Below are 72,089 nucleotides of genomic sequence, written 5' to 3' on the forward strand. Positions count from 1 at the left end.
TGCCTGAATGTGTTAGTTGGTGCCCAATGTCCTTCCTGTGTGACTTTATTATGCACTGAAAAGCTATATACTCGTTTTACCTTCCGCTCACATTCAGCGCTTAAGATAAGGTCACCATGAAAAGGGGCACCTTGTTTGTCTACTTCCTTTTGTACATACATCAAAGAAACGCAACTTCGTAAGAAAAGGTGGGATGCAAATGTGAATAAAGCGGTTGTATACGGCACCATTTACCAGCAAAGCGGTAGCATATTACACTATGCACATTTTGTAGAGGGACAAGAGAGAAAGAAGAGAGGGAAAGACTAGGATTAGCCCAGGCGAATTTTCTGAAGCTCAAACTACATAGTGAGATCCAAGCATTTTGGTGTGCAGCGTTGCTTAGCAAGAAATATTCTACAGCCTTCTGACGCAAATATTGCTCTCTAAAACAAAGTCTAATAACAAGAATGAAATCAGAACAAACGAAGTAAATCTCACTTGTTTATTTCATTTAATGTGGCAAGCCATGGTAGTTGGATGACTAACGAAGGAAAGCCGTAATAATTTGGCCGGTGATTTATTTTCTTCTCCTTGTGATTCGAAAAATAGTTTCTGGAAAACAAAAAAGAAAAGAATAAGCAAATGCAGTTAGCTTTTATGCTTGCGCTACATTTTCTGGCAAAAATATTGTAAAAAACACGAATTCAAGAGCTTCTCAAAGCTGAGCAATTAAGTCATGAGATACAAGAAAATACCCCTGTCCCGTGCGATGTACTTTCAGTGGAAGCAAAAAAGGGGACAGAAGTTGCCATTGTGTGGCACCGAAAAAAGCTGCAAGTAACCACAATAAGTTTTCAAATTGTCATTGAACTATATTATGATTACGTGTCTCAGGAGTGAATATTATATAGAAGGAAAGCCCTACGCACTCTGCGCCGCATGATAGCTGCAACATTATTACTTGAGTCTTCCCTAGCATCACGACCTCTCGTTACATCCCTATTACCAGCGCGACAAATTTTAAACCATCGGGAAGACACTCTCATGTCTCTAGAACGCCAGAGTAACTAAACCTACAATAAACATCGTATACTTACACTTCTTGCGGAGAAGAGCGCCGTAGTGGAAGGGAGTGCCAAGACCGTAGCCGTAGTTCAGGCCGTAGCCGAGGAGACCGTGACCGTAGCCGTAGTGCCCCACACCATAGCCGAGGGTGCCAACGCCGTAGCCGTAGTAGACTGGGGCGGCATGGTAGGCAGCGACGGCTGGGGCCGCGTGGGCAATGGTGGCCACAGCTGGGGCGTGGTGGACGGTGGTAGTGGCAACAGCTGGAACAGCGTGGACGGCAGCGACAGCTGGGGCAGCGGCGTACGTGGCCACTGGAGCGGCAACAGCGGTGGCGACTGGGACAGCGTGGGCAACAGTGGCGACACGGGTCACAGCTGGAGCAACAGCGTAGGAGGCGACGGCTGGGGCAGCAACTGCGGTGGCGACTGGCGCGTGGGCCACAGTGGCGACAGCTGGAGCAGCAGCGTAAGTGGTGGAAACCTTAGTCACGGCTGGAGCAGCGGCGTAGGTGGAAACTGGGGCAGCGTGGGCAACGGTGGCCACGGCTGGAGCAGCGGCCAGGCCAACGCCATAGCCGGCGGTGCCGACGAAACCAGCGAAAGCACTGGTGGCCAGAGCCAGAACAATGCAGGCACGGATCTGGATAGGAAGAATGTCTCAAAGCGTTGGCAAGGAACATAGCCGAGTATCCGTATACGTCTCTGAACCTGGGCTCGTATATACCAAAAGTTCTTACGTTAGAATTCATTAGGAGCAGATGCCCCGTCTTGATGTTTGAGATATCTTTCGCTAAGGCAGCAGGCGAACGGCAAGTAAAATACGAGCTAAAGCTGTAAATTCGGCACTTGTTTTTGTTTTGAAGGTAAACAATGAAATTCCAGCTTTCATTATGCAGCAAAAGGGCATTGTTACAGATGCTGTTTATGGATTATGCGTTACATAGCGTAATATTTTACGTAGTTAATAATTTTGGTTGCCTTGACCAGTAATATAGGCACCATTACTTTTTTTGCTTAGCTGACATATACTAAAACGCGAGAAATACGATTTTTCGTTATTTCAACACCTGGTGGACGTCTTTTTGTGCGTCTGTTTTAGCGTAATTCTATAGACTTCTGGAGCAGTTGTGGAGGCGGGTAATTTTTTCAATATCAGGCGTTGCATTCGCAAGGATCAAGCATTTCCTTTATTTTCTCTGAGTATGCACTTTCCAAGGATTTCGTATAGGATGCGAACAAATAGCGTGGATTATAGTAAGATGAGCTCAGCGGAAAGATTTATGATATTTCAAAACTTTAACAATTTTTGATGTACGATGGCTTGAAGGATATTTATGCACAAAAGATTACATGGCAGTTGACAGCATAAGTGTCTTACCATCTTGACCTTACAGCCGCCGTTGTATCAACTGTGCTACGTGTGCGGTCCCTTTTATATCAATGCGTTCAGTGCTTATTCACGCACCGTATGAAACTAAATAAGAAAAAAAACATGATCTTGCATGGCCGGTACATTGAGGACCACACAATGTGGTCGCACGTAGAGTATCAGAAAAAAGCTACGCGTGTCGAACAATAATGAGGTTCGACGTTGTGATCGGTTCGCTCCGAGTGTTTTCTGCTTTTTATTTAGCATACTTAGCTAAGGCGTTGCTGTCGGCGTAGATGAAAGAGGTTCCAAGTTAATCTTCATGGATAGAATAAAAATTAGTTTCGACGATTGAAACAACGGTAAGTATAGCGGTTGAGGGCTAAGTACAGATAGAAGCAGAAGGCTGGCCAGGGCCTGTTCTTTCTGATTACAGATATTGCCTTTATCCTCCTATTGTATGTTCTCAGTGACGGGAACTTTGTGAACATTTAGCATGAGTATACAGAAATGCCATCTGGTAATAGCGGCATCTCAGCCTGATAAGAAAAATGAAATAATTGACAGGTGAGTTTGCCCAACCATTCAACTGTGCATCTCACAACTGTAAATATATTACAGTAGTAGAACAAAAACCTAAGGGTCAGTTTCGAAATATTAGCCATGAAGTATTGTCTGCTGTCTGTTAGTGTGTCAAATTTACATATACTTATACAGAGGTGTTGCAGACTCCAATGAAGGAACAGAAAAAATGGTTAGATGATCCTTAGGATATTTTCTAATGATTTATCGTAAAACAGAGGTATTAAATATGTATTTGTTGTACACTTAGTCATGTGGCGTTTTTCTTATAAAAACATTTGAATTTCTTTGTCAAAGAACATGCTTATATAATATAAATAGCGGTTGTAACCATTACCGATAAAGGGAAACTATTCCTTCACAATTGCTGATGGATGGAACTCGGTGCGTCGAACATCCTTTAAACTATGAAGTGCGTTCAGTAAGGTGCCCATGCGCAGCAGTATTCTTGAGTCAGAATTCAACTGCACTCATGTTGGAATAAGCAGAGGGCTTGCAAAAAGAGGTTACTCGCAAAAACAGATCTCGTACAAAAATCTACAACAAAATTTTATTTCAGTGAATTCCTAGTCGTTGTGGCATTCAGGGCAACACAGTGGCTGACAGTTGAGCACGCACGGCGCACTGAAAATGAGATATATTTAATACCAGTATCACAAAGTGATCCACGCAACAGTTTACATCAGTCGTCAGTCCGAACGTCGATAATTAGATGGTTGAAATATGGTGGTCAAAACAGCCTTCTGCATCACATTGGTCTAAAGATACACTTCAGAATGCAAGTAACAGCCAGCCGTTCTGTCTAAACAGTAATGCCCAGAAATATTCTAAGCACATCGTACACATCCAGACAGCGCATTGTACTGTCCGTTTTTCACACGTCCCGCCGTCTGCGCTGTTCAGCCATAATGCTTTTTACATAGTCCTAGCCATTCTTCTTGGCTCAGGTTAGCCCAATAAAGAGTTTCGCCATTCACAGTTTGGTTACTGTGTTCTGCACCGCCACCACGTGACAATATAGAGCGGCCACCGGCGCCACCGGCGCAGTCTGTCTCTCTGACCACGTGACTTGTACTTTCTCCGGCCTCGCTGCCGGATTTTCTACTTCATGAGCCACTTCATAATGCCACTTCGTAATGCTTTCGCATTAAAAGATACACGTAGTGAGGCATGTGTACTAAAAATACATGAAAATCTATGTCAACTTATGCGACACTATCATGGGCTTGTGCACAGCAAGGTGTACTTTAGAAGCGCCTCTTGTCAGCGTCCAGCCTGGCTTGTCACGGTGCATGACAGTCACATGCCACCCTAAATTAACGGTACTGCCCAAAAAGATATGTTATGTAAATGGAAAACCGAGAAAGTAGAGACAGTAGCCGCCGAGATATGCCTATAAGGAGATAGCTAACGCGAGATATAGCAGACGTACGCGGAGCATTATCAGCCCCGCATCAAGCAAGTAGTGAAGTGTAGCGTACGGAAATATTACTGTGCCAGCGACGGATGCTGGCCAGCGTTAAGGAATTTTAATTGCAGAGAATGCTCTATGGTCTAGTCGGCTTAGTGCAGTCCCTAAAGAATGCGCTGGACCTCGTATTGAGGGGAAGTGCACAGAAGGCGTTTGATAGTTTCTTCAGATCGACAAGTGCCGCACATTGGGGCATCAGCATTCGTCTTTCCTTTCTCCGTTCGCCCTATCTCTTACGGCCACTGTACGGCAGCAAACCGGATGCTCGTCGTTGGACCTCCCTGCATTTGTTCTTCTCGTTTTGTCACTCTCACTCCTTTATCGACAAAACTGTCACGATTGACTTCATTTTTTTGCCACTTTACTTCTTAATGTAGGACATCCCCTAATGGATGAAAAATCGCCTCCTCCGATGCAGTTCTCATGTGCATCGTATGCATACCAACTGATCTATCCGTGACATCCGGGACATGCAGAGGCACTGCTGTGCATTTTTCTCACTTTATCTCTCTGTTCGTTTCTGTGTTCTCTAAAGCACGCTTTTTTCATCGCCCGGAAATACCTATATTCAATGGCCATTCTCTGAGGTTAAACTGCCGTATGAGATTATACGCATCATATATTCCCCTAGGATATCACAATAAACAATATCCCGAAGATCCAAGATTACTCCAAGGAACCTAACTACACGCGAAATACGCAAAAGCAGCTTATGAATAAAAGATCTATTCTCTCTCTCAAGTGAGAAGAATGACAGTCGGGGACAAGTTTTGAACACATCTGTGCGAATGCATAGATGTGTTCAAAACGCTGGCAGTCACGCTAAGGAATGCAAAGTTAAGGTATAGCCTTATCTAATTTTGTAAACTCTCGTACATACTAAGCTCCTTTGTACTAAAGTTAATTATTGTAGCGTCAATTAAGGCACGCGAACCCGCAACCTTTGGTTGAAAAAGAACAAGTAATAAGAAATAACAACACATTCGAATGACGATGTCTAGTAATTGAATTAATGTCTCTTGAGTGCGCAGGCTTTCGCCTTCACCCTCTTTGGCGTGTGCTAAAGCGACTGTCAATTTCTTCTGCGGTGCATGGTGTGCACACCGCGATTTATTGGCCCTTAATTTCTAGACCGTCAATATATGATGTGTTGGCTAGTGATTGTACAACTCTCGCATATAGTATTTTACATGATGCAATAAGTGCCATATTAAATAAAATAGCATTTGTAGTTCATCCTGCTAAAGCGTCGGGTTCCTGTCCTTGACAAAGCCTGGTGACATGGGTTCGATTCCGCAGCATCGGATAAATTTAAAATAGCATTTGTAGTTCATCCTGCTAAAGCGTCGGGTTCCTGTCCTTGACAAAGCCTGGTGACATGGGTTCGATTCCGCCCAGCATCGGATAAATTTAAAATAGCATTTGTAGTTTATCCTGCTAAAGCGTCGGGTTCCGGTCCTTGACAAAGCCTGGTGACATGGGTTCGATTCCGCCCAGCATCGGTAAATTTAAATAGCATTTGTAGTTCATCCTGCTAAAGCGTCGGGTTCCTGTCCTTGACAAAGCCTGGTGACATGGGTTCGATTCCGCCCAGCATTCGGATAAATTTAAATAGCATTTGTAGTTCATCCTGCTAAAGCGTCGGGTTCCTGTCCTGACAAAGCCTGGTGACATGGGTCGATTCCGCCCAGCATCGGATAAATTTAAAATAGCATTTGTAGTTCATCCTGCTAAAGCGTCGAGTTCCTGTCCTTGACAAAGCTGGTGACATGGGTTCGATTCCGCCCAGCATCGGATAAATTTAAAATAGGCATTTGTAGTTCATCCTGCTAAAGCGTGGGTTCCTGTCCTTGACCAAAGCCTGGTGACATGGGTTCGATTCCGCCCCGATCGGATAAATTAAAATCGAACTTGTAGTTCATCCTGCTAACGCGTCGGGTTCTCTGTCCTTGACAAAGCCTGGTGACATGGGTTCGATTCCGCCCAGCATCGGATAAATTTAAATTAGCATTTGTAGTTCTCCTGCTAAAGCGTCGGGTTCCTGTCCCTGACAAAGCCTGGTGACATGGGTTCGATTCCGCCCAGCATCGGATAAATTTAAAATAGCATTTGTAGTCATCCTGCCTAAAGCGTCGGGTTCCTGTCCTTGACAAAGCATGGTGACATGGGTTCGATTCCGCAGCATCGGATAAATTTAAAATAGCATTTGTAGTTCATCCTGCTAAAGCGTCGGGTTCCTGTCCCTTGACAAAGCTGGTGACATGGGTTCGATTCCGCCCAGCATCGGATAAATTTAAAATAGCATTGTAGTTCATCCTGCTAAAGCGTCGGGTTCCTGTCCTGACAAAGCCTGGTGACATGGGTTCGATTCCGCCCAGCATCGGATAATTTAAATAGCATTTGTAGTTCATCCTGCTAAAGCGTCGGGTTCCTGTCCTTGACAAAGCCTGGTGACATGGGTTCGATTCCGCAGCATCGGATAAATTTAAAATAGCATTTGTAGTTCATACCTGCATAAGCGGCGGTTCCTGTCCTTGACAAAGCCTGGTGACATGGGTTTCGATTCCGCCCAGGCATGGCGATAATTTAAATAGCATTTGTAGTTCATCCTGCTAAAGCGTCGGTTCTGTCCTTGACAAAGCCTGTTGACATGGGTTCGATTCGCCGCGCTCGGATAAATTTAAATAGCTTGTAGTCATCTGCTAAAAGCGTCGGGTTCCTGTCCTTGACAAAGCCTGGTGACATGGTTCGATTCGCCGCAGAGCTGTAAATTTAAAATAGCATTTGTAGTTCATCCTGCTAAAGCGTCGGGTTCTGTCCCTTGACAAAGCCTGGTGACATGGGTTCGATTCCGGCCCAGCATCGGATAAATTTAAAATAGCATTTGTAGTTCATCTGCTAAGCGTCGGGTTCTGTCCTGACAACAGCTGGTGACATGGGTTCGATTCCGCCAGCATCGGATAAATTTAAAATAGCTTTGTAGTTCATCCTGCTAAAGCGTCGGGTTCCTGTCCTTGGACAAAGCCTGGTGACATGGGTTCGATTCGCCCAGCATCGGATAAATTAAAATAGCATTTGTAGTCATCCTGCTAAAGCGTAGGGTTCCTGTCCTTGGACAAAGCCTGGTGACATGGGTTCGATTCCGCAGCATCGGATAAATTTAAAATAGCATTTGTAGTTCATCCTGCTATAAGGTCGGGTTCCTGCCTTGACAAAGCCTGGTGACAGGGTTCGATTCCGCCCCGCATCGGATAAATTTAAATATAGCATTTGTAGTTCATCCTGCTAAAGCGTCGGGTTCCTGTCCTTGACAAGCCTGGTGACATGGGTTCGATTCCGCCCAGCATCAGATAAATTTAAAATAGCATTTGTAGTTCATCCTGCTAAAGCGTCGGGTTCCTGTCCTTGACAAAGCCTGGTGACATGGGTTCGATTCCGCCACAGCATCGGATAAATTTAAAATAGAATTTGTAGTTCATCCTGCTAAAGCGTCGGGTTCCTGTCCTTGACAAAGCCTGGTGACATGGGTTCGATTCCGCCCAGCATCGGATAAATTTAAAATAGCATTTGTAGTTCATCCTGCTAAAGCGTCGGGTTCCTGTCCTTGACCAAGCCTGGCGACATGGGTTCGATTCCCGCCCAGCATCGGATAAATTTAAAATAGCATTTGTAGTTCATCCTGCTAAAGCGTCGGGTTCCTGTCCTTGACAAAGCCTGGTGACATGGGTTCGATTCCGCCCAGCATCGGATAAATTTAAATAGCATTTGTAGTTCATCCTGCTAAAGCGTCGGGTTCCTGTCTTGACAAAGCCTGGTGACATGGGTTCGATTCCGCCCAGCATCGGATAAATTTAAAATAGCATTTGTAGTTTCCTCCTGCTAAAGCGTCGGGTTCCGTTTGACAAGCTGGTGACATGGGTTCGATTCCGCCCAGCATCGGATAAATTTAAAATAGCATTGTAGTTCATCTGCTAAAGCGTCGGGTTCCTGTCCTTGACAAAGCCTGGTGACATGGGTTCGATTCCGCCCAGCATCGGAAAATTTAAAATAGCATTTGTAGTTCATCCTGCTAAAGCGTCGGGTTCCTGTCCTTGACAAAGCCTGGTGACATGGGTTCGATTCCGCCGCATCGGATAATTTAAAATAGCATTTGTAGTTCATCCTGCTAAAGCGTCGGGTTCCTGTCCTTGACAAAGCCTGGTGACATGGGTTCGATTCCGCCCAGCATCGGATAAATTTAAAATAGCTTTAGTTATCCTGCTAAGCGTCGGGTTCATGTGACATGGGTCGATGCCCATCAGTAATTTGCGTCCCAGGCCCCCTTCCAGTGGCACATACCCACCTACCTACCGAAGTGAGCGTCAGATACCTTCACTGAAGAGCGGCGCACACCTACTGGCACATTCCCAGTCACCCAAGTTGGCGTCAAAGAGGTTCACTGAACACCAGCGCAGACCGAGTGGCACATACCCCGTGCTTCAAGTCGGCGTCGAAGTGTTTCACTGAGTCGCAGTATCTACCCAGAGCCGCATCTACAATGACCCATGTCGGCGTGAAAGAGGTTCGTTGAAGAACGGCACATATGTAAACACTGCCGCATACGCAGTGTGGTCGATGGTTGGTTTTGAACCTTGTTACCTCAGCACAGCCACGGATGCACTTCCCATTCGGCCCTGACCACCTGGTCACCCAGATATGTGGACAACCTATAGACACATAGATAGATAGACTGTTAGCCCCCGGAAAGTGCATGAAAGTACCTGAAGAATGCTAACACATTAAAACAACTGCGCTCCTGTCTTCATGTTCTTTTGCCTCTGTGATGGTGTTCTTCGCACGGGATTAATTATTGTTCTAAAGCAGTCAAATTCTAATGTAAATTGCATCTATGATCATAAAATAAAAACTTAACGTCGGTTGTTTATACTGGAAATGTGACATTATTGTTAATAAAGGTAGAGTTAAGTGTTAATGTATATTAGGCTGGCTATGTAACAGAAACAATTGCGGTCAAATTGTACAATTCACCTCATTTCTCACGCGGGACTGCAAAGCGCTGCTCATGGTCCAACCTCCTGTGATGACGTAGAATGGTGACTTGAAATTGAGTTGCCTTCGTGTTTCCCGCTTGAAAACAGTGTGCAGTACAACAGCGTACCTTAATAAATACAGCGACGTATGTCCGTGTCATGTGTTAGAAGAAGAGGAGGTACCCGGCCAAAAGTGGTGCCGCGAAGTCAACAACAAGGAACGAAACGGCCGCAAGCTGCACTGCCCTGGCTTCATAGAAAACGAAGAAGACAGCAAGTGCCCCCAGGAGGATAAATGAACACACAGAAAAAAATATACAGATCTCTGCACGGTGGCAATCGATGTAAGCGAAGCTTTCTGTGCTGTGTGTTCATTGACTGTATTTGGTGGTAATTTCAACGGCATCTGGCAGTGATTCATCATCATCATCATCAGCCTATATTTATGTCCACTGCAGGACGGGGGCCTCTCCCTGCGATCTCCAATTCCCTGTCTTGCGCTAGCGTATTCCAACATGCGTTGCGAATTTCCTAACTTCATCATCCCACCTGGTTTCTGCCGTCCTCGACTGCGCTTTCCTTCTCTTGGTATCCATTCTGTATCTATTCTGTAACATTCTGTTGTGGTGGCGTGGAGCAGAGGTAGAACACCTGGCTTCAAATCTGGCAGTGATTATGTAGTGTTAAATGTAACCTTGCGTGCACCACTTCGCAAATTGCGCACTGCGAGACGTGTTTGCTCGGGGCATTGTTGTGCGCCATTGTCTATAGCCTGCGAGCACGTTAGACTGTCATTCCCTCGCACGACGCATCGCATAGTGGGTGCCGATGGAGGGCGCGTTTTATTATCATAGTAAAGCTTTTTTATATTGAAGCCTTTAGATAAATAGCTGCTGCCACGTACCGTGCCCGAATGACCAGTGCCCGCTGGTCACCTGGATTCCCGACGAAGAGCAGGGTCTCCCAGTGTTGCAGGGTAGGTCTTTGCATATGTGGCTGAAGTGTTGATGGTGCCGGACCACCACTCGCGTATGGTGTTTTCGACGCCGGGTGCTTTAATGTGGCTTTGAGACGGCACGCCCTGCGTCAGTTATTGGCATGAACAAACTTGCACGGTGCTTCTTTCAGAAATAGCAGAAATGTGCAGTACCATACCTTAAACTATTATTGTTATTATTACTATTATTTCGCAAGTTTCATGACACAGGTCTCTGCGCCGGTACTTCAAACGGGACAAGTTGACACCATTTAGTGACCTCAGCAAAGCTTTTGATGTAGTCAGCCACTGACGGCCTGTGATCAAGCTTACGCGCTTGATATTGGGTTATGATGTCAATCCCTTGCGCAGGTATCTTCTTTATAGATCACGTAATAGTAACGTCAATGGCCAAACGTCTTGTTTTTACATGGCAACTGTAGCGGCATTTGATCAGTGTTATAGGACCACTCCTTTCTTAATTTTTCTTAATGATGTTCTTTCCGCTACTCGGAATTATTCTTTCCTTCTATATGCTGACGACATCAAGATCTCAATAAAATTCTCACTGTTGATGACTGTCGCACCCTGCAGTCACACCTGTTTTTTTTTCTAAATGGTGCAAAGATAACCTCACCTTGAATACTGCTAAAACTGAAGTCATGACTTTCACACGCAAAACCTGCAAACATTTGTATTGCTTATTCGGTAGATTCTGTACCGTTGTGTAGGTTTGTGTGGTCAATGATCTCGGTGTACTTTTTGATGCGACCTTACACTTTTCTTCACCCTAAACGCGTTGGAATGCGGAGTATGCGCTCTCCTTGCTCTGTTTGCAGATTGTCGAGGGAATTCGTCTTCTACACCGTTGCGCCAATTGTACACAACTATCTATCTTCGTGCCTTCTGCCCTTCTCATCGTCCTTAATTGTATTTACTTTTGCTTTGTAGTAGGTGCTCCCTTTTTTTTCAGAAGTGTTCTTTTTATTCACTGTTCTTTAATATATTCCCCTGCAGTCTTTTCTTGTTGTTTGAATGTATCCTTGCGCTTGCACTCAGACTGTAGGCTTGTTCCAGGGCACGTTAAATAAGCATGACTAATTATTATTATTTTTATTAATAATAATTAGCAGGCGGCAGCGACACATTGGCCTGTTAAACTGTTCGCCTGTACTTTCAGGTATAGTTTCTTTGCAATATTTTACTTCTCATTGTACGAGAAGTGCTGCCGACTGCCAAGAGTTGATTGCATAACCTGTCGCGATGTCTGAAGACAACATTTGTATTTCCTGTCAAAAATGTCTGCCTAGTGATGGACGGATTGTGACATACGTGTTGCGACTGCAAATATTCATATCATCTCGGACAGACTTGCTCAGGTATTGCCCCCGATGCATTTAATACCATGGGACAGGCGAAACGTGAAGTTTGGACTACAGGACCTGCAGAGCTAACAAAAAATCGCATCATTTCACTCTACGGGCAACCATGGTGGGATGCGAAAGCATCGCGGGTTGTGCGCATCGAGTTCCGTTTCGTTTCACTTGGCAACACAACCCAATGAAAGTTAGAGTGAGAGAACGCTTTATACTGCGCCGCGACACTTGCGCCGCCTACCGGCGTACCCTTAGAGAGAGGGAGAGAGAGAGAGTTATATGCAATGATTTGCTGTGCCGCGCCTGTGGCGGAGAGGGGGAGAGGGAGGAGGGGAGCGCACACCTGCGTAGGAGAGGAGAATGAGGGAGAGTTGCGCATGCGCAGTATGGGTGCGGACGCCGCAAAACGGACACTGCCCCGAGCATAAGATGCTCTCGCATCTAAAACAATCTCTTTCTTCTTCCCAGTCGGATTTCGCTCAGCCGGCAGGCAATAATGACGCTATTTTAGCTCTTGTTACGGATATCAAGTATGTAAAAAAAAAAGCTTAGAAGTACTACTGGCCCTTCAAGGATCAAGCTCAAGCAAGTTGACTCAAGCAAGTTGACTCGCTGTTGCTTCCGAAAGCATAATTCTTGAAGCTGACGAAGACCGTCTCCGATCTTGAAGACGCTGTCACTTTCTTATCAAATCAGTGTAAGGCCAAACGCGAACAGCTCAAGATGTCTGAAGATGCCGCAAACACCAGAAACAAAGAAATTCAAAAACTAAATGAGACTGTCCGTGCTCAGGGTGAGATATTGCAACGATTGCAACAGGAGCAAAATGAATCTGAACAGCACAGCAGAAAGGCAAACTTGGAAATCCGTGGTTTGCCGGTTGCCGATAAGGAAGATTGAAAAAATTACTGAATTATCTTGCTGCGAAGATTGATTTACCTGAATTTTCTGCTGATGATGACATCGTTGCTGTCCACCACCTTTCTGGCAGGACAGATACTATCCCGCCGGTCTTGGTTCGTTTCTCAACGGTAAACATGAAAGGAAATTGAATCAAAGCTCGTACAAAACTTCGACAGATCTATGAATTGGAAATGCTCCCGAAGCTCTACTTCAATGACAATCTAACCAAAGCAAATCGGTATCTGTTCTGCCTTGCAAGGGCCGCAGGCAAGCAATAAAGTACAAGCTTGTTTGGCTTAGAAGAGGCAAAATCTTCGCTAAGAAGGACGAAGACTCTCCCCTCATTCGCATTAGCAATGAAACGGATGTTGAAAAAATCCAATGAATATGACTCCGTCCATTTTACCTGATTTTCCAAACTTTCGAAGTTTTAAGGACAGCTTCGGTCCGAATTCTGAATTAGACTTTATTTTGGTTAATATAAATATTCTCAGTCTACGTAAATACTAGGATGAGTTTAGAAGTACAGCAGAAGATTCAACAAATTTCGTAGATGTATTTGTGCTAACCGAAATAATATTCCCGAATCAAGCGCACAGTTCTTTGTAATAAAAGGTTACTGTGCAAAATTTGTGACTCGTTCGCACCGTCGAGGGGGTGAATAGCAGTTTTTGTGAACGAAAAATACACAGTATCATACATTGATGTATATTTCACTGATGCCGAATGGCTGTGTTAAATGTAAGCGTTTTTCAGACTACTCTTACTTTGTTAGCGCTCTACCGGCCTCCTGCAACAGCGTAATTCGCTTCATACTAGAATTAGAAACTGTTTTGAAGCGTTTCAGTTATGAGGAGGTGTTTTGCCGCACCGGTGACTTAAATATTGATATATTATCCCAGGCAAAACTCAAGTGTCCGATTATTTATCTGCCCTCTCTGCTTTTGGCGTACCCGCCGCGGTGGCTCAGATAGCTAAGGCGTTGCGCTGCTGAGCACGAGGTCGCGGGATCGAATCCCGGCCGCGGCGGCCGCATTTCGATGGAGGTGAAATGCAAAAACGCCCTTGCGCTTGCGTTGTAGTGCACGTTAGGTAGTCAAAATTAATCCGGAGCCGCCCTACACTACGGCGTGCCTCATAATCAGAACTGGTTTTGGCACGTAAAACCCCAGAAAGAAGAAGATGCTTTTGGCGTAGAAAGCGCGGTCAACACATTCACACGTGAAGAAGTTGTGAATGGCCGAACAACACATTCTTGCTTAGATAATATCGGGATACGGGTGCCTAATCACGATCGGCATTCATGCGTGCTCACGCAGCGCTTAGCACACCACTACTGCACTGCCTGTCGTTTTAGCTTGAGGCGCCTTTTCAGCACACCTCGCGGTGGGAAAGTAAATAACTCAGATAAACGAATGCGCGTTGCCTTTGTTGATGAACGCAAATTGGACAAGATGATTGTCAAGTTCGATTGGTCTTCACTGATTGTTGCCGGGTTGCCAGTGTTGATTTATGAACAATTTTGTTCGCAAATACCCAGTTTTCAAGAAGCCGGTACTCGAATTGTTATAACTAAACAGAGAAGAAGTCGCAACTGGCTGACCGTGGAAATCATGAATGCAATCGCCTACCGAGATTTGCAATGTAAACGGTTTAAACGAGCTCCATGCAATGCTGATCTTCACGCCAGCTACAGATTCGCATAGAATAAAGTCGTCGCCCTTATCCGATGCGCAAGTGACGGTACTTTCAACGTCAGTTTCACTTATCTGTTGGAAACCCGGCGAAGACGTAGTCACTGATAAACCATCTACGCGGTAAAGACAGTGCGAATTCAAAGCTAGCCGACGCTTTCCAAGTGATCTTGCGCAGACAGCCACACTATTCAATCAACATTTAGCACGCATTTCAGGAGCAACCTCAACAGTGCCCGCTGTCCAATCTGGAAAAGATAAAATCATATCAGCTTCTGCGTTCTTACCAACGATGACGTTTGACGCACTCGCAAGAATTGTTGCTGGTTTAGACGACACAAGCCAGCTGGTATAGGCAGTATAGCGGTATCTTTGCTCCAACGAAACTTCGACGCACTATCCAGTATCCTTCTTGCCATACTCATGGATTCCTAGAGACCGCCACACTGCCGACGGAATTAAAAAACGGCCATTGTAACGCCATTATTTAAAGGAGGAAAGAAAGGTACTGTGGACAGTTACCGACCTATTTCGATTTTTTCTATCATGTCACAAATATTAGAAAAAATTTTCTTAGAACAATGACTTCATTTCTAGATAAGTTTTCAGTCATATCAAGCCGCAGTTTGGTTTTGTTGCGGGACGGGGCACCATTGCTTTGCTCGAGGAATGTTCAGACGAGGACTAAACACAGCTTTAGAAGAAAAACATGTTTGCATGTGCATTGTTTCTTGACACTTCTAAAGCGTTCGATACTGTGAACCATGAACTCCTGCTTGAAAAACTATACCTGCTCGGCTTCAGGGGGCCTTTTTACTACTTCCTAAAAGTTATTTGTACGGCCGCTCGCAGGTGATAGCTTTGGACAACCAGTTATTCATCAATATCAAATTACCTCTAAAAGCTGGAGTGCCTCAATATATTTATAAATCACTTTTCGTCAGTGGTATCGAAGTGTTTGATATTTCAGTATGCCGATGATACTGTCCTTTTAATAAAACATGTTTGTTACTCAAACGCCATTGAGTTACTTCAAGAGAGTGGTATGATGCAATAGCCTGGTTTGCTAACAACTGTTTGTCACTAAACAAGAAAAAAAATGTGTGTTTTAGAAATCCGCTTTAGAAATCCAAATTTGCCACTGTTTCTGCACTGTCCAAATTGCCAATCGTGTCAGTGTGTCCCCGTAGAATATGTCAACTCTATTAAATACCTTGGTGTTTTCTTTGACAGTGATCTCTCATGGAATGAACATGACATATATTTGCGGCAGGCTCAGAAGTGTTTCATCGCTACTTTTAACATTAATTCTTGTTCCGATGCCTGTAAAAATCACTATTGCGCACGCCTTAGCATACAGTGTATTACGTTATGGCATTACATTATTCGGTTTTTGCTCTTCTCGATGGCAGTGTCGAATTGATAGAATTCTAAAATATATTAAATCTATTGCATATAACTCTTTCTCGGCTGACAATGTCAACTTAATTATACGTCTCGGTCTTCCGTCATTTAAAACATTGTTCACTGAAAAGGTTGTGGTAAGTATTTCTAGAAGCCCGACTTTAAACAGGAATATATTGCTCCCCGTGCCCTGCGGAAAACAGTGCGTTTTATGGTACCCTACTGCAATACAATATTTGGGAAAGCTAGCAGCTGTGCTTATGTCCCAAATATTCAATGACCTACCTGATCATGTATTTACTGCAACCACAAAACGAAACAAGAAAAAAGATGTTGAAGGCATTATCTATGTATAACACTAAATATTGTTGTCTTTCCTCGTTATATTGTTTCTTGTCTATCTGTGTCACTGACTTCAGAGAGTTTCTGTGTTATTTAAACTTCATTTTCTTGATATGAGATTCACCAACTTTTAATTGCTATACGTGTGGCCATCTGGTTTCGGCTTGCCGACGTGCCGGGCCAAGTCACGCAAGCCATTTCCTTGGCTTTGACGGGCCTGCCTTCTGAGTACGAATACTGTAAGATGGCAATAATAATAATAATAATAATAATAATAATATTAAATAATTAATAATAAAATAATAATAAATCTCCCTCTGGTCTGTTGTGCGTGAGTACAAAGGTGAACAGTGCACTTTCTCAATGCTTTTGCGGGGCTCACGCGTAATTACGGCCTTCCAGAGGGCATTGTGTCGATCGACGGCCAGGGAATCCTATAGGGCATTGTGACAATGGATAGGGAGTTACAGAAGGCTGTGTTGCGATGCCACCGAAGTTCGTTGGAAATGTCTCCCGCACCTGCCATATACATTATACACGTTCTCAACAACCCCCGACACGGCGTGAAAGACCAGCAGCGGCAGCAGCAGCAGTCGAAAAGTGGATGGATCGGGCAAAGAAAATTTCTCTTTAATAAGACGAAGGAGAGTTGACGTGGCCTTGGAAGAGGCAACAGGTGCGCTTGAGCCCTGTGGTGGGAGGCGAACCGGTGGCATCGGCAAGAAGGAGTTGAACAGGAGGGGGACACCAGCGGTGCCGCACCTGTCTGGCTTCCTTCTTTACGCCCCGCGGCTGCGCTCAGGGATCTTTGGCCAAGGCTCGTTCCGGCGACAACGGCTCCATTCTACGCGACCGGGACCTCTCCCATGCCTCATCAACGCTGAACCTGCCTTGCCCTAGGCTACGATGGCACCGCCGATGCAAAAATAAGCGAGCGACACTGAGTGCTAAAATAATTATTACATATGGTTGTGACAGTGAACCTTACTGGGTGATTCCCGAATCTACTAGCCCATTATTCCAATACCTGCAATGCACAGCTAGATTAGCTTAACCGGCGCATTATGTTTACTTACTGGTGTTCGTCGCATGTAATTTATTTTTTTCTGCAGTTAATAAATGTGTACGTGCTCTTTCTCGATTATATTCCTGTTTCTGTCTGATACGCCGAGAACTGTTGCAGACCGACACATTTTGGGCCCAGCACAGTGAAAATGGAAGAAGCTGCCAGGATGAAACGCAGAAGATTAGGTGGCACTTGAACAGATGCCATGGCCGTGAGTTTGCTGGCGCCACCGCCACGCCATGCCATGAATCTATCGACCAGACACGCCACAACAGTTCGTGTGTGAAAAGAGTGGCGCCGTATGCTTTTCTCAACTTAACTGCGCTTTTATGCAGTGGCGTGGCCTTGGGCGAAAATGTTGCCTTGCGGCAGGCGTTGCTCAGTGTAAAACAATGCTCAAAGGACGCAACGGCGCGTTTACGGAACGAATGCCGGCGACATCGCACGTTCAGAGTTTTGGAAACAGGTTGTAAGCAACAGCCGGTAGGATACGTTTTGGTGGTTTGTTAGGCGTCACTGCTTTACAATGTGATGTACAGCATGTTTCCTTGAGAAAGGAAAAAAAATGCACGACTTTCAAAGTTAAAGTAGTTGTAAATTGAATAAACGGTACGCTAGCTGCGCGAATTAGGCTTGTATTGGTTGTTGTACAGGGTGGCCTGCGTAGCTTCTTTCAATATTTCAAAATATACGAGTGCCACGTAGATGTACCGAACAAAGGCAATCTTGTTTGGCGTTATTGGAGCAAGTCAAACATTTTTTAGTATTTCGCCTAATTTCATTAGTTAATATTGATTCTCAAATATCCAAATTATCAATTAGAAAATTGCAGGTCATCAGCGTGACTAGCCGCGCGGCACGTTTTTTTTTTTTTTTGTGTTTCGCGGGCTTTCTTTGAGGCTTGGGAAAAGCGTGCCTTTTTTAAATCTTTTTTCGTTCCAGCTCGACCAGTCACTACATCTGGCTTATTCGCTACCCTATACGAAGAGGCACCAAGCTCACCACGTATGGGCTTAGTCACGAAGATTTCTACGTGCATCAAAACATCATTCCAGTTACTTAAAAGTGGGCGTGCAAAGACGGACGCAAGAAGGAACGAAACGAACAAAGGATGAAAAGGACGGCGTTTGTGCGGTCAGTTTTCCTTCTTTATTGCGTCCGTGTTTGGCATGGCACCCTTTCAGTAACATGAAAGCTACGTTAGTTAGGCTGATAATGTTGAACTCCCCTGGACATGTTCGAAACAGGACGCCTCCGGCTACTCATTTCCTTCATTTAGAAAATGTAAATCTGTATTACGCAAATAATTAAAGCATTGTTAAATGATATGGACGATTATAAAAACTAGAGTTCAGCCTGTGCTGAGCGAACAGAGCAACACAGAACAGAACAAAACAGAGCGAGAAAGGCAAAAATTCAAGCAGGAATCAACCCGGGACAAAAGCCATGGGCCGATGATTACTGCTATGCACAAGTTCATTGAAGCATAAGGAAAGTTACACTGCTAGGGCACCAACCATGGGACAGTTTACTTTATTTTTCATAAATTTGTGAATAGGCCTTCTCAAATTTCTGTTAGCATTGAGTTTGTCGAATGCTTCGTTTTGAATGTTTGCCTTTACCCCCTTTTGGTATTTTGTTTAGTGCACTTTTCGAGCAACCCAGTGTGGCCAATCTCCCTGGGAATACGAGCTGTGGTTGAGGCAACAATAACAACAACACCTTTATAAAATCCTCCCTAATGTTTTGAGCACGAACATATATTCAGGTGAAATCAGATCACTTTATTGCAACATCGCAATCCAAAGAAAACTTATGTTGAGGGCCGTGACCAATAGCCACAAAACGGCTAATACTAACAAAGAAGTCTTGTCTGGAAGGAACGCTGCAAATTAGAGGGCACCAACAGCCTAGAGTTAAAGTAGTTCACCAAATGCCATTTGATTGCAGCAAAATGCCGAAGTCGGTAGCGTTAGTAGCCGCCTTTGGTGGGTCTAAGAGGGGAAGTCCATAAACGCGTTGACTCTGTTCTCGTCCGCCATTCGACAGGCATTCGGCGAGGGGCTTTTGGTGTAGGCAACACGAAGGCGAAATCGATGAAACACAGTGTTTCATGCACACATAGTTTTATTGTATATGTTCTGCGCTCGGCACAATAAGTCTTCTGGCCTCTTCATTGCCGAGATGACCTTCTGGCTGAGAGTTCTTGCATTTCTTTTTCAAGTTTTAAGAGCCAACAACAAATTGATGCTTGTTGTTCCATGCTCGGTTGCACGTTCTTCCAATAATTCGGTTTGTTGTTTCTCAAATATGACAGTATGACTGGGAAACCACCGACATGGAAAAGCAATTTCATGAGTGCCAGTTCCGTCAGTACTATCTATAATCCCCGCAATCTTAACCAAGTTTTAGTTGTTTAGACTTTGCAAAGTAGCTCAAGTGCAAAGTGCGAACCTGCTCGAGCACTTTTCGGGAACTTGAATCGTCGCAATAAATGTTCTTGCTTTTATATTCGCTTGTAGTATTGCGGTCATTGGTTTATATTAACGCGACAGATTAAATATGCATTGCACGCTTAATGTCGCTGCACGAAAATCACACACGGATCTGCCTTAAGTGCAAGAGCCATCAATGCACAGTTGCTTTGTGCTGGCGTTCTGGATGTAAATGGAGAAGATTGCTAATTGGTGCGGCAACGATTGGTCAAACTTGTAACTTTTGAATCAAATCTTTCTTTTGTAGCTCGCCGGGTAGTCTCAGTGTGACGAGAAGGTATGCCGTCTGCGTATTGGCACGTCAGTTTAGACGTGCCAATACGCAAAGACACAAAATAAAACAAATTTTACCACGGAAAGCATTTTACGACAGGTGAGATAAAGCTGTGCTGAATGAAAAATATGCGCGTTCGATGGTGGGATCTGAACAACAATCCCACAGCACAGCCACTCATAAGGCAAGAGGCTCTGTTTCGCTTATGTTTTTTTGCAGTGCACTAATGACTATTTCTGATAGCACAAACAAATAAGTTGTTTAGAACTAATCCCACTTACACCCCGACCAAAGGCATACAATGACCCCCATAAAAGTTCCTACTCACCCTCGGCATGTGTTGTTCAGGCAATAACCAACTTTGCAGGAAACACGAAGATGGCAGTAATACAATAGCTGCAGATGCATCCATGGCATGACAAAAAAACAAAAACAACCTCACCACTCCTTGTCTCGTGCAAGCAACAGCGCTTTTAGACAGTTGGCGCGTGCACCATGCCGCGTCTAGTATAGCCACAATTTGCTTTTAAAATTCAAAGCGTGCCTATTTCTCCCGTTTTTTCTTTGAGAGATGACGGGCTTAGACGCTATGTGATATTGCACTGCTGTGGGGATCAGCTGAAGTCGTTGACAGAAAGGCCACGTTAGGCTCGCGTGTTCGCTAACACCACTACACACAATAAAAGCTCGCCACACATATGCGAGAAAGTTCAATGTGCAGCCGGGCGTATCGCCGTCTTTCAGTGCTCGACAACGAACTGCAGTCATATGACAGCAAAAAAATAAAAGAAACACAAAAGTTAGTGTAGTATGACATAAAACAGTAAAAGCTTCGGCAAGTATATCCGATTATATCTAAAGCATCTTTTTCTCGACATTTCAGGAAACTCATAGTTATGGATAAATTCACAGTGGCAATGCTTCATCACAGTGTTCAGAAACGGGAAACGGGAAGCTAATTGCATCCGAACAATTACGAATGCAGATACAGCCGTTAGTAAGTGCGTTGTCATGAGCGCGTCTTTTCACTCGTTTCCAGGACTACGTGGCGTCCGAACACGTTATTTTTCATCGAGATACAATAGAGGGTCGCTCGAATTTGCGTACTCTTGACACACCACTTTGTCAGTTGGACATGCACACACTATTTCACCCTGTGCACTAAGTCATTATAGCACTTTTTGCGTGCGTCATCGCCAATTAATTTGTATTGCACGTCGTAGTATAAACGCATCTTTTTTCATGACAGCTGTACATTTTAATCGTAGGCCGGTACAATCAAGCTATTATTTTTATAGCTTTCAATTTCACGCTTCTTTGTCAACGCTCCACATTTATCACCAGTATCGGCTGGTCGCGAGCGGTGGATGATATAAAAAGAATATAATCTAGCGAAAAGACGTGTGCATTGACATTTGCGACACTTGTGAGAACATCGATGCCAGCGATGTGACTTTGTATGTCACCGTTATTTGTATGTTCTTATATTATTGTGTATGCATATTTCTGTGGTGTCTGTTTTTTTACACGCATTGCATTGAACTTGTTTGTGAACTGAGAAGTTTTGTGTCACGACTTGTCAACTACTCGCGGTAATTTCTTTTTGAATGTCTTTGTATTGCCAGGACTTTGTTATTACAATACTGTTGAACTTTTTAATGCACAAAATTCATCCTGACCTACATCTAAACAGAAGTAAAAAAAACTTACCTTATACCTGTCCCAGAGTCGTTGTGCGCTCTAGCCCGCCGTTGGCTGTGGCCAGTATTAATGTTTCGCCTCTAGTACTAAGTAGCTTCTGCCGATAATATTGACAGGTTTGCGGCAAGTGGCGATGCTTAGTTGTGGTGTTCCAGCACGTACACGACAAGACTGAGTTTCATATTCTGTTACATCATTACATGCGTCGACATTGATGTGTTCCAAACGGTTCTTCACTACCAGCTTACAGGAACCTGACAAGCAAAAAGTTATGAAGACAACATCTATGTTTTTTAAACGTCGAAAACTTCATGGGTGGTAACAGTCTGGCTTATAGAAAACACTCTCACAAAAGAACATTTTCCAGGACAAATCGAGTATATCCGCAGAGCACCTGTTTTAAAAGACTAGATAACTCTTTATTGCGCTTGCAAAGGTCACTTCTCCACGGATAATACGGTTGTATGGTTTGTAAAGTAATATTTTCGGCGCAGACAAGCCTCTGTCGCTTTTCATATCGTCCGTTATTTCTGTAAGAGACGTAGGAAAATGAATAAGCATAACACCGACAGTTCAATATTAACAAAAATGGAAGTGGCCGTTAGTCTAATGGCATAGCATTCGCAAGTGTAGGGAGTCCTGCCAATTTGTTTCAGTAGGTTTGTTTCAGAAGTTTAAGGTAAGCTTCTGGCAAGTATTTATTTGGGGCCAAACAATGGAAAAATTGCCAATGAGCTCCTAAACTGAGCCAGACAGGTTCCCAACAAAAGGTTATAACAGCAGGCTGTGTCTGGTATTTTTGTGCGATCTTTCATCCAGAATTGTTAAAGAATTTGTTTACAGAAGCAATTGCAATATTTTTTTTCAAAGTATGAAGGAGTTATCACACGTAACCTACAGCAATTAGGAAATTTCCTGCGTGCTTCCGGAGCATTGGCATCGTTACAATTACGGACATACGTCCTTTCTTTCGCGTACACTATTTCTCCCCCCAAGTTCCATCTTGAACATGTGGGACATCTGAAAACGATGAAGATGTTGGATATTTCCGAAATTAAATACCAAATAACACATTTGTCCTATTTTACCACAAGTGTGCCTCATTGCCCATACTGCTAATAACGTTTCCCACATGCGAAGTATGACATGTTCAATATGCAATTTAAGTTTAACTCCACGAGCTCCAATGGTAGTCTCAATAACTTTCATCGACCCTCTGGAACGGACGGTTACAATACGAAAATTCTCCGCAGCATTTAGTCGCAATAAAATCTTCACTTTTAACTTTTAAGCATTCTGCTTATCGTCTTCCTTCGTAAATTATTCATTTACTCACACTTCCGACGGCGGAAGGAGGATCAGATATTGCACAGGTGTACCGAGACCATAGCCGTAGTTGAGGCCGTATGATCCTAGGCCGTATCCGAAGCCGTAGTTTCCGGTGCCGTATCCGAGGCCGCCAACGTTGTGCCCATAGACGGGAGATAGCTGCACATTTGTACTCTCGACTGGAAGTGTGATACGTGGTTGTCACCTTCGTCAGCGTCACTGGTACTGTAGCAAGTGTGGTAATCGTTGCTGGGGCATGGTAAGTCGCAGCCACTTGTGGTCACGCCTCCTGGGAGCTACTACAGGCGACACAGCTGGAACTGCGTGTGCTGTCACCAATGGTAGGGAAGGAACATGTGCTGCGCCTGCGGGAACGAGGGAGAGATATAGCCCTGCGCCGGAGCGTAGCCACACTGTGGGCAAATCCAGTCACGGGTAGAGTATCCAATGCCTCTAGACACGCCGAAGTGGCTAACACCGTAGCCGAGACCGAAGCCAGCGCCGATGTAGCTGGCGAACGTGCCGGTAGTCAGTGACAAGACTAAAGCGCCGTTGAAATCTAGGGGAAAAAGCAGCCCACATTTACACTCCGCCAAGTTGAAAATATCAGAAAACCACTGCTCTATCGAATATTCAGGGCACACGAATTCAGATTTTTTCTAAACTTCTTCAGGGACATAAGCAGAATAGTTTTCTGAGTTCACAAATAAGTACATGATCTGGAAAGCTTGTAGCATAGTGCCCCTGATACACCATTTCGCTTCTACATAGCCTATGTCACTATCAGCAATGAAAAAAAAAGAAGTTACAGAAATTAATTTACACAAGAATTGAGTTGGACATGGGAAACAAAAAGTAAACTAATATTGAATCACATAACATAACTGACGTCAGAGAATGAAACATAATTAAGTTCACATGCACACTGATTTTAATTACAATGAGGGTATGTTGCGCGATCATTCCCTTTGTTTCATCTCGAATAATAACATTGATAATAATGTTAACAATAATATGAAAACTGACCCACAGTTCTCGTCTCTGCAGGGCGTAAACTAATGGTGCATATCTAGTGCTCCCACGTCGCTCAACACAAGCAAATGATGATTGGACTTGCCCTAGATTATACACGAGTAATTGAGGATTCCCACTTTTATCCAAGTCGATGCAACTAGATTAAACGTCTATTATTACGAGCTAGTTAACAGAAACTTTAGTTTTATTTCATGGTCCAATCAATTAAGCATCGATATTTTCTCTGTGCCTTCGAACCCCTTTCACAAAGATAAGTTCATCTTCTTTGTGGTTCCCCGATAATCCGATGCGCCTGGCCACACGCTTGAAACGGGACATTAGGCCCGCGAGATGTGCGCTGCGCACCAGGGGCGTAGCCAGAAATGTTTTTCGGGGGGGGTTCACCGGCCCGACCAGGGGGGGGGGGGGGTGGGGGGACAAGATTCTGCTTTTCTCTCCGTGACGTGATCGATAATAATATCGGTAGTTAAGCAGACTCTGTACATGTATATCAAGACATAGCCCCCCCACCCTGCGTGTGCGTGTGCTTGCGAAGAAATTAAGTAAAAGTAAAGTAAGATCAAAAAAAAATGTCACAGTTTCGCCCTAAGGGCGAAGCAATGAATGCGATAGCAACACAGCAATGTCATACGAAGTAAGGTGAGCGGCTTTGGTAGCAATATGAATTGTAGTAAACATGAGCTGATTAAGTAAGCAGGTGTGCTGCGGCGTAAGTAGACGACATGAAGAGAGACTCGATGACCACGAGAAGGCGCGTGTGAAACAGTGCTGTTGATAAAAAGCGCTTCCGTGGGCAGCGCGTGCGAAGGGACACACCTTGGGCGCTGGCACTGCCGATCGGGCAGCATTGCATGTGTAGCGTGCGTTGGAAAATGTGGCCCTACTATTACTAACTGAATGAACAAGCGTTGTGTGAGCGCGCACAAACAAACATGAATAGATCACACTGAATGACTGCAGACAACGACCGTCAAACGTCTGCAGCAAGCGGATACGCCACAGCGGGTCGAAGGTACAGTCAACCACAAAAGTTTGCGGACCACGCGAGCACGTGCCAGACTGCCTATCCGCGCCACCTAGTGGTACGCCACCTAGCGGCCTGACAGGGGCGCTCTCCCGGATATGAGCCCTCCTGGTACTCGCCTGCCTGTTAATTTTTATTCCCGTGCATGACATTGTTAGTTCGTTGTGTTGACGCAGAGCGCTGGTCTGCGATAAGGCCGCCACATATCTGGCTTGATAGCATGTATCGGAGCAATCACTGCCAACCTTTGTCGACTGGTGTGCCAGTGGGTAGATAAGTTTCACGAAGCGCTGCGACGATTTTTTTACGCGACGTTTTGTGGCGCACCTTGGTTGGCAGCATCTTGGTCCAATGATGTGTTGCTGCGTCTGCGTCTTGAGAGAAAGGGTAGGGAGGTGTTTCACTGTCATCAAAAATAAAGAAAAAGCGGATGCATAGAAAAATTTCTTTCACACATAGGCACATCTTCGCATCAGTCGCTGAAAACGTAGTAGACTTGCTTCAGGCCACGTGGTGATTGCCTATTTGGAAAGATGCCGCTGCGTGTTCCACTTGACGAAGAAGGCACATTGTGCGTTTATTTATAGAGGGAATCCTCAGCTGCGAAATCTGCCGGCCGAACCAACAGGAGCCGACTGCCGTGAATAGGATTATTCAAGCTTTCCGCGACGATGACAGATTCACAGATATGGAGCGCAGTGGGCTCCAAGCGGCCACGACTGAGGAAGAGAACCGCCTGATTACGGCCGCCATCGTGGCTGATCCTTTTCAAAGTGCAGAGATATCCGAGAAGCGCTCTCGCTCACGTGTATCGTCTGAGACTGTAAGAAGAAGGCTGAGTGAGCTTGCCGCAGTCTTTCGTAGCAGCACAGAAAGCCCTGCCTCTCAGACAGGCCAGCTACAAGAACGACTCATGTTCGCTACAGCAATGAAAGATTGGACAACAGAGAATGGGGCGATGTCATCTTTAGCGACGAGTCAACTTTTTCCACGCGCTGGGACCAACAGAAGCGGGTTTAGGCGTCCACTAAACTGCAGGTGTGTTTACGTGTATTGGCAGTAATTCACGAAGCTAATTCTGCATCCAACATGTTTCACGTAAAATGAGCTTTTGGACTATTACGAGTTTTCTGTAGTGGTATTATGTTGAAAACATTACGATTGTTTTCATAGTACTACTTACTCTGAAGCTAATTAAAGCTGCAGTGGGTCTTTCAGTACTATCTAATGATGTTTGCACGTTTTCTATTGCAACTCTATAACAGCATTATAAAGTTCATACGCAAGAGGAATCACAACATTTTAGACGCGCCGCTGGAACCCAATTGTATGCTATTTCTTGCAGATATCTGCTAATTACACACAGAGTGTTTCTATCCAGTGGACGGTGTTCCGTGAGTGTGTGGGGAGCAATCAGCAAAGATGGCCTTGGTCCCCTTGTGCGTCTGGAAGGGCCCTTCACTGCGTCACGGTACTGCGACGTCATCACTAGACACCTCGTTCCGTAGCGCTGGACGGTCCCCTTCAGCGACGGCTGCTATTTTTTTTCAACACGACCGCAGCCCGATCCATAAAGCACTATCGTCCAGTCATTGCTAGAAGAACATGCTGTTTGCCAGCTTGAGTGGCCTCCATTGTGGTGCCGACTTGAATCCCATAGAAAATGTACTGGGGCATGTTGAGAAACGGCTGTCCACACGAGCCAACCGCGGCCCGCACGGCCGATACGCTGTGGCAAGCGATCGCACAAGAATGGGAAAGCCTGCGCGGTCGACCGCGAGTTACTGACTCTTTGTACGAGTCGATGCCCACACGCATCAATTGGGTGCTAGAAAAACGGCGGACATTTCACTTCCTACTAGATCATTGAGAGACCTATGTTTCATGACACTTCTGTAAATGTCTGTGAATAAATTCATCCCCTTCAGACACGAATTATGATGCACTGTCTGCAAATGCCGTCAAATGCGCATGGCATCATTTCAAGACGCTCACTATTACATTCCAAGAAAGAAGACGAAGCAATGTGCTGTTTTGTGCGAGTATCAGTAAAAAAAATTAATTAGCGTATAACTCATTATCTAATTATTCTGAAATCCGTCAGCTTCAATGCTTGCATAAAAGAATCAACTATTAGGCCCGAAACGGCATGGACACTTGCTTTTTCGGTTGTATTCGTGTCGACCGGAGAAAAAAAATACTCTTGACGTTGGTCTTGGAACGCGGCACGTCGAACGATTGTCTAACATGGTAGTGTCTCAGCAAAGTGATCATCTGCAGCAATAAGCAGGACAATGAAGTTACTGACCCGCTAGTTGTCCCATCAGGAAGCGGACACGAATGTGCACACTGAGTTTTAGGTCATTTGAAGAAACACGTGGCGTTGACGCGCCTCCGAAGTTCGAGTCCCCAAACGAGGACGCCGTGTCGCAAGGGTTATAAAAGAGTCATCGCACCCGATTATTTCTTATTTTTTCTAAATGTAACCACTATAGCAGCGCGGTGGTTCGGGCTTTGCGCAGCAAACCTGGGCGCAGGCGATCAAATCCCGGCCGCTACTGTCACTTAGCGATGGGTGGGAACGGAAAATTCTGCCTACTGACTAAGCATCTGTGTCCCATGGCTGCCTCACCGCTCACTCACGCACTCACGAAAAAAAAAACAGCGTGGCTAAGGCGAAAATAGAACTGATAACAGCCGAAGAATACGCTGTCTGATTACTTGTACTGATATTCTGCTCTCAAAATATAAGCAAGTAGCCCTGGCTAACAAAGAGCGCGTCACGTTGAAAGAGAGAGGTAGAAAATATTTGCGCACAGTGCGAAAATAGACAGGCATAGATTTAAGGAGGATGCGTCTTCAACGTAGCGCTGCTGTCGATCGATGGTGACGTAGCGGAAGTGTCGCGAAGAGGCTCTTGGCCACGCGCTCGCGTGGTCCGCAAACTTTTGGGTGGACTGTACGTGCGGTCTATCGCTTCAACGGACACTGAGCGGCGAATGCACGGCGCAAAGGTCAGAGCGTGTGGAGATAAGAGACGGTGCGGACGAGCGACGAGCGCGGTTGTTGGCAGAGTAGAAGTGCGCCCCAGCTCCCTCCGGCGCTGGCTTCCTGCTTTTTGCTTGCGCGTGGGAGATGAGTGCGTTCGCTCTCGTGATAGCGCGCGTCCCTGCACGCTTCCGCTCGGACAAACGGCGCGCGGCGAAGATTTTATCTAAAGGGAACCTCACGCGACGCCGACGGCAGAAATCCGGTTAAAGACCATATAATTGCTATCGCAATAGATACAGTAAGTACGACAGGTACAGTGGCCGCTTGGAGCAACGGTCTCTCATCGCGCCACTGAATGGACCAGTCTTCGAAAAACGCATCATTGAGACGACCCGTACGTGCGATCGGAGGAGAAATCATTAATTGTTAATTTCCGTTAAGCGTAGATGGCCTCGTCCTCGTCGGGGCCAAATTCGTTTCACAAGTCAAGGACGGCTATACGCGTGAAAATGCACGTGTGACAGGATATACGACTCCATAGCAATAGCTGTTCGCTGCGTCTTTGCGCTAGAAAAGTTAAATACGCCGCAAAAACGTAATGCCTTTTTTTGCGAACCTTTCGTCGCCCTGCTCCATTTACGAGAGGGTTGCATTCCTGCGGCAAGTGCATGGGCCGCTGTGTCTTCTGCTGTTTGCGAGCGTGCAGCCGTCATTTGCCTTTACTTCAACAGATTCAGAATCGTACAGAATATTCCACCGCACAGCATAGATATGGCATGTGTACGCATTTTAAGTAGTGCGTGCAACTCATTTCTGCTTCACTTACGCCAGTGCAAACAGGAAGCGGCCTTGTACCTCACAGAATCTCGACTGATTGGTGTACTATGATGCAAAAATGAACTCCGGTCTTGTTCAGTGCATAGTGCACATAACCAATTTCACAGGACGCGTGAACTCCGACGAGAACTGTCAGCGCCTGCAACAAGAGTTTACTTACGCTGTACTGCGCACAGCAGTAATCCATGCTTGTCGGCTGTCTGTTTCGTGCATTCTGTTGCGAGTCGGTGGAATTTCATTGCTGTTGTGATGTGTGGTGCGCGACGGTGATATTTGTGGTGTGCGACAAGGTGCGGTACATTCAAACCAGAAGCAGACAAGGAGAGCACCGCGCCGCTCTACCGCGCCGCGCCGAAAACGACGACGCCGAAGACCGTCCGGCGCGTGAACACGCGGCACAAGAAAATACCAAAAGAAAGCGAATCCAATCACGAAGGAACACGGAGCCTCGAGCAGCCAATGACAAATCGACGAATCGACCAGAGCAGCAGAAAAAGGAGCCGCGCTGGCAGTAGGGGAGGAGTTCCAGAAGCGGCACCAGGACAAGGTCGGCCACCGGATCGGGAGTTGAAGACGGCCGTCGGGTTCCGGACCCGAGCCACCAGGACTTCACCCGGCCGGGGCCTCCTGCCAACCCATTCCTGGGCGCCGCCACTCCATCCGTTCGAGAACCGCTGACCGAGGCCGGCGAGCGTCTGCGCCCGTGGGCAGAACGAGAGCAGTCGGGGCTACGGGCCCGAGCTCCACGACCAGCTGCCCGGCCAGGACGCCGCCGCCGTCAACCCCTGCTGCCAAGCCGCCTGCCTTCCCGGGCATCGCCAACCCTGCCCGATAATCAACTGCTGCTGCCCGAGGCCGGTGAGCGTCTGCGTCCGTGGCAGAACGAGAGCAGTCGGGCTACGGGCCCGAGCTCCACGACCAGCTGCCCGGCCAGGACGCCGCCGCCGTCAACCCCTGCTGCCAAGCCGCCTTCCTTCCCGGGCATCGCCACCCTGCCCGATAATCAACTGCTGCTGCCCGAGGCCGGTGAGCGTCTGCGTCCGTGGGCAGAACCTGAGCTGTCGGGCTACGGCCCGAGAGAGCCACGATCAGCTGCCCGACCAGACCGCCACCACCGTCGGCTCGTGCTGCCGAGCCGCCTGTCTTCCCCTCCGAGCCAGAGCTGCACGCTCTGACAGCCTGTACGCGTTCCGACACAACGTCTTTTGGTGAGATCAACAACGCTTCTCCTCGTCGTCTCGTCTCCGCTTCGCCGCGTCGAGACTGTTGTGCATACGCACACCCGCAGCCTTCCGAACTTGGCCTCATATCATTACCGTTCTAGCTACATGTTTTCATGTTATCGTTGTGTGTTTGTTTTTATGGGTTACTTTTCGCTTCTAGTTTCATTAAAAGTTTGTGTGTGTGTTTCCCAAAAACGGCTTTGTCCTCGATTGGGTTCTGGGAGCTTCGCCTCAGAGAACCGCCAGAAAACATTACACAAAAGAACCTGCTCCTCACAGCTGTCATCAACCCCTTCGTGTGTACATTTCTGGTTTGGGATTCCACAACAAAACAGCAACTGCCAGCCTTCCGTAATTGCTGGCTTGAGATTCAACAACACAACAGTAATTACCAGCCTTCCGTAGGGGCGCAATCGCAAACAAGAGACGTTTCTCGCGCTGACTAAGCCTACATTCACACTTGGGAAGCGGCAAGCGGGCGGAAAGGCCAAAGCGGCCGGAAAATTTTTTCCGCGCCTGTCCAAGTTGTTCACATTTGTTTTGCTACCGCCGCGGCCGCCGCTGCCGTTTTCGTCCACATCCATCTAGTCTGCGTACGTTTGTCGGCGCGGTGGCGCTCATTATCGCATTATTTCGAGCGGTATGTTCATTCATTGATCACTTTTGATGACGTACCGTCTTCAAAAGTGATCATTTTACGCAACTTCGCGCGTCATCTGCGACCTTCGGTAAATTCCTCGTTGGCGTTCCGTAATTCTCCTCACACGGGCACGGTAGCTCTGAGTCACAGGTTGGCGCCTAGGCGTGATAATATTTCTTTAATAGCTTTTATTTACAAGTTGTAATACATTTCATCATTTCGTATTGTCGGCGCCTCCAGGACACCAAAGGGGCAACGGGAACACCACATCTAAAACCCGGCTGGCCCTTGTGTTGGGGCTCGCCAAAGCCTGCGCGTCCTACGTGAGACCTGCGCTCCCAATCTATCGTCGCGACGAGAAAAGCCCCCGCGACTTCTGCAACATACCGTACGCTGCGAGGAGAATTATGGAGCGCCAACGAGGAATCTGCTAACAATTGTCTGCCATGGAAGTGGAAGAGAAAGGCTTTTATACTTCTACCAACTTGTTTTCTAGAAATGGACAGTGAATAAAGTAAGACGCGGACACCTCGGAAACGGCGGTGGTGGGTTCGCCTGGCTTAGCAAAGGCGCGAAAAGTTGGGTCACGCCAAGGCTTCGTTGCCGCACCTCCGGTCGCGCGACGTTGAATACTATCGCGAGTATGGCTGACAGTACGTTTTAGTGCCACTCGTCGTAGAGCAAGGGCTGGTTCTTGATCGCGTCGATCAGCCTTACAGCCACACTTTGTGCCATGTTCAATTTTACCACCGGTTGTTTACTGCTAGTGTAGCTTCCAGTGAAGCAGAACGACTTTCCGCCGCGTTTCCGCTTCGCCATGGCGAAAAAATCGGCCCGAACCGATTTGGCTCGCCGCCTGTTTTCTGCCTGTTTTGCCGCCTAGGCGGGGGATTTTTGCAAGATTTTGCCGCTTCCGACAGCCTCGAGACCAAGTGTAACCGTATCGCTACAGATACTAGAAGGGCACCCTTCCCGAGCACCCTTCTAGTACCTGTAACGTAGCCTAAATCCTGCGCGAGCGCGGCCTAACCGGCACCTGAAGGGAAGCGGCGGAAATGTATACCGGAGATTTCTACCACCTGGGGTCTTTAACGTGCACCTAAATCTAAGTAAACGGACCCTCGAGCATTTTCGCCATCATCTAAAATGCGGCTGCCGCATTTGTTGCTTCATTTGTTGCGCATTTGTTGCTTCAGAATGCGGCCGCCACATTCTCGCCCAAACTTCACAGATGGTCAAAGCCTTGACAAACACCGTGACATTTTTTCATTGCAGACATGATTCGCTGTAATTACCAACCCCAAACGGAAGCGCCCAGGAATGAAATTGTGATAGTAGCACCGCTTTCATGAATTATGTTCACGCGACGCGACGAGAACACAGGTGGTAATGGGGGGGGGGGGGGGCGAAAAAGTTCAGGGGGGGGGGGGTTTGAACCCCCCCAACCCCCCCCCCCCCCTGGCTACGCCCCTGCTGCGCACATATCCGTTTTTGAAAATACTTTCACTGCCTAATGTTTCTCGTAGATGTTACACAAAGCTATAGCGCCTGCTCTGAGTGCGCGCGCACAACACAGTTCCAGTCGCTTCACTGTTAGGATTGAACTTCGTAGTTTCCAGTGGCACACGCGTGCAGTAATAGATAATATCTAAATAATCTTCAATTAATCTGTCAACATAGTTCCGGTTGTTCGGCGTGCGACCAGCGGACTTCACCAGGAGCGTCGTAAGCGTGAATTAACTTTTCACAGGGGAGCTGATTTCTTGTTCATTTCTGACGTCATTCCTGATCAATAAAGAAATGAAGAAGTTTTCTCAACTTTTTCTAACCTCCACGCCACAGGTCTCCTTCATTTGTCAGACGAAGCTGTTACACTGTTGAACCCCGCACGCAAACTCCTCCGTCGTTATCTACTCCTGGTGGACCCACCCTTTGCTAACACTGCTGCTACTACCTGAACGGCCCGCAAATCCCTTGGGGACGCTATCGCGCGCCAACCCTATACTATCCCAAGGCTGTCCCATAATCGCATTGTCTATGATCCTATGACTTGCTCAAGTGGTCTATCTGCCGAACGGACCACCGCACCCTGGGGCATTCCTCACCGCAGTGCGCAGAACGCCCTCCGAACACCATATAATTTCTACTATATTCCTCATTCGTTCTTCAAAATCAATTTCCACTGAGCCTCCCTTACTTTAAACTCGTCCTGCCCATATCATCATGCACACTTCTATTTTTCTTCTGTGAGCGCCCAATGCGCGGCGTTCAAACTGACCTTTGGTTCCATTGAGTCCTGACTGCACCCATGACTTCAAGCAAACAACCGCATTTCCAAATGTAAGCCCTGCAAGCATTACACCTTTCCCAACGCCGGAGCACCTCGTACTTTTTTTATTCCTATAGCGCCTGTGTTCAGTATGGCCGAATTTCTCTTCTTTTTTGCCATCATGTTTTTTTTTTTCCTGTGTCTCCAGATACCTATCGCGTTCGTTTATCCATACATCAAGGTACCTGTATTCTTTTACCCGAGCTATTTCCTGGGCCTAGTATCAACACTGTCTGTTTACTGTTTTCATTGAATACATAAACCTGATTTTTAACACTAAATTTTAATCCTACAATTCTCACATTCTTCTCCACGGATATCAGGCAGGACGTTGCATATCACTTTGCTTGTTAGGAAGCAACAAAATGTCGTCAGCATAAAATAAACCTGGAAGCTGCTGCTCAACTATTGTGCCGGCTTATTTGTATGAGAGGTTCAACCCGATATTGATTACTTCTAGAGCCCTGTCCATCTTACCATCTACTATCGGCCAAAAAAGTAAACGGACCACGGCTCCAGCGGGCGGAGCGGCTGCCTGGCCACAACGGGGCGCTGCTGTCGCGCTCCGCGCCCTTGGGTCGAGAGTGCCGTGGGTTGACCTTAAGCTCCTCCCTCACCCTCGCGCTGTGTCTTGTCACGCTTGATAAAATGTCTAGTGCGTCGTCCGGTTGCTCTGCTGCTGGTGGTCGCGATGAAAGGGACCGTGCATAGCAGGTATCAGCACAGGCGCTGTCGCGCAGTAGCCGACGCCGCACGGAGGTGTTGAAAGTGCACGGCAACGCTTCGCGGTGCGCCAAAACACGTGACACCATCCTAACCTCGCTAGCTCGCTCCACGAAGGTGGGGCGGCAAGATTTTAGCGCATCTCTCGTCGTCAGCTCGTACGCATTCGGATTCGCATTTCGCATTCAACGCAAATGGTATTTTCTCCATAAATCTCCCTCACTAGTTGTATACAGTTGTTGCCTATACCTGCCCATTCCAGAAAAAAAAATAGCAGGTAGCTTGCACTGGAGGCACAATTTTTCAGGAGACAGCGGAGATGATGGGCACCTAGCTAGTCCTGGCTTTTTAGGCTATAGCTAAGCACTACCAAATCATCCCCAGTATTTTCCGTAATTTATTAAAGGAAGCTTTGTACCTCCACCAGCCAAGGTTTCTGTCGTGTCCGTCGTTGTACTCAAAAAACGATCCCGACGAACCGCTAACAATTGCAGTATAGCAGTATAGCTTACTTGAATTCAGGCCATTCAGCGTACAACTAAGCACTCGTTTTCGCAAGAAAAAATGTCACAGTTTCGCCCTAAGGCGAAGCAATGCATGCGATAGCAACACAGCAATGTCATACGAAGTAAGGTGAGCGGCTTTGGTAGCAATATGAATTGTAGTAAACATGAGCTGATTAAGTAAGCAGGTGTGCTGCGGCGTAAGTAGACCGACATGAAGAGAGACTCGATGACCACGAGAAGGCGCGTGTGAACGGTGGTGTTGATGAGAAGCGCTTCCCGTGGGCAGCGCTGCGTGCGAAGGGACACACCTGTAGCGCCTGCACTGCCGATCCGGGCAGCATTACATGTGTAGCGTGCGTTGGAAATGTGACCCGACTATTACTAACTGAATGAACAAGCGTGGTGTGAGCGCGCACAAACAAACATGAAGAGATCACACTGAATGACTGCAGACAACGACTGTCAAAAACGCTGGCAGCAAGCATACGCCGCTGCGGGCCGAAGGTACGTGCGGTCTATCGCTTCAACAGAAACTGAGCCGCGAATGCACGCGGCGCATAGAGGTCAGAGCGGTGGAGATAAGAGACGGTGCGGCGAGCGACGAGCGCGGTTGTTGGCAGAAGAAAGTGCCCGCCCCCCCACCCCCCCCTCCCCCCACGCTTCCTCCGGCGCTGGCTTCCCGCTTCCTTGCTTGCGCGGGGAGAGATAAGAGACCGTGCGGTCGAGCGACGAGCGCGTTGTTGGCACAGTAGAAGTGCCCCCCCCCCCCCCCCCCCCCACCCCCGCTCCCCTCCGGCGCTGGCTTCCCGCTTCGTTGCTTGCGCGTGGGGGATTGAGTGCGTTCGCTCTCCGTGATAGCGGCATCCCAGACACGCTTGCGCTGGGCATACGGCGCGCGGTGAAGATTTATCTATACGGAACCTCACGGCGACGGCGACGCCGACGGCAGAAATCCGGTTGAAGTGTCCATATAATTGCTATCGCAATAAAACCACAAAAAACAAGCTTTCAAAGTGATGAGCCAACATGATGGATGCTAAGGGCTGCGGGCAAACAACGGAAACAGGCTCGGCGCGGTCCGTAAGATTATATTGCAGCTGTTGCAAAGCTTATGCAGCTGCTTGAAAGAGGGTTGACGTCATGGAAACCCTTCCAGCCTAGTAACCTGCTTCGGTTCATTTTCTAGACTACCCCACTAGGGCGTAGTCTAGTAGTGTATCACACCGATAATAAAGCAGTAGTGAACATTGTTGTGAAGTAAATAATAATAAAGGCCGTGGTTAAAGTTACGTTGTAGTGTGTGAATATCAAGTGCGCCGCAGTCACCGTGAGGGTGGCGTACAAAGCTTCGCTTTCCAACCACCTTCACAAGGTGGATTGGCGGGCAATTTTTTGATTATTGATCGATTATCAATTAGCTATTGCTTGGCTGTCGCAAGGTATTGGCCACGTATTTGGGCTAGGATAATAAGCACTACCAAGTCATCCCCAGCAATTTCCAGAATTTATTCATTATTGATCGATTATCGATAAGCTATTGATTGGCTATCGATGACTGCCTAAGCTTAAGTAGTCTCAATTATACTTAGCTAGACTTACCCAAGCTCAGCTTCGCTAGTTTACAGATATGTGCCATTGCGCTTGTACCCTTTCTGCACTACCGCCAGGATCGGCCCACATTTTCTGTTGACACGTTACGGACTAACGCTCGGCTTATACAGCTCCGCTTATGATATCCTACAAAATGTTGCGGTCTACGTTGTCGTACGCTCCGGCAATGTCTAAAAAAGTCACATATAGCGGTCTCCTTTCTTTGGATATTTCAACACACTCAGTAAGGACAAATAAGTTGTCATTGAGACGGGCCTACCGATTCTGAAGCCATTCTGAAGTTCTTCCAATATGCCATTATTCTCTTCCCTAAGAACACTCAGCGTCATCTAGCGCCTCCACCGCGAAGCCTGCGCGCCGCCTCCGAAATGCATGGTGTGCCGGTGTGTGTGCAAATGCTCAGAAAGACGTCGTGCAGTAATCGGACACATGCCTCACGCTTCTTTCCGGACACGCTGCGCCGTCTAGTGGCTCTGCCGAGAAGTCCGTGCGTGGCCTCCGAGACCTAGAAGCGCGGCGCGCCGGTGCCTTTAAACGCTGAGAAATGTTCCCTGCCTTGCCACACACTCCGTGGCACATGCTCAGTGGCCCAAGTTGGCGAGTAATTCATTGAGATCGGCACATGCCGAGGGCATTCATGGCACAGCTCGCTTAAGCGTTGGCGTGAAAGGCGTTCTTTGAAAAGCAGCACCTATCCAGTGCATTTGTGGTGCAGCCTGATAGTGCCTGGGGTTGCTGTCCTTGAGGAAACCTTTTGGCACGGGTTCGATTTCGCTCATCACTAGAGAAGTTTAAATTTCGTCATTGTAGAGGGGAACATTCCCAGTGGAACATATCTAGTTACCCAAGTTGGAATCAAAGAGGTTAATTGGAGACCAGCACAGACGAAGTGGCGCATACGCAGTGCTCCAAGTCGGCGTCAAAGAGTTTCTTCGAACAGCGGTATGTACCCAGTCCGGCGTCTACAGTGACTCACGTCCGCGTGAAAGAGGTTCGTTGAAGAGCGGTGCATATGTACCCGGTAAATATTCTACGATGGATCATATTCATGTCATAAATCAGGTAATAGAGAAATCTGCAGAGTACAATCAACGTCTCTAGGACTTTCATAGAATATGAAAAAGCATTTAATTCACTAGAGAGAACCAGCAGTCATAGAGGTATTGCGTAATCAAGGAGTACAGGAGGCATACGCGAATATCTTGGCATATATCTACAAGGATTGCACAGCAACTTTGATTCTCCACAAGAAAAGTAGAAAGATACCTATCAAGAAAGGGGTCAGGCAAGGAGACGGAATCTTTCCATGCTTAGAATTCACTGCATGCTTAGAAGAATTATTCAAGCTATTAGACTGGGAAGGCTTAGGAGTGAGGACCAACGGCGAATACCTCCGCAACCTTCGGTTTTCAGATGACCTTGTCCTATTGAGCAACAGCAATAACGGGGCCGAATTATAGCAAATGATTGAGGACCTTAACCGAGAAATTGTAAGAGTGGGGTTGAAGATTAATATTCAGAAGACAAAGATAATGTTCAATAGCCTGGCAAGAGAACAAGGATTCAGGATCACCAGTCAGCCTCTAGAGTCCGTAAAGGAGTACGTTTATCTAGGTCAATTACTCACAGGGGACCCTTATCATGAGAAAGAAATTTACAGAAGAATGAAATTGGGTTGGAGTACATACGGCAGGCATTGCCAAATCCTGACTGGGAGCTTACCACTGTCGTTGAAAAGAAAAGTGTACAATCATTGCATTCTACCGGTGCTAACATATTGGGCAGAAACTTGGAGGTTAACAAAGAAGCTCGTGAACATGTTAAGGACCGCACAAAGAGCGATGAAAGAAAAAATGTTAGGGCAAACGTTAAGAGACAGGAAGAAGAGTTTTTCTGGATCAGAGACAAACAGGGATAGCCGATATTCTAGTTGAAATTTAGCGGAAGAAATGGAGCTGGGCAGGCCACGTAATGCGTAGGATGGATAACCGGTGGACCATTAGAGTTACAGTATGGATACCAAGAGAAGGGAAACGCAGTCGAAGACGGCAGAAAACTAGGTGGGGCGATGAAGTTAGGAAATTTGCAGGCCCAAGTCGGAATTAGCTAGCGCAAGACAGGGGTAATTGGAGATCACAGGGACAGGCCTTCGGCCTGCAGTGGCCATAAATAGGTTGATGATGATGATGACAATATCTACACAGTGCCACACACTCAGTGAGCCAAGTTGGTCTGACGGCTGGTTTCGAACCGTGTTACCTCAGCACAGCAGCTCGATGCGCTACCCATCCGACCACGAACTACCCAGTGACTCAGCTAGGCGGGGAAAACGGTTAGATGCAAACATACATAGAAACAAACATAGATATAGATAGATGCATTCATGCATAGCCCCCGGAACGAGTGTCAAGTACGCTAAATATGCGAACTTATTAAAAGGCTGAAGAGCTCTCACCATGATAATTCTGCGTCTGTCGTCGGTTTTCACAGTCCCTTATTGGGCCGTCCTGGCAGAACTTTATGCGCCAGCGACTGTCTCTCTCCGGCACTACCTTACGTTGGTGCGTTGTTACGGACTGGCACAAACGAGCGCTCGGCGCGGCGTTCAATTTCATTCTGTATGATTAAAACGAAGAAAGGCTTAATCTCTGCCAGAAGAAGGCAAAATAAGAGTATTTCTTCTTTGTCAATGTCATATATCACCGCGCTTCGCTTTAGCAAGTGCGGCACGGTGCCAGCTAGTCGGTAGTGCACAGAAGTAATGAAGCTCTGGTAACGATGACGTGAAGGACGACTTTGCGAAAGAAAAGGAACGTTTAAGTTATGGCAACGTTCGGGAAAGAACACGCAACGCTATGTCGTCGGGGCCGAACGATTTCTATTCACTGCGCGTTTTCGTCCGCCGCGCAAAGAAGGCGCCCTAAAGCTGCATGAACGGAATATTTGCAGACACCCTTGAATTAGGCGTGTGCAGGTGATGTCGACGTCTGGCGGGCGGCTCTCCTGTTCTGCCATGCTGTGAAAAAAATACAGTAAAAGTAAATCCTTTAGCATAAGCTCCTTGAAGTACTTCTTGAAGACTGAGAGATGGGCGAGTTGGTGTGGCTCCATCTTAAAAAAAAAAAAAAAAAAAAAAAAAAAAAAAACTAAACTTCAAATACGTCGTATGGTTGCGTCCAATTACATTTGTTTAGAACGTATACGCCGTTGATCGCTTTCAATTAACAGTAAGTTTTTTGGCTTCATACTTACTTATGGAGCTCACAGAGCCCAAAATACTTTTCAGCGTGTAAAGATACGCTAACGTCCAAAATACGTTTCGTGGTTCTAAAGAGGAGACAGGTTCAATTTAGGAGGAAAATGCACGTCCTCAGTACGAAAGATTCATCATGGTCCCCCATTTCATTTAGAAAATACCTCTTGAGGTATTAGTAAGTATTTATGAGCCAAGAATAAAACTAAGCCAAACAACAATCGCTTAGCCGTGACGGCTCCATAGAAATACAAACACAATGATGACTTTTAGAATGAGGTCTTAATTCTGGTTGGGTCTTGTATGTCGTATTGTACTATATGACTAAGAAGGTTAACGCAGCACACACTAGGTGCATTTGGGAAGTAGCTATTGTTGATTTCGTCGGAAGCGATAGTGGCGTAATTGTAGGTACTCCATGGTATTAGTGTTCAAAAGATGTTTCTTTCGTTGAGATAATCTTTGTGTATTGCTGGCTGGGGCAGGTCCAGGGTAGCCTCTAGAGAGATTGGGGGGGGGGGGGGGGGCTCATCAAAATATACAAAAAAGGGTGAAGGGGTAGGCTGCTTGCACACTCATTACTGTCCGCCGGCAAATCATGGAGGGGGATGCGAGGGGAGCCAGGGACCTCCCTCTGGACCCACAGATGCTGCTAGCTCTCAGATAATTGGCCGACCAGACGCGCGTAACTATATTGTTGAAGAAGTGCACGTTCTCACCACGTCGTAACAGCGTGAGAGTCTGTAGAAGCTGGTGCCATAGGCCAGGCAGAAATACATCTCATGTTGAGAAAGAAACGAAAGAAAAGCATGCCATGCTACTTGTCCTAAGTTTAAAATATGCATGAGAGAGAGAGAGTGAAAGAAGAGCTGAAATGCAGGGAGCTTACCCAGACGTGCGTCTGGTTAACCTTTGTGCTTCAATGCATAAAACGACGTTTTGTTAAGACAGTAACTGGAACGGCAATGCATTTTTCCGCAATGTTCGGGAATTAATATCTCAAAACTAGGATCAACCTGAGAATTCGTTCCAAGTGGATCCGCCTTGCGGTTCTCGAGGGTTATAATTTGTAAACTGCAATATGGACCTTAAGGTAGTTAGTTCAACAAACTAAGTAGTCAATTTTTTTCAATTGGTTGATTATGCATTTCAGTTTCTTGTGCAGTTAAAGTGCGCCTCTTTGAGTAGACCAGCTCATGAACTATTATTGTGCCATCTGCCACAGGCAACCTTTAAACATTTTGAAAGGGTTCCCTGAAACACCTGGTAAAGCTTAAGCAATAACAATAAAGCTCATTTGACATTATCTTCCGAATTCTTATATAAATTTCTCAATTTGTAGAAAAAATGCATGTTGACACTGAACAATAGTGCGGTACGACTCTTTTTAACGGAGTGAACAGAGTGTAGTCCCCGGTGGTGAATCCGTAATGTTTAGCACTGCACGTTCACTGATGTAGAACGAGAACCTTTGTCACTCGGCGCTTCTCTGGTGTGGCCAGGCGGGAAGCAGAGCGCTATGGTCCTGGCTTTCGCTGTTGGCACCTGACCGAGACATGACCTCAGGCAGGACGACTTGGGCATTATGCAGCGGCCGTGACTTGGGCGACACCAGGCGCTGGGGCGGTACCCAGACCAGCATGCTAAGGCCTTGTCGACGTTGCCTGGATGCGTCCGCACTTTTTTGGGTCCAAAGCCTGTCTGCTTGCGCCGCTCACGCAGGCGCGTCTTTCCCGAAGTGCACTTCAGTTTTTTTTGGTTTTTAGCATCATGCTCCTTTTAACTTCTTCTTTGTGCTTTAAATATTAATTACTGTCGTCTACGAGCGTTTTATTTTGTCATACATGACACAGACTCTTCTTCCTCAGTCTTGAGAAGTACACAGAGCCTACACACCGACTTATAGCCGTTATATCGCACTTGAAGTACATTTCTTGCACATGCATTGTTGCGCGAGGTTATGAGTTTTTGCACAGGCACAGTTCGGCATCACACTTAGGATCGCAACACCAACGCTTTTTAGCACGTGTAACTAAGCGTGTCCGCCTTAAGCAGTTGACCTCCAACATCACTTCGTTATTAAGACTAGCGAATCAAGACAGTAATTCATTTTTTGAACAATAGGAACAAGATCCATTTATTTCATCGCACATTACCATGGATACCACATCGATAAGAAGTTCGACGTCCGCTCGAAGGTCTTCAGCAAGGCGACGGTATGTACAAAAGGTAGGTCCATTTCTGCAAGAGAAATGAAAATAAGAAAGCCTCAGTTCGATTGTACATCAAACAACACGAGCTTGCAGAATACTGTTACATGTTGACTGCTTTATCAGACATGGACGTCCGATAAAGCAGACGTTCATGGGCCTTACACCCATAAAATACATTTATTTATGTTAATTGCCCACGTTAGAAGAAGCGGAATGAGGTAGGCCACACCAGGAGTGGTAGTTTTTGTTGCTATTTCAACAGAGCAACAAAAAGTACCTGAAAAAATCTGCAGGACTGCGCAACGCATCTCTCTGCCCAGCATGCCTTAGCCTATTGGTCTTTCGTCCATGGCGCTTGGGTATCCTTTCATGCTATCATTCCAATATCAGCATATTCTAGTTTGAACTTACTTTCAGAGCGGGGGAACGTTGACAGACCATTGTGTAAAATCAAATTATTACAGTCAGGTGGAGCTGACAGAAACCTTTTAAAATATCAAGGAGCGAGTGTTCTGGTACATATCCGAGCTCTTCTTGCTGAGAGTGCCGGAACTATAAATTGAGTTAGTTGTTTATTTATTTGCTCCTGCTGTTTAATCTCAGCCTGCATGATTGTGTGATCTCGTCCTCAAATTAAGGCAACAAGTTGGGATAGACGGATTGAATTGGAGATGAAAATCAATTATTTGTAAGGGCAACGATCAACCCTCTCGGGAACAGATGTTCCTCATTAGGAAACAGAGGGATATTTCCGTGAAACAGAAAGCAGTAACTTTGCGAGAGTGCGCATTTAATGGCATTGACAAATATTTGTTGATGCGTCATGTACAATTTCCTGCAGTGATTGCCTGTGGCTTTATGGGAAACCTATCTTACTTTCGTGCAAGCACATATTTACCCGGCACCTTCATATAAAACTTTAGTTGTTTAGTTATTGCTTGTATCGGGCCTTCTTTACTCTGTCCTTCGCCTTGACGCTCGTGTTTGTGTCCGTTACCATGAGTTTCAATGGTTAGAAACAAACGCAGCAATAGCAAATACGTGGTACTTACACTTCTTCCTCCTGACGAGGGCGTTGTAGTCCAGGTTCGTGCCAAGGCCATAGCCGTAGTTGAGACCATACACACCGAGTCCGTGACCGTATCCGAAGTTTCCAGCACCGTAGCCGAGGCCTCCGATACCATAGCCGTAAGTTGGCGCTCCTTGTGCGATGGTGGCGACAGCATGGGCAGCGTGGTGGACGGTGGTGGTTGCCACAGCAGGAGCGGCCGCAACAACCGGCGCTGGGGCGGCAACAGCTGCCACGTGTGGTACGGCGTGGAATGTCGCCGCCACCTTGGTCACTGCCGCTGGAGCGGCGGCTACGATTGGGGCAGCGGCCACAGTGGCAACGGCAGCTGGAGCGGCGTGGACCGTAGCGACGTGGGCTACGGCCGGCGCCGCAGCCACTACATGAGGAGCGGCGTAGGTGGCCACAGGAACGGCAGCAGTGTACGTTGGAATGAGCGCGTAGCCAGATGCCACAACTGGGGCGTACCCGATGCTGTGGGCGAAGCCTGTCAGGCCGGAGTAGCCAATCCCATGTTGGACGCCGAAATGGCTGATGCCGTAGCCGAGACCATAACCGTGGCCGATGTAACCAGCCAGCGCATTGCCGGCGAGAGCAAGAAAAATGCAGGCTCGGATCTGGAAGATATTAAGAACCATGTTGATGGAAAACTAAGTGTCTGTTTCAAGCTTAACTTAATTCACCAATCTCGATATTGCAGCTCGCGGGAACAAACGAACACGAAGCCTATACGCAGCAACCTTGTGCTTGCCAAGTATCTTAACTTAAGATGCTTGGCAAGCACTTAAAAAGTAAGATACTTTCTTTTTCTGTGTGGTAAAACACTAAAATACGATGAAAACAAAGAAATTACCCAAGCGCATGGCGTACACATCGCTATGCTTTGCTGTGCGCACAAACTGTACGCTTCAGTCTGTGCGCTAGTATACTGAGCGGTGTTCATGAGCTGATTTCATGTGGGATAAAGCAACGTTTGAATGCGAATAAAACCTCCGCTTACCATGTTGACTTTCGTGTTCCTATCGGTCGAACTGCCGCGTGTCCTTGCTCTATAGCTGGTTTTATACGAAGCGCTTACATGTACACCGTCGTTAGAGTTCACCTTTGAAAAGAGCTAAAGCGAATCCGCCTCCGTATCGCGACTGTTCGAGTGTCCGCTTTTTCTTCTAAGCACTGACCGTTTGATGTCACACGGGCTGCAGTCCAATGAGATGCAAGGAGAATTGCAAAAAAGAGAAGTAGTGGCAAAACGCTTCGATCTGGCAAGGATATGGCACAGTGCGTAGATGCATTGCACCGAAGAAAACCAGTCCGACGAAGAGCAAGTCCCTATTGATAGTCAGAGTTACGGATTTCTTCATCGCATTAGTGGAGCACTCGAATGAAGACGGACGTAGCATGAAGAGTGTGAAGACCGCTGAAAAATTTTCCTCTCTCTAAGGTCAGGTGCGGGGAAGGATATATCACGCGCTGCCACTCGCAAGCGCCTTAATTTGCAGACTCTTTGCGGTGGCTAGTCAGTGATGACGCTGAGGCGGCGTGGGCTGCATCGTTTAGAAGTGCGTGCCTCGCATCCTTGTCATGAACATGCCGTTAGATACCCCCGCGAGGAAACGCAAATCCTCTCTAAAATCTTCGTAAAGAAATCGCAATAACGTGGGAAAAAAGCTGTAATAAAAGCATGACACGTGGCTAGCACTTTCACTACAAGTATAAATGATGCCTTTTAATGAGGTCTACATCGTCGCAAGCGGCAAAAAAAAAAGAAAATAAAAACGGCAACAGCACCTACTCTGTTGCTAGCAGGCATATGGAATAGTTACACCTCCTCTTGCGTAACGCATGTTCGAGGCGCGAATCACGTTTTTTCACTGAGTGCGTAAGTGAATGCAAGAAATACATGCCTAGATGGATATTTGATGATCCTAAGTACTGAGCACCTAAAGAAAGCAACATGGGTTTAACTCCTTTTTCCTTGCTGTCTAACCTATGCCAGTGGAGTAACTGCTTACCTCATCCAATGTATTCAACCTGAAATATCGACGAGCCTCTATTACCTGCTGATGCTTAAGTTCATTGAATATATTTAAAACTTATCTCACTACAACTACGACAACACTACATCTCCTTATTTCATTTTCCTATAAAAATCTTGGTAGCGTTTGACACGAAAGGGTGAGAAATGTTTATGCCGTCTGCGCAGTATTGCATAGGCCAGATTTCCTCGTCTGGGTGAACACACAATGTTTGAAATAAACAAGCACATGATATAATGCCTTCATTGAATACATGTTACCTTTTTTGGTGTGGAAGTAATAAAGGAATCATGAAGCTTAACTATTCCTCGTAAGCGTTTTGTCTACTGGCGCTTCTCTTCTATGCTCTCATACTTTCTTTGTCCTTCCGTACATGTTCTCCGTCTCTCAAGTCTGGGTTATTGCAGTATTGTTGTTTCTTATGTAGCTATTTATACAGTTCCATTTGTTATTCTGTGCACCAGCACCAATACCATATTGTATTGTCCATGGGAACATTTGACAAGTTTAGTTATTTCATGTTCTGACTAATAGTAATATTACTACTACTATTATTATTACTATTGTTATGAGTATCTTAAAATGAGGCTTCTGATCTAGCCTTAGACGTTGATTTCTTTATATTTAGCGCAGAGCTCCTGACAAAGTGCGCATTGGAGTTTGCTCGTGCAGTACAATTGCTTGTTGTGTACTTGTGTTGTGTACTTGTTGCTGTGGATATGGTGGCACCAGTATGTATCTCAAAACCTTTGAATATTTTTAAAAGTGCAGTAACCGAACAAATACCTTCAGTTCTTTGGAATAGTTCTTTATTTATCTCGAACAAAAATAGGAGACCACCTTTTGAAAGAAATCAAGATATAGGAAATGACAGTTGTAAAGACTTTGCATTCTGTGCAGGGGCATGTGTCTGGTGAAAGAGACAGAGACGGGGAAAGGCCTATGTTCCCTGGTGGCATCTTTTGTAGCGTTAGCTACACTGGACTAGCCAAGCCCGTTTCGCGCGGCACACCAAGAGCCGTGCTGCGCATGCGCAAGGATCAGTGATGTCACACGGCTTGCGCACCGGAGCCACCGGAGCCGGCACCTCTCGCGCACTCCGCCGCCGCTGCGCGCGACTCACCGCCGCCGGTCTGCGCATTCCAGAGGAGTGACGTCGTAGCCGTGGTAGACGCACTGGCGCCGGCGCGCGCTCGCTGTGCAGTCGCCGTCTGACACGGCGCTGGAGCCGTTGCGCTTCTGACTGGCGTTTGCCAATGTGGTATAGCCATGGAGAAGGAGAGCGCAAATGCTGCTCAACAGCGCAGAAGAACGGAGAAGCTTGACTCATCGGATCCCGAAGTAGTTGCCTGGCAATTAGCGGTTGAGCATAGGAGACAAGCAAGAAAGCTAAGAATAATCAGCTGAACCTTTGCTAACGCTACGTATATCCTGGCATAGCCGAGCTAAGCCACTGCAACTTTTTTCAGTGCGCTGTGAAGACAGCGTGGTAGATGTGATGGTAAAGAGATGGTGTAGTAAAGGTGCCCGTCTGTAAGAGCCGCCAATTAGTCGATTGATGCTTGTTGAGATACTTGTCGGGAAAGGGTATATGAGGCAGGCTTTACGGTAGTGCGTGAGAGCCTCGCCATGGGCGATTATACAATCACTCTCGTTGCGGTGCCAGGAGGCTACCGCCTCGTGATCAGGGGCTTGGGGATCGTGAGACCATCCGGAAAACTGCAGGCTCAAAGAGGAGTGACGTGCCCGGTTGACGCTTGCTCGGGAATCGTTGTGCACGGCTTCGTTTCCGTTAAGACATGCGTGGCTCGGGGCCCAGAGCTACGCTGCGGCGTCGGGAACGGTGTGTGCCGATGAGGCTTTGGTGCGCTTGGGACAATATAAGTCCTCTTGTGTAATTACGTAGGGCCGTCTTTGAATCAGAGATGTTGCACGATGCCGTAGTCGGTATCGTAAGCAGTATCCTCCGAGTCCTCGTACGCCGAACGGGAAAGAAGCCCGCGAATAAATGCAAAGTGCCTCGAGCGGCCAGTCGCACGGCAATTTTGCGTGTATTCGCCTCTCAGTCAATACAGTACGTCAATCACTCGGCCCATTACCACTACTAGATGCCTCTCCTCCATTGTGTCCCATATCGGTTGCTTGGCTGTCGCTATCACTTCCCAAACCTGTTTCCCTATAAGCACGCTAATATAAACTCGCTCGCCTACACTTGCCCTCTCTATTATCGCCGGTACACGTTAGGCATCTTTTTATCCCCAACAAAGGCAACTGGACAAAGACAACTCGACAACCCTCCTCCTGGCCGCCTTAGCTGTACCTGAGGCCGCGATGCCCTCCCCTCCTCTGCTTATCATCCTTCGCGCCGTTGACTTCCGTGGCCGGCACTTTAGTGGTAGCTCCTTCGGGACCATCACTGACGTGGCCGCCACTGCTTTCCGGCGTGGCGGTTTTGGTTCTTTGCCTGTTCTCGCCTCGGAGCCAGCCCCATCCGAGTGCTCGCATCGAAGCGTTAATTGTTGCTTTGTGGAATGGCGGCCCTTAGCTTCACTTCTACATTGGTTAGCTTATCTTTTACAGCCTTCTTCGGCTTGTGCTTGTACTTGTTTTTTTTTTTCGAGCTTTCCGACTCGTTTAGCTTGCCTATCATCTCCTGCTCTATACGGTCAAATCGCGACCCCCTAGTACACATATCCTACAAGCAAATTGTCTCGCGTACCGACTCAAACGCGCTATCTTCCCACGCGTAGAATCACGCACGCCTGGGCTCCTCCTACCACTGACCTCTTGTACTAAAAAGGCGACGTAGAAAAGTAACCCTACTTGTAGAAAAAGACTATATAATAATAAAATACAATTATTTGTTCCCTGCATATATCTATCCAATAGACCAGGAAACTGAAAAGCATGAGAAATATGCTTTATAGACTGCTCGTTTTACCATACCCAAATTGCCAAATAAGCGAAAAATCAAATAATGAACCTATCGATCTGGCGCACAAGTGTTGCTTCCTGGGTCCGTTGGTTCATACTGATACTTGAGAAAACCAGCGAAGGAAGTCAGACTCAAACACGATGGAAAGAAGAGACAGCAAAACGCTGGACTAGAAACTCATATATATATATATATATATATATATATATATATATATATATATATATATTTGAAAAACGGATCCTCCCGCGAACACAAAACCGTCGACGCACGCGCAATGCTCTTAGCAAGGTACACAATTCTTCAAATTGATAAACACAAATTTTGCCCCATCTCTTTATGCTTCCGTATGTTTAAAGTTCAGCATTTGAAGAAAGGCATCTGTTTATCGCCCAGAGAGATAGAAGGAACACAGATACACTTTCCTTCCTCTTGTATAAACTCATACGAAACGCCTCAAGTATTTCTCTTTCTGTTTTCGTGCTGCCTCTAGCCAAGAATCGTTACATTTTCAAAAAGTGGTGCGGAATCACACTGACGATAGTGAAACGTCAGGTGACCATGCAGTTGCTTGACAATTGGTCAACAAACAATGCTCGCGATACCGGTTATTGACGCATGTTCCGTTTTGGCCGATATAGACCTTACCACTCCTCAACCAACGGAATTTTATGGATAACATGCCTCGCGCACTTAACGTATTTGTTCACATGCTTCGTTTTGCAGGACTCTTTCTTCTATCCAGCATTATCAGTGTGCCTGCATGGTCCTGACAGCTTACACGAAGCGGAAAAAAGTACTTGTACACCATGCAGCCCAGCGACTTTCTCGATATTGGGTTGCACTTTATGAAATAGGGCATCCCATCAGCTTTTCTTTTTACAGCGAAGCTGTATATGGCTACACGAAACCGAAATCCGTCTGTCCGATGTGCGCAGAAACTATCATCATCAGCAATGACTCGAGCGTCGGCGTCTTCTTCCACAGCTGGCTTGTTGGCGCGCACGTAACCGCGCGAACGCGCTCGTGCCACTGCTCCCGCGTTCGTCGTCGTCAGCTGGCTCCATTGCCGCTTATCATTCCAGCGTAGAATTTTAATTTTCTTCTGTCGTCGCTATGGCAAGCCCTCGACATCCCCTCATGGGAGGCTGAGGCCCGGCCACCATAAAGGGCTGGTTCTCTAATAAAGGTTTATTCCTCCTCCTCGTCGTCGTAATGGTGAGGCCGCATTTACGGGGGTGTGAGCCATTGCTTAACGGGATATGAGCCATTCATTGTCTTACACGACGGACAGATTTAATTTTGAAGCAATTTAATTTTGAAGAATCATAAGCGGCAATGCGACGATGGCGAACCGCGGGAATACCGTCAGTGACGTCGTTCTCTACGTCACAGCCGAATGTGTGTGTAAGCTCATTAAGAAACACAAAGGCGTAACCAATAATTGAGAAAGACTTTAATGAAGCGTCAGGATTAACCCAGTGATCAACACCGAAGCCGCACGTTTAAGCTTCGCTGGTTAAGCATCTGTACGGAGTGCTTGGGCGGTGATTTTTCATTGTTTTAACGCAATAGCGTTAAGGGCGCCGTGTCGCGGAAAATCTAGTGTCGGCATCGGTGTCGGCGTCGGCCTAAGCACACACGTCCGTAGCATCCGTGGCTTAAAAATTAATCCCGAACCAACCCGACCGCACAGCGTTAGTAAAAAATATCGAATTTCTCAAAGTAAAATCTGCCAGAAAAATCCTAAAGAACGACTTAACTCCAACCTACCGACGTGATAGCGCCGGATTGTAATTTGCACATACGAGAAAACAGCCTGATAAGCAGCCAGGGATCTTTCAATGCTATCACGTTCCACTCTTAACCGCGAAGCTTAAAGGGCAACTACGGTGATTTTTCGATGTCCACTGATTTCGAGAAAATTTTTAACATATGTTCTCTTTGGCACTGATTATCTGTGTCAAACTATACGACTTCAAGTCACTTAGTTTTCCTGAAAATGAATTTTAAAGATTGCTTGCGCGTTCCCAACACATTCCCACAAATTTACAACTTTTTACTGGCCATCTTGTTCTTGTGACGTGCGAACTTACAGCGGCGCCTCGCCTAGCTGACGACGAAGCGCGTTCCTTCTTCATCGGGGCGGCGGCCGACGATCATTGTTTTGACAGACGCTCGTAGCTGCAAGCATTCTTCTTCGGTTGCAGGCATTGTTGGTGGTAAAACGATGGCTGGATGCTGGTGTTGTGCTGATGGTTGCAAGAACACAGCAGCGAAGAATAAGGGTGTCTGTTATCACAGATTTCGGTCGGAAGAAGTGGCTTTGTGCTGTACGGCGCACCGAGTGTTCCCCAAGTAAAAAAAAATCACAGCATATCCACGAAGTGAATGATGGTGAGTCGGCGAAGCACCAGGGGATCATTCGGGTAAACCACAGCTACGGACGACACAGAAAGAGAGCGCGCGTCGGGAACGAGAGAAAGAGAACGCGCGTCGAGAACGAACGACCTTGTGCACCGCAGCGCACCTAGCTACGGACGAGAGAGAGAAAGCCGGAAACGTTCTCTGGAAGCCAGAAGCTGGCTTCCGCAACCGGAAGCGGAACCGGAAACGGAAGTCGGCTTTCGGTTATACTATATATATATATATATATATATATATATTGCGTATACATACATGCATAGTGGTCTCCATGCCAACCAGAGCTACGGACTTCTAGTGAACACTTCATAAAACTACATGCCGCGTCTCTTTCACGTACGGACACACAACGCTATCTATTGAGCAATTCAAAAACTAGAGGTAGCTACATACTACTACTGCTACTACTACTACTACAGAGGAGGGAACGACTCACACCCTAAGGAGCTTCGCCCCTAAAACGCGTGTGTACGCCCTACTTACTTCACTCCTGGGTGCTCTAAAGAGAGCGTGTATTTGAGGGAATTATTGGAACAACTTTCGGAATTTTTTTTTCATAAAAGTAGACGTGGCTACCTACTACGACGACTACTACTACAACTACTACTACTACATACTATACAGAGGAGGGACAGACCCCCACCCTAAGGAGCTTCGCCCCTAAAAAAATGCCGAAAGTTGTCTCCGTAGCGCGGAATCGAACCAGGCGCCCCTCGATTCCGAACGCGCGTCGCTATCCACTACGCCACGAAGCGCACATGGACACACGCGCCACGATGACAATAAACACCCAACATTAACGAAAGACTACGCGTTTCTAACGCGTTTGTGCTAGCGCGTTACGGCCCGTGTAAGAAGCTGGTGTAAGACGCTGTGGCCTCTCCGCCTTACCCACGTATTCATAAACGCTCCTCGACTTGAACTTGACTTGCCACCGCCTTGGGCAGCGCGTTCGAAACGCGTTGAAGGCGGTGGAAAGTCAAGTTCAAGTCGAGGATGATGATGATAAGTGGTTCTTGAGGGAAAGGGAAAGGTTGGCGCTATCTTCTGCAGCCCTTGAGGGAGCACGGTTGGCGCTGAGCCGTGCTCCCTCAAGGGCTGCAGAAGATAGCGCCAACCTTTCCCTTTCCCTCAAGAACCACTTACCACCAGCGCCAAACAAGTCGAGGAGCGTTTATGAATACGGGGGTTATACTCTCTCAGCAGTCATGTGATGGCGTCGGCAAACGCGGTGCACGTTCCGGCATGTGTAACGGCTGCGTAAGACGCTGTGGCCTCTCCCCCTTGCTAGAGAGTACTGCACGTTTCTAACGCGTTTGTGCTAGCGTCCCCTTAAGCGGGAGATGGTGCAATTATAATGAAGGGCGCTGTTATAAAATAGGAATGACGTCACATATGGCGCGTGTCATTGGTGGAAATCAATGGTTCGATTTAGTGCGGCGAGACTGGGCGAATTACACGGAAGATTCACGGTTTACCGATGATTCCCTCCGGGGCTTCGCCCACTCATCATCATTCACCCCGTGGATATGCGGTGTTTTTTTTTATCTAGCGGCCGTCGCTGGACTATCAAGGCGATCTGAAGATGATACTATCCGATTATACTTTAAAAAAGTCGCAGGCCTGCTCTGCACACGCTGCACAGTCACCGCGTAAACTGGTGGAGCGGCGCAAGAGTAGCTCCAATTTCGGTACCACGCACACCAGGGTCTTGGCGACAAAGTCTCTTCGCCTCGTTTTGAGGATAACGATTTGAACTGTCCGCCCGGCGTCGACGGCGAGCTGCGGCTTGTAATACTCTCTGCACAGCAGTCAGCTGAGCCCGATGATGTCTGGTTGTAGCCGCGCACGTAGCTCTATTCGCTTCTACAGCAGCGGTTCATACGTTACGAGGAGACGCCATAATGTTTACCGAAGAGATATCCTGAATACGTGGCGCACATCTCACATCGGAATCGTGTTGATTGCGCGCCTCGTTCGAATCGCATCTCGTCGTCTGCGCCTGCGCACGCTGCGTTTTCCGGCACCTTAACTAGATGGCGCCACCACACTGGAAACGCTGGAGATCGCTTTTTTTTTCTTTTTTTTATTGCGCGCCTCGTCTGAATTGCATCTCGTCGTCTGCGCCTGCGCACGCTGCGTTAGCAGGCGCCTTGCCTAGATGGCGCCACCATGCTGGCGGAGGCTCGGGTCATGCGCCTGCGCGCGTGCCCGGGGAGCACTTATAGCGCATTTTTCCACTGCCCAATAGCAAGCACTTGCGTGGCTCAGTGGTAGAGTATCGGGCTCCCACTGCGCGTGCGCGGGCTCCATCCCGGCGGGAACCGGGTACTTTTTTCGCATTTACGGCGATAGCGGTTACGGTCCCCAACGGCGGCGGCGGACACCATCGCGAACCGAAACGGCTATTGGAATGAGCCCATAACAGCTTACGCTGAAAAACGCCGGAGTTGCGCTTTAAGCATCCATCAATTCTGATGGTGCGCGGGTAAACCAATAACGGATTCGGCAGCATGTGCGAGTTTATTGACTAGTTGTCTTGCCGCGAAATGTTCACGTACACGCGACGCCCGTGGCAGGAAGGACGTTCCACATCGGCCGCCAAGGCTTGTGAGTGGTGGCGCTGGCTAACACTACCAGGGTTACTTCAAGCAGATAAACATATACATCAGCAAGGAGATGGGAAAACGGCGGTACGGTAGCTCAATTGGTACGAGCATCGCACGCGTAATACGAAGTCGTGGGGGGGGGGGGGGGGGTTTGCATGCCACCTGCGGTCAGTTATTTTTTCATCCACTTTCATTTACAGTTATTTATCAGATCTTTAATTGAATTATTTATTACAAGTAATTTCCCTTGTGATGCCCTTGTTTGTTGGTTTTCTATGATATGATAAATAAAAATCGGGCCCCTCGGTTTCCTTTCTGCGCAAGCTTTACACGTAGGCACTCAGCTACCGCCTTAAGCACTTGTGCAGGAACACCCGCTGAACTTGGTGGTCAAGGCTTTCTTGGTTGACGTGACAAAAGCTCTTCTGCAGCGCACTCCGGAAACATAATGTGGCTATACTTTTTTTAAAGCTAATCTTTCTATCTCTCACTGATTCGTCCGTGAGCGCCGAAAAGGCACTCCAGGAAAGCCAACTCACACAATTGAACTATCAGCGCATCTGCGCACACAATAGAACCACGGGGCACGACATACGCATCGTAGAACCCTAGAGTTTACATTCGCAGTTGTACCGATAAGAAGAATGGGAACTGCAACGCTACGCTACCCAGACGAACTGCATATATATGCATTGCATCACGCGCGTCACGCAATGCATTCCCGGCCGTCAGCCATGGGTAGGGCGCAGGTGCATCACACGGCAGAGGCTGCCGTACACGAACGTAAGCGCAAGCGCGATCGTGCCCGTAAGGCTGATCCCGTCTATCGGCAACGGCAGAGCCTCTGACCGTCTACCACAGCGATCACAAGGCAATACTGTGCAAGTGTAGAGTCGTCCGTTATAGCGTGAGTTTGTGCGTGTAATCGACGGCTACGTGATCTAAAATGAAGGCTATGCAAGTTTAAGAAATGTGTCTTCATTCAACTTCAGCGTTCAAAAAGTACAATGCTAAACAAGCAATCAAATCACATATGCATCGCATCTGGTCACTCAGTATTTCTTGAGTTCGTTGCGTGCTCGTTGGCTTTGGACTTTCATTCAGTTTGCATGGGACAAAGCTTCACGTTCAACCATCTTTGTTTATGAAAGGGTCTTTGATTTTTTTGACCGACTTATAATGACTTCATCCTAACGTTAACAAAGCCTTCTCAGTACATGGGGAGTAAATCCACCAAACGTGGCTGTCGTCTTGAAAATTTAGTGTTATATTTAAAATAATGCTTTTTGCTTCAGGAAGTTCAAAGGGAAAATTAATAGTTGCGGAACACACTTTAACATACGTTAAAATGTCTTTCGCCGCAGCTTCCACTCAGAGGGCAACCACCATAAAGTGATAAAAAAGTCGTCTACATATCTGAACGCGCGAAGCACTCTAACGTCGTTGGCTGTAATCTCCTTAAGCCTTTTGTCAAACTTCCAAATATCTTGCATAACACAGGGGTCACAGAGAAATCAATACGGATGCCTTGTTTCTGAATAAAGTGGCGGTCTCCAAATTGAACTATAGTGTATGGTAAATATATAGTCAGCACTTCAGGGAAAGCTTCAGCACTGATGCCACACTCGTTCTGAAATTTGACCACACCCGTTTCATCAGTCAATTCACGATTGGCAAGTAACGATTCGTCGTGGGGCTCAGAATAGTATAGGTTTTCAATGTCACTTTATACAGCACTGGTTGCCCCCGGCAGTCGTTCTTGTAAAGCTACTACCAAACCCATCGAGCTACGAGATTGGAACGGGTCATGTGCCTCCAGGAAGTTGAGTTCGCTCTGTAGGTATTGCCCGAGTACCTTCTGCCATGATCTATCTTCGGTTACTATCGCTCTGGGTGGGCGCTTCACTTTATGTGTCTGTGTGGCGAAAAGCACTTCCAATTCTATTGCATCACTTTTCATCACTGCTTTTGCAAGATTCTCCAGGTTTCACTCATTAAACCTTTTTCAGATCAGACGTTTTTGCCTTGTTATATAACATGCCTGAAGACTTAGTGTTTGTCCATGGTTTCCGACACTTTTTTACTAAAGGTCTCATTAGGGAGCACCACGCAACCTCCTCCTTTGTCAGACATCAGCAATGTCAGGTGGTGATCTCCTAAATAAAAGACGACCTCTTTTGCAATTCCACTTTCTCGCAACCTCGGTTGCACTCTTGCACTCTAGTCAGGCAGTAAACACCATATGATACATAGCGGTTCTTTTCTTGCTCATGCACCCTGAAGATGATGATTATTGTGGTTTATTGGTGCAAGGGCCAGATGTGGCCAAAGAGCGCCAACCATGTCACATCTAGTGTTCATATAGTTCACTATTCATGTACCACTATCAAACCACTAGCATCGCCTTGCTCATGCACCCTGTCAGCAGCACTGCGCGCATCGGCCAACAGCATTGTGTGTTTTACCTACTCTCAAGGAGCTGGTCACCTGGCTTTTCACTGTCGCCAGTGAGACAGCGCACCACATTTTGAAACTGTGCTTATTCTTGTCAGAGGCTGGGCCAAAACTGAAAGAGAAATACTTGAGTGTTTCACATCAGTGTATACAAAAGGAAGGAGAATGCATCAGTGTTCCTTCTTTCTCTCTGGGCGATAGAGATTGCTGTCTTCAAAGGCTGAGCTTTAACTTAAGGACGCAGAAAGAGATAGATCAAATTGTTTGTTTATCAATTTAAAGATTTTTGTACCTTGCTAAGAGCATTGCGCATGCGTTGGCGGTTTGGTGTTCGAGGGATGGCCTGTTATTTAAGTGTATGTTAGCTGATGGTCCAGCGTTGTGGTGTCTCTCCTTTCCTTCGCGTTTGCGTCTCTTGTGTTCACGTTTTTCTCAAGTGTCGCTCTGGTGCGTTGCTCCTGCTGCGCTCATAAGGCAGGTCTAAAGGGCACGTCTTTACCCTCGGCGTCACTCGTCAGCGTAAAGAAGAAAAGAAAGAAAAAGAAAGACTTCTGGATTGCTGAGACAAGGCCATTGGTGACTATTGAGAAATGAAGTCGACCTAACACCGAACCTTGGGTTACACCACTTGATAACGTAGACAAAATGAGGTCGATCACTCACGCTCAGGAAGCAGGACCTATCGAGCGGCGTAGTAGAGGTTCAATATGCGCTTCAACGCCTTGGTGCACAAGTTTCTAGAGCAGCAGCGAATAATTGACCATGTACGTCAAAGATGTGCAGAGGTTGCAGTACTTAGCAACAACTTGCCTACTTTGCGTGACGGACGTGGAAATTTGCATCAGAAAGCTGACAAAATTTGAGACTGTCGGACGGCCAGAAAGAAATGGAGGCTAATTTTGAACAAGAACAATTATTTTTCTCGTTGAACAACATTACACTGTGTAAGGGGTACTTAGCGTGACGTAGAAGCAATGCTTTAATAGGAGGGAGTGAGAAAGAACCGAGCGAGAGATAAACTATAAATATTTATTTTAGGAGCTAATTCACAGGAATACAACACCTGATCATGCTTGCAGTAGTCACATTAAATAAGTCAGAGAATGGCGTCCAACAGTTGGAACATTTTTCCGAAGAGATAAACAGACGTATCGCTAATCCAATTCGTGCCTCTTTTCTTAATATGGAAGGCCTTTAACAATGCTCATGCCAACATTGCCCAGTATTTTTTACACCTGAAATTCCTTCCCATGATGCTCTCCATTTTCTAAATCTTTATTTTTTCAGAGTAACCATGTCTGTAGGGAGTACAGCCCATGTGCGCAGAAGGGCCTTCTGCCGCATGATTTTGCGCACTCAGAGTTGGTTAAAAGAAGAAAAGCCAGCGCATGTCTTGAATGGGCGCTTATGAAGTCGTGCCTTCACGCCATGCAGGCTAGTTTAAATAACCAATTCGCGAGGCTAGTTCCAACCAGCTACGCGCGTTCGGTCCTAGGAGCGGTCTCGGTAACCAACTATCCGAAGTGACCAGCTCCGTCCGCTTGGTATGGTGCCGTCGGTCCACAAGTTATTCCACAACATTAAAAAAGGTCGCAAATACGGAAGCTGTGCTAGTCGTTTTCTCGGCGCCTCGCAAGTTAGCTGGGCTCTCACCGCGCATCACCCGCGTTGACAACAAGGTCAGATTCCAGAAAAACCACAGCAGAGCCGACTTAAAATGTGGGCCTGGAGTTGTATATGCAATACCGCTATCGTGTGGGAAGACACATGCAAGTCAAACTGGACACTGTGTCACCGACCGAGCATAGGAGCGTGCAGTATCATTATAACATAAAGGCAATGCTCCGTTACCTGCGCACTACATTACCTGCAATTGTGAGGCACTGCTTCATGAAACAAAAATACTGGGCAAAAATAGACACTTTGGCACAAGAATTGTTGGACGCTTTCCAATTAAGAAAATAGGCATGAACTACATTAGCGTTGCGCCTGTTTATCTCTTTGGAAACGAGGTCCAGCTGTTTGACACAATGCTGTGGCTTCTTTAACCCGGCTGCTGCACCCGTGCGCAGGTGCTGTTTTCCTGTGACTTCATTCTACGAATAAACAGTACAAGTTAAGTGATCGTTCTATTCTTTCTCCTTCCCTCCTACTAAGTCTTTCACTCCACGTGGCGCTATATATATATATATATATATATATATATATATATATATATAGCTCGAGCACAAGCTACGGACAGCACAAAGCGCGACGGAACGCCACATGTTAGGCCTAACATTATAGACAGGAAGAGAGCGGTGTGGATCAGAGAACAAACGGGGATAGCCGATATTCTAGTTCACATTAAGTGGAAGAAATGGAGCTGTGCCGGCCATTTAATGCGCAGGATGGATAACCGGTGGACCATTAGAGTTACTGCATGGATACCAAGAGAAGGGAAGCGCAGTCGAGGATGGCAGAAAAGTAGGTGGTGTGATGAAGTTAGGAAATTGGCAGGCGCAAGTTGGAATCAGCTAGCGCAAGACACAGGTAATTGGAGATCACAGGGAGAGGCCGTCGTCCTGCTGTGGACATAAGATAGGCTGATGATATAAATATATATAACTGCGATAGAATCAGCGACTGCATGCACTGCTGCATCACAGGAGTCATGCAGAGGCATAGAATCTCCACACAATAACTCAATGTACGACTTAGGATACCGCTTATAGAGGTGATTACAGAGGCCCCGCATGGGGTGCTATTCTTCTATCTATCTGTTGAGCTCGGAATGTTTGGATGTGCGGTAGGCACGCCTCTTGCGGTTTAAACGTATTCGACGTTCCGCACAGAACCCGGGGAGAAATTATATCACTTTGACTTGCACTGGACAATGTAGTCATGCATAAGATCCAGAATGATCTCGGTGAACTAATAATGGACCAGTTTGCCGACATTGCATATACAGACACGAGGACCAATCAACTGTAAAGAAAAACTTGAAAAGGTAAACATTGGCAACAGGTATGAAAGCGAAGCGGTTGAATTTACTGACCCCATCTGAACCGCTATGTCGTAAGGCCGACAAGAACGCGCACATCTTAAACGGGGGTTGAAGCTCTTATAATAAATAATCAGTCAATGAATCAAGGAAGTAATGCTTCGATCAATAATTTATTTAATGCGCGCAGAAGCAACACTGAGATCTGAATGCTAGGTTCACGGAAAAACAGATAAAATAACGGTTGAAATGTAAGACAACAAATAATAATAATAATAATAATAATAATAATAATAATAATAATATAATAATAATAATAATAATAATAATAATAATAATAATAATAATAATAATAATAATAAATATATTATTATTATATTATTATTATTATTATATTATTATTATTATTATTATTATTATTATTATTATTATTTCCTTTCGATACAGGTTTATCAAACGAATGAGATCAAAATGCACGAAGTGGTTGACGTGAACCTCACACTTTTTACAACAGGCAACACCATGGAACATCCTACATTTTACACCAATAACACGTCTTTTTTCCTAAATAGAAACAATCATGGGAGAACATTGGGAAGCACTTCATTCGACTTCGTACATGTCATAAACACCCACAAAAGCATATTAAAAGCTCACAGGGCTTCAGCACGATGTAAAATAAGAGTAAGAAGTGAGAAAGTTTGAAGATTCAGCATAAACTCTAAAGTAAATTGAGAATTGTAGCATGTCTGGTTATATGCAGATTCTATTGCAATAACTCGACATTACATCGCTGTTTCTGTCACATGGTGGCCAATATTATGACTGCGAGTTTGTATATTCAAATGTTCCTAAGGAAATTTTCTGAGCTAATAAGTTAATGGAGAAGCATTGGTGACTGGTAACTAATCATATCGCAACCGTAATTTGTCCGTATAATAGGGCACACCCAGGCTGTTTTCTGATGGAGTTGATACGGCTACATGAAAGGGTGTAAGCACTCTAACATTGGTACAGAGACTAAAGGTTGTTGTTGGTCTTTCCTACAGCTGCACAATTATTTATTTATTTATTTATTTATTTATTTATACATGCTGCAGCCCAATTGGGCTATCGCAGGAGTGCGTATGTACATAGGATACCACAGCAAAACATTCGTCTGCAAAACTCAACTTCAACACCTTGAAAATCAGGATTGTTTCAAAATCCAACATACAAATAAGTAATATAAACACAGCATGAATCAACCTAAGTGATATAAAAATTCCTCTAAAGGTAACGACCTAGTTCTACCTGGCAGTAAGTTACATTTTTCAATTGTACGAGGAAAGAAGCTGTACTTAAATAAGTTATTACGCGATTGAAATATGGTGCAAGGTTAAGTTTGCGGCTATTCCTAGTAGGTTTCGATTTAGCAGGAGACAGATAGTTGTTCGTTAATGAGTAGCGGGGGGTGTTAATGAGAATATGCAACAATTTAAAGCATTCACGATCGCTCCGCTCGGACAGAGGTTGTAGACCTAGTGCAACAAGGTGAGATGAGGGTGGGAAGTTCGAGTTATAACGGCGCTATATGAAACGGATTGCTTTCTTTTGAACTGATTCGAGACTGTTAATGTCACATACCTTACAAGGGTTCCAGATGGGCCAGCAACTTGTAACCCTGTAAGTTGATTACACCTATAATTCTGTGGTGACTAAACAAAAGTGCGGTTATATGTGCGTAATGGATATTATAAAGAATAAAAGGAATTCTTTCTTGCAGGATAAATATTTGTTCGAGGCTTGTAACGCTAGTGTTTGCCCCCGCTAATGGACATTGATTTAGAAAAAAAAGAGAACGTTATATAGCAACAACTTCATCTTATGGGGCAGGTCACACCTGTGCTGTGTTACAAAACCTATTTCTTGGGAGGCTTTCATGGGGATACGATTTATATATCTATCCTAGAACATATTAAAAAAACGCTCCTAATGATTAAAAAAAGAAAAACGGTGCACTTCCTATATATTCTCCCTTGTACGTTTAGCTCACACTCAGGCTGCATTTGTTTTTGTTTTATTTTGGACTGGCATTTGTTTATTTTGCACCAACGTTTACAGTTTTTCATAGTGTATTGGTGGCCCACAAGGTGTCTCACAAATGCGCTTCTAATAGGACCAAAGCAACCATAAAAATTCAGTAACCTCTGTGTCGTTAAATGAATGGTGCACAAAGCTCAAGAAGCGGACTTCGGAATACAAAGACGGATGAAGTTCCAACCAGAAACAAGTGCAACCTTGAACGAGGCTCGTTGAAGAGCAATGATGCCAAGAATAACCTTCGCGAAACCATTATTTGAGTCACCACCAAGTGTTTCTAGAAAATACGACAGCTCTGACGATCCCCGCTGGCTTGGTTCTTTTCACGAGCCTCGTTTTTCTTTCAACAGCCGTTGTCGAGGTTAGGAAACACCTCGAGAGGAGGTGCGCTTCGGTGTCCTAAAATATGACTCTTCATGTAATAGAAACCGCGATCACGCGCAATGCTCCGAGAATTCAAAATTAGAGAAGTATCTCAGCCGGACTGAGAATCTTCTTTCCGTTAAAGCTCTACACGCCTCACTGGCATCCCTTCGGCATAAAAATGAGGCAACATATGGAAATGAAGAAATTCCTCTTGTACTTGAGCAATAGGCGGTTTAGGCAGTTTATCGTTATGGGCAGTATGAATTATATGGGGCTGGTGGTGCCAAGCCGCTTCTAATGACCGTAACCCGGAACAAAGATATGCCACCTCTTGTTTGTTTGTTTTTCACCAATTTTTTTTTTAAAGAATTGCCTTCGACCGATAGCTCTCTTCTGCCGTTCTCGGTGGATTTGTTGAAAATAAAATTGCTTTTATGAGAAACCAAACAGTATATTTAGTGATTCTAAAATTTCACAAATTACATTTTCAATTATTCATTAATTGATACAGTGGCCTATCGGCATACAGGCGGAGGGAGGGGAAGGAGAGGGGTTTCACAGACATAATATTTAAATCAAAGCATACATATAAGCACGACATGAGATGGAAATATATTCAGGATATTGATCCTTACAATGTGCTGCATTATATATTCGCATTCTATTTTTCATTGCCCTGATCGCACACTAAATCTCTGTAGTTGGCAGGACGAGAAGAAAGTGTGAGTCAAATGCCAGGTTCATCTCATTTTGTACCTCTTTTCACTTGTTGCCCACGCTTCTGCCAAGAACACTGAGACAACTAAACTACAGGTGCTGAGCTCGGCCTTACATGACACGTCACTCGATGAGCAAATATAAATATATCGCGTTACAAAAGGAGCCTACAACCTGGGTCAAACACAGCTCGGGTATTTTTTTCAACGTGTATTTTTCTATACTTGTCATGTCAAATTTACAATTACATATCGCGATCTCGCCCGCCATAACGGCATTTTAAGACTTTCTCGTCCTTCAAGTCGAAACTACATTAACGCATCGGCATCATAGTGACAGTTATATTTAGCAAGTAATTTGCAATCTTGTTTCCCAAATGTGGTTTTAGAAATCTTCAAACCTGTTGCAAAGCCCCACTGTGGTAGTAGAAAACTGAGTAAATTTTATTTGCACATGTACACAAAAGACTCTATTTAAGCATGGTAACATTTTTAAGGTATGATAATAATGCCTGGAGTAGATTATTGTCAACAAAAGGTGGGCGCGCAACACAAGAACTTTCGGTGAGCAAAAACCACAACACGAACGTCGTGAATTCTAAACTTGAGTCTATGCTAAGCTGCTAAGCTTTCTCTCCTTGATATAAGTTGTACATGACAGTAACTACTCAGTCATGAAAGTTTGAAAATTTCTGGCTTGAAATTATTGTTTTATGTAGCACCAAATTACAGTATTCAAAGCAAAAGTGTATATAGAGCTGATAACTGCACCATGGCAGTCAACACGCCATATTGTTGGCCCATTTTTACTTTATTGTACTCGGGTTAAAATGTTGAGTAGCTCATATTCAACACATTCGGCGTGGTGCTTCGCAACTGAGTCCCGAGCTCGTAGTTGTGCTGTTGGCTTCGACAGTTATGGTCTTATAGAATGCCGACAACAAAATGTGACCGTTGCTAGACTCATCACTATGGCCTTCTAAAATTTTAGTTGGTAAATATATATATATATATACAGTAATTTACGAGCCCGATGCCACAACTTAATGCTCTGGGAGCAGCAACAAGCGAATTAAAATACAATAATACGACTCGGAGGGTGACCGACGACCAAGCCGTGTCCCCTTTTTTGACGTCAGCGAAGCAGCGCCCGCAACGTCACAACCAGTCGTTCGAGCGAAAAGTGAACAGTGGGCATGTCTTTTATTACGTGGATTGTGCACGTCGCCATCTGTGTCCCATACTATATTGCCGATGTGACTGGGGCAGTCGCCACTTCACTGCCCGTCCTATTGCTGCGATGTTCCATTCGCTACGATGCCCAGCGTAGGAGAACGATGCCCGTCCGCTGGCGTGAGCCTACAGTGCTCGCTGTCGTGAGCCTTAGAGGAATAGATACAATCCTTAATGATATGCTCGAGATGAGCAAAGGAAACCGGTGAGGCCTGACCAAGGAAGAGATTTTCATATACAGCATGTTTCACTTTAGCTGCACTAAATTTTTAATCGTTGCCTGTGGTCGAAAGCACAATTCTAATCCTTGATCTAAACTACTCGATGAAGCGGCCATTACTTCCACGAGAAATCAAAATGCCAAATTGAAGACGTAACATACATATGCTAAACACCTTTTTAACGAATTATTTTACGGCACATATATTAATCTGCAAACTGTAGCTAGTGAGTTTCCAAGGTGTATCCACTTCGAAGGAATTTTCTGGGCTACGCTGCTTTCAAGATATTAATTTTGAAAGTGTCCGACGAAATGCATTGGTGTTCTATTTACGTTTGTGTTTCAATGCATAAAAGAGAGTTTTGTTCAAAAAATCAACTGAAACGCCGATGCATTTCTTCGCACTCTTCGAAAATTAATATCTGGAAACTGGTTTAGTCCTGAGAACTCGTTTGAAGTGGATACGCCTTGCAAACTCAACGGTTATAATTCGCAGACTGAAATGTATGCTGTTGTGTAATTCGTTAAAAAGTTATTTAGCATAATTACGTGAATTATACAATTAGGCATTTTGATTTGTCGTTGAAGTAATGGCCACCTCACCCAGTAGTTTAGATGAATGATTAGAATTGCGCTATCTGCCGCAGGCAATTAAAAAAATGGTACACGTAAAATGAAACACCCTGTATTTGGCAGGCAGTAATTCTAACTTGGTATTAGGCACAAGCTGTGCCAGCACAAGGAGTAAATAACATTGTGGCGGTCGGGCACAGACACCGGCTAGTCGAGGTAATGTTCCGGAAGCATTGATGTCACACTAAAGGAAGAGTGGGGAATGCATGCGGGCACACAGGAAGGCTCACGATATGGTGATATTCTGATTTTCGTTAGGTAAAAAATTACTGTGTTCGGATTGTCGACTCTCTGTACTATAACTTTGAGAATTTTTTGAACGCAAGTTGTTTTCGTAATCAAGTAACACAAATCAGCACCGTTAGTACAGCAAGTTAGCTGTGACAGTGGACAGTGAATGGGACAGTGAATGTGCATAATGGCCTAGGTAAAAGAGACACTCCTCGCAGACTATATGAAGGGACTCGTCTCATCCTTAAAAGCATTATCGAATTGTTCCTTAATTCAAATTTGCTGAATCCCCGCTTAAACACAACGAACATCTATGGTACAAAGTTTCATTGCCCAACATAGCGCTCATTGTTAAGCGCGAACCCTTATTTTGATGCCACGGTAGCTCATAGATTGTTTCGACTTATCAATAGACACAATGCATTTGAATGTTTCCACTTCGAAATACACGACTACCGGCCACTTTTATGCAATGAGATGTCTGTTCTACTGATTTATTTGAAACATTATGGCTTTGTTAGAGTATCGATAGACGTGGTACTGAAACGTAGTAGGCTCAGTATGATTTAACTATGCTGGTCGTTCACGGCGGTGTATCTTGTAGAAACAGAGAACGGTCCTAAAACGTTTTTAAAGCGATCACTTCCTTCGGCACGTCTCTCAACTTTGCCGTTTGTTCGTTTCTGTCCGTTTGTGGCCAACTTGGGACCAAAGATATCACTAATTTGTACAAGAACTAAATTAGATCAAATAAGTAAATAAATAAATGCAGCAGCTCCAACGTGCCTTGATTGAATTTATATACAGGGGAGCTTTCCGTCAAAGCATAATGAGTGCTGAAACACGTGTTTGCGTTTATTCAATGTGACCGCAAAGTGAAACCTATATTCGGGTATTTTATAGAGGAAATGCAATGTCCTCACGTTTTCCTGGCAGTTGCACTTCCCGTTGATCCTCATCAAGCGCCAATGTGATACGCTTGGCTTCAGGTTCACGGTTGGATTGAAGCAGGTGCTCATGTTTCGCAGCACATTTCGCAGCATATCGAAGTCGTGCTTACTCGGCGCGACGCTTCTTTTGCTGCACTTTCTGTTGCTCTGTGACTTTTCGTGAAGGTTGCATGCTGCCGAAGAATGAATCACACTTTTGAACGCAACCAGCGTTTTAGAGGTTGGAAAATGCAAGCTGGCTTTCTGCGCCATTAGTTTGGGATACCCGTCCTCCCCTTCGAGGCGCAGATGTGACCGTCCACGTGGTTGCCAGGCGGAGCAACACATGCGCAACGTGAGGGGATCTCCTCCGGTGCGCTCTCTCCCGTCCGATGGTGGCTGTCACGTCTCTGTCTCCTCGTTCTCTCCACTAGCGGCAACGACCCGCATGCGCCGGCCAGTTTCCCCCTGTACCTTCGACTGCTGCGGGCGAACTAGTGTGAGCCATCGCTCCAGATGGCACTGCCGTCCCGAAGCCGAGGGTGAGCTATTCGGCGAGCACTCACAAGCAGCAGCAGCCGCAGGCGGCAGCTACGGTCAGCAAGAGAAGCACAGAGGGGTTTGCAAAGAAAGCTCCGCTTCAAAATTAAAAATACGTGGCCATCTACCACAAAAGCTGGATGCCCTAACCATTAGACCGCAGGCGCATAACTGGAGAATGGGAGTAAATTACAGCAAGCCAGCGGTTGAGGCGCTACGCGCATCGCTTAGCAACAATTTATAAAAAGTGAGCCCCCGCGCAGATCTTCGCAAATAATCCTTGCGGCGAACAAAAAAATGGGTAGGATGCGTTGATACTTGAAATCTATGTTGTGATATGCTAAGTTTTATTTCGGTGACACTCTTATTAAGAACACTTGGAAAACCGCCTGCTTCATGACGAATCTCCAGTAGTGGCTATCAGTGGCGCAGCCAGGAAGAGGCGCACCGGGTACATACCCCCCTCCCCCTCACTCAACCCGTCCCCGGTTAAGTGCGTGGCTCCCTCCGCACCCCACAAAACAGTTCTGGCTGCACCACTGCTGGGTAATTCCTCTTATTTGGCTACAACATAAAATTAGCCGCGCCTCTCTAATTGTACGGTCGCGCTGTGGCACGTATCCGCAAGGTCAAGCACGTAGTGACTTGTGGTTGAGCAAATGTTAACGCTGACTAAGAGTAGCGCGAGCTCCGCAAGGTACAACATAGTGGCTGAGGAACACGTTCGCAGTGCGCAACGTATCGCTTGCAAGGATATCAACCTAATGGTGGTTCAGCCGTTTTGTTTTTTTTGTCGCCAACGTGATCCGCAGCAAGAAGTGCGCGATGCCCTACTTTAATTAGTACGTGGCCACTGAACCTGTCGTGCCAGACGTTGTGTGGAAAGACCAGGGACGCTTTTCTGCATAACTTTTTGTCAGTGACAGTGGCAGTGACAAGAACATTTATTGGTCCTGAGAAACTGGCCTGGGCGAGCCGAAGGCTCCCTCAGGTCAAGTGACCTGTGCCCACAATGGAACCGGGTGGCGAAATCCCGTTGCGATCTCGTGGGCCCTCTGGACTGTCTGGAGTTGGATGTGGTTGTGATCGCTTCTTAGGAACTCCTCCCACTGTTCCTTTGTGGCAAGTATAGAGTTTTCTATGTGCCAAAAATTAGTCATTGTCAAAACCAAAGCACTGAAAGCTATCGAGCTCCTCACATGGTGTTTTAACAATACGCGAAGGCAACATGGGGTCAGGGAGTACGCGAGAAAATTGCTGCTGCCCAGCAGAAATGGCGCCTTGGCAGACATCGGACGTGTGACAACGCTAGCGCATTGAAGAACACGGTGTGCGGCGTTACAGGCGTCACACCTTGACGGACTAAGAGAGGAGGAGATCGAACGAAACCGCCGGCGTTTGTCAGGGCCTACTGAAAAGATCAGATAGATTAGCTTGGCGTTTACTCCTCGCTCCGCTCAGGTAAGTACCGCTGGGTGATTTGCGCGCCTCCCTCAGCAGGAACGGCAGCATATATGTGCCGGCAACGCTCATGCCAGCTGCGACAGTCAGAAAACTGCCCTGGTGGTGGTGGTGGAAAACATTTATTAATATTTGAGCCTTACATACAACCTATGAATGGGTCGGCTCTAGATCTCGTAGGGTGGCCGTGAGCTTGCGACCCTTGGCGACTCTCAAAGCCCAGCCCACCAGCTACTTTTGCGCAGCCGGGTAGGAGCTGGACACCATGATCTCCCATATCTCTAGGTCGGTTAATTGCCAATCAGCTCAGCGAAAATGTATAGAATACCATGAATGTCTGATCTGGAGGCACCGCATAGTGTGCATTCCGGTGAATAGAGGCCTGGGTGTATGAGAGCTAAGTAAGCTGGGGATATGAATGTGCGGGCTTGGAGCTGCCTCCAGGTCACTTGTTCGAATTTGGTCAGCGACTTATGAGGAGGTGGATATTGGAGGCGCTGCTCCCGATTGTGTAGGGTAATTTCATTGTATGTAACCGGGCGGTCTTGCGCGCTATCTGGGTCTGTAGGTGACCCTGCCCGGATGACGTACGCTCTAGCAGAGTGATGGGCCGCTTCGTTCCCAAGGTTGCCCGCGTGCGCCGGTACCCAGAGGAGTTGAATTGGTCTAGGAGGCGGTCTCGAAGAATTGAGAATTCGAAGGGCTGGCTCATGTAGCCTGCCCTTTGAGAAGTTCCGAATCACTGTTTTTGAATCACTAAAGATTAAGATTTCTTCTCACTAAAGATTAAGCTTTCTTCTCGTTCATTACATCACGAGGGCTCGAATCCAGCAACATTGATGCCGTCAGGTAGCATATGTGGGTTTATTGACCAGTGGCCGTCACCTAAAATGTTCCCGTGCTCGTGACGCCTGCGGCAGAAAGGATGTTCCACATCCGCCCCTATAGGTTTGTGAGTGGTGGCGCTGGCTAACACTCCCAGGATTAGTTCTAGTTGTAAAAACATAAATACCCCAGAAAGTGGATGGGGAAAAGGGTTCCGCGGTAGCTCAATGGTGAGAGCATCGCACGCGTAATGCGAAGACGTGGGTTTGTTCCCCACCTGTGGACAGTTGTTTTTTCATCCGTTTTCATTTTCATTAATTTATCATTTCTTTGACCTAATTAGTAAGTACAAGTAATTTCCACTATGTTGTCCTTGGTATAATTGTTTGTTGGCTTCTTATGATTAAGATTAGTGTGGTAGTTGTGGAGCAGATAGCGAGGGCGATGGCAGCTTCTTCTGCCTCCAATGAGGCGTGAGCTTGTGTTGTTCCTGCTGCAATTGGAGTTAGCATGTCAGAGACGACGCTTAGCGCGAACGCTTTGTGTTGAGTGTATCGGGCGGCATCTACATATACCGCTCCGGTGCTATGCAGATGGTGCTTTTGTAGGGCTTTTGCTCGGGATTCTCTCCGAGCTTGGTGATGGACCGGGTGCACATTTTTAGGTAGCGGATGAATCGTGAAAAGATCGTGTACTTCTCTGGGGCTGAGATACGTATGGCGTACTGATATCATGGGGTTAAACCCCAAGGTTGTGATAATGTACCGGCCTGTGCCGGTGGAAGGGAGGCGTTCAACCTGTGCCATATTGTGAGCTTCCATGAGTTTGTCCAGTGTTTTGTGCACTCCCATGAAGAGTAAGCGTGCATAGGACGTACGTCGTGGTAGGTTGAGTGCTGTCTTATATGCTTGCCTGATTAAAACGTTAATTTTTTCTTCCTCTGTCTTCATGAGGTAGAGGTAGGGAAGGGGGTACACCACCGGACTGATGACGAACGCCTGGACCAGCCTGGGGAGGTCATGTTCTCGCATGCCTCTGTGCCGATTGGCGATGCTTCTGATCAAGCACATGGTTTGATGTACCGTGTTGGTGAGCTTCTTTATGGTGGACGTGTTCTTACCGTTGTTTTGGATTATGAGTCCCAGAATCCGCACCTGGTTTACTTCTGGGATGAGGTGGTTGTCGAGGAGGATTTCAATTTTAGGTGGGGGTCTCATGTCTGTGCGACATTTGGGGGGATGTAGAACTAGTAGTTCAGATTTGGTTGAAGAGCAAGCTAGGTCAATCGCTTCAGCTTGTTCCGCCACTATGTTGGCTCCTGCCTGGAGTGTCTCCTCCATTTCCCCGGTATTACCTATGGTTGTCCATACAGTAATGTCATCGGCATAGATTGAGTAGGATAGGTTTGGTACCTGCGCCAGCGCCTTAGCCATGGGTAGTAGAGTAATATTAAACAGTAAGGGAGAGAGAACCGAACCTTGCGGTGTTCCTCTGCTGCCTAGTGGAAAGGAGTCTGAGGAGACTTGTAAAAGAGAGAGCTCTGCTGTACGGTGACTGGGAAATGTCGAGATGTAGGCATGTGTGTGGCTGCTAACGTTCAGGTTGGATAGAGCGTCCAGGATTGCCGAATGTTGCACGTTATCAAAGGCTTTGGTGAGGTCGAGTGCAACAATAGCCCTCATGCGTTTGGCATGGCGGGGGTGGAGTGTTTTCTCTGAAAGTTGCAGCATTACATCCTGTGTGGCCAAGTGGCTGCGGAAACAAATTATGGTGTGTAAGAACAGAACATGTTCTTGCATGTGTTCTTGTAGTCTGTGAAGGATCACGTGTTTAAACTGTTTCCCCAAGGAGGAGGTCAGGAAGATTGGTCGGAGATTTTTAGGTCTAATAGTTTGCCGGGTTTTGGAATGAACTTGCACTTTTGCATGCGTTCATTGTGTTTGGAGTTCCCCTTTAGACCAGCATTCATCGAAGAGGGACGTGAATGCCTGGATGGAACGGTCATCCAAGTTTCTAAGCAGTTTGTTAGTTATTTTGTCTGCGCCGGGCGCAGATGTTGCTCGGAGTTTGTTCATGGCCGCCCTGACTTCCAATGGTGAGATGTCCTCATCTAATATGGGGTTGGGCAGGCCTGTGTATTCAGGTGGGGGTGTCCTGTCTGTGGTGGTGAGGTATTGCGTCCTTAAGTTGTATAGGAGTTCTTGGACCTGCTTGGGGAGCTTATGCAGGATCCTGTGGATATTCATTCTTTGAGTTCTTTTTGTGTGCTCGGTATCGAGCAGGCAACGAAGGAAGGCCCAAGTATCCTTGTGCCGTAGATTTCCACGCATTCGGTCACATAGCTTGTCCCATTGCTGTTGACCTAGATGCCCTGCGTGAGCCTCTATTTGTTTAATTAGTGCTGCGGTCTTTTCTTTGAGGGATCTGTTATGTTTGCTAGCGAGCCATCGTTTCTGTATGCTAGTATGCGCCTCCTATAGGTGTAATATGCGGCTGTCCACAACGTCTGTGTAAGCGGGGTGGGTATCTGTGATGTAGCTTTTTGTACGTACTGGGTTAAGGTATCTAGCCATGAGTCCAAGTCTGCTATTGATTCAGGAGCTGACGTTCTGATAACACGGAATTTGTCCCAGTCCACAATTTCAACCGTACGTTTGGATCGTTGTGCGAGGTTGTGAGTGGGAATTTCTGAGCTGATAATGAAATGGTCACTACCCAGCGATGTCAGGGGGTTGGACCACTTGCTGCCGTTGATGTTCTTCGTAAGGGTTAGATCTGGGCTAGTGATCAGCTGGATACTGTTACCCATGCGTGTGGGGTGGTCAAGCTCGTTGATAAGTGAGAGGCCTTCATTCTGAATGAAGGTCCACAGTGTAGTGCCTTTCCTACAGTTCTTATACCCCCAGCTTGTGTGGTTGGCATTAAAGTATCCCACCACAACTAGGACTTGCCTGCCGCTGATGTCTAGAGTTTTTTGAAGCCCCGCGATCAGCGGGCCTGCAGGACTTTTGGGTGGACTGTAGACGTTAAGGATGAACAAACTCCGCCCCTGCCGGGTTCTCGGCAGGAGTTCTAACACGTGTCCATCTAGCTCGTCCATGCCAAGGGGTGTTTTACTAGCCGTGTAGTTTCTGTGTACTAGTATCGCCGTTCGAGGCGTTTGCTGTGATATTCGCTCATGCGTGGTGTAGTTCCGTAGTTTGACTTTGCATTGTGTTTCCTGTAACGCGATGACTGTGAGGAGTTGACTGTCTGGTAGTATTTGCAAGTGAAGCTGAAGGTTGTACCGTTTAGCTCGGAAGCTCCTGCAGTTCCGCTGCCACACTTCGATTACGTTACAGCGTGCAGCCATGTTTTACTAGGGGGGGGGGGGGGGGTTGTTCAGCCGCAGCCGAGCCTGACGGTTTGGCGGATAGGAGCCCATTTAGTTCGGTCTGCATTTGAGACATCGTGGCCTCTTGCGTGCCCTGATGCTGTTCGAGCGCTGTCAAACGGTTGGAAATGTTCGTCATCCATGCCGTGTTGTCTTTCTGCATAGCAATTAGGGTTGCCTGTATACTTTGGATAGCGGCGGTGATGGTGGTTAAGGAATCAGTCTCTATTGGAAGTGCGGCCTCTGATTCTCACTGTGCTTTTCTTTTTTGCGGGGGGTTCCTGACTAGGGATGCTGTGTTTGATGACGACGCTGACGAGGCGGGAATAGAAGCTTTACAGACCTGAGGCTCTGTTTGTGTTTGGACTGCGGCGCTTTCCGCGCGTTTGAGAGATAGAACCCCCTCTAGGAGAAGTTGGAGTTGTTTAAGTTCAGCTATTTCCTGACTTTGTTGTAGTAGTTGTGCTCCGAGCTCAGTATTCTCTTTAGCTGGTGAGGGAGATCGTGGTTTCCAGCTAACCTGTTTTTCGGCGGGCTGGTCTTTGTGGCCGGGGAGTGGAGGAAACGAAGATGAACGGCTTCTTGTGCTGCCTTTTTGGGGTGTGTATCTGGATGAGGAGCCGCTGTTTGTCTTTGAGCTGAATCGGAACCTGCTGCGGGGGTCGTATGGGTTCGATGCCTCAGGGGGGTCGCTGGTGGTCGAGGGGGGCTGTTGGTGTCCCGTTCGCCGGCTTGGCTTGGGGTTGCCTGCCCTCTCGATGCGCACTTTACAGTTTTTTGAGCCCGTGAAGTGGGGCCCGTTGCAGAGGATACATTTTGATTCACCGACGGGTTGGTCGATGATTTGATGCTGCTTCTCCACACCTGTGACATTTGTGAGAGTGGAAAGGGGCAAACGTCCACAGCGGTGCCCGGGCTTCTAGCAGTTGAAGCACGCTTCCATCTTCACTTTGAAGGGGTGGCACATGTACACCGCTTCGTAGAAGATGAGCTGTTTGGGTAGCACACGAGTGTTCACGAATAAGATCAAGATCGACTTCGTGCGACCGAGTGGGCGAGCGTCCGTGATGGTGAAGTTCGGACTGCGATTCATGGTGGTGAGATCTTGAAAGATGTCTTCTTGCGACTGATTGTAAATCGCGTTGTAGAGAATGCCCTTCAAGGCATCATCCGGTGCGGCCATATACGCGCGCACTGGATACTGTTGGTCTTGGATTTGGAGCACTTGTGTACTGACGTAGCGCTTGGCCCGATCTTCACATGGCGTGCTAATGGTGAAAGCGCTGTTATGTGGGTTCATTCGGAGCCGATCATGAAGCCGAGCTTCTTGATAGCTGATTCGCGCAGTGCAACAGATCAGGAGGAGCAGCATGCCACCATTACATTGGCGGATGTCGAGACCTCCTCTCGGACGAAATATCACCTTTAGGTCCGTGGTTGGGAATTTAGGGAATAGAGCGTGCCGTTTAGGTTTCAGAAAGTGAGGCTGGCCTGCTTGGGTTGACTGCGGTTTGGCAAGATCTT

At 46.5% G+C, this 72,089-nt stretch overlaps 1 protein-coding gene across 1 annotated transcript; it reads right to left on the reverse strand.

The window, feature by feature from the left end:
- Positions 1-23,064: 23,064 nt before the first annotated feature.
- LOC125944361 (cuticle protein 64-like) lies at positions 23,065-43,652 on the reverse strand. The gene is made up of 3 exons (XM_049664757.1): positions 43,516-43,652; positions 42,499-43,132; positions 23,065-23,240 (listed from the first exon to the last, which is right to left on the reverse strand). Exons 1-3 carry the CDS (start codon positions 43,516-43,518, stop codon positions 23,065-23,067), a joined length of 813 nt encoding a protein of 270 aa, XP_049520714.1. The 5' UTR covers positions 43,519-43,652.
- Positions 43,653-72,089: the final 28,437 nt, after the last annotated feature.

The sequence above is a fragment of the Dermacentor silvarum genome, chromosome 3 (genome assembly GCF_013339745.2).
Source record: "Dermacentor silvarum isolate Dsil-2018 chromosome 3, BIME_Dsil_1.4, whole genome shotgun sequence".
Classification (NCBI taxonomy): Eukaryota; Metazoa; Arthropoda; class Arachnida; order Ixodida; family Ixodidae; genus Dermacentor; species Dermacentor silvarum.

Coding starts and splice junctions, on each gene's coding strand:
- LOC125944361 (XM_049664757.1), bottom strand. Junction 23,241..42,498: donor CCTCGTCAGGAGGAAGAAGT/GTAAGTACCACG, acceptor TCACACTTCCAG/TCGAGAGTACAAATGTGCAG.